This window comes from Bufo gargarizans, chromosome 1 (assembly GCF_014858855.1).
Source record: "Bufo gargarizans isolate SCDJY-AF-19 chromosome 1, ASM1485885v1, whole genome shotgun sequence".
In the NCBI taxonomy this organism is placed as follows: domain Eukaryota; kingdom Metazoa; phylum Chordata; class Amphibia; order Anura; family Bufonidae; genus Bufo; species Bufo gargarizans.
Genome location: NC_058080.1, coordinates 737,411,956 through 737,484,044, shown reverse-complemented (window position 1 = coordinate 737,484,044; position 72,089 = coordinate 737,411,956). Strand labels below are relative to the sequence as shown.

General features: G+C 45.6%; 1 protein-coding gene and 1 long non-coding RNA gene across 2 annotated transcripts; both read left to right on the top strand.

Moving 5' to 3' along the window:
- Positions 1–22,930: 22,930 nt before the first annotated feature.
- LOC122924921 lies at positions 22,931–23,824 on the top strand. Its single transcript, XR_006387449.1, has 3 exons — positions 22,931–22,991; positions 23,334–23,457; positions 23,773–23,824. It is a non-coding gene; the product is annotated as an uncharacterized LOC122924921 (long non-coding RNA).
- A 5,605-nt stretch (positions 23,825–29,429) lies between these two features.
- LOC122924901 (zinc finger protein 484-like) lies at positions 29,430–48,322 on the top strand. The gene is made up of 3 exons (XM_044276442.1): positions 29,430–29,490; positions 40,774–41,550; positions 47,069–48,322. Exons 1-3 carry the CDS (start codon positions 29,430–29,432, stop codon positions 47,851–47,853), a joined length of 1,623 nt encoding a protein of 540 aa, XP_044132377.1. The 3' UTR covers positions 47,854–48,322.
- Positions 48,323–72,089: the final 23,767 nt, after the last annotated feature.

Sequence of the window (72,089 nt, the reverse complement as noted above, 5' to 3'; positions counted from 1 at the left end):
ATCAAGTGAATTAGAAAGGTAGGGGGCACATCAAATAATACACAGAGTGCAAAGGGTGGTGAAAAGAGCATAAGACAACACCTGACCCAAGAGAGAGTCACAAGAACCACCCCATAAATGCACATCCGACAATAAATCAGTATCATAAATATATCTAAAGTTTATTGGACACACCAACAGACACACATTTTAAAAATTGTATACAATTAGAACAAAGTGCGGTATGCAATAAAATATAATATATGTAACCGACACACACAGGTCCACTGGGTTGCCACAAAATGGGCATATACACTATAAACCAGCATATAAAAATCCAATACAAAAAGCAAGTGTGAAGTAAGGTAAGACCACTAGAAATGCAAACAGACCATGATAAGGTCTAATTTAGAGAGCCAAAACCTACATGAGCCGCTGGTGCAGTGGACCTGGAAGAATGAGTAACGCCCAACGCGTATCGCCGGAAGGGTCCGGCTTCCTCAGGGGTAAAGAGCTGTATGTTAGGGTATCACATTATAAAGGGTGGTAAATAAAAGAAATGTAATTCACCTGTGCAGCAGGGTGATGTAACCAGTGTGGAGGCATATCAGGTAATCCATGTCCGAAAACCGGAAGTGTTGAAGTCACATGATCGGCAGGTGGAACGCATATGCGTCAAATCACAGCCACATATCATGACTGCAGGTGGGGGGGGGAACAGGCATCATAATCCAATGGGATATGTACTAAAAAGCTAATCTAAATCTGGAGCCCACACACAGGTTAACATATGTCTGATGAGATTGTGAAACCGGAAGTGTGTAACCACATGACCGGAAGTCGAGTGCCGCAGTGGAACGCATGGTGTAACGCATGGTGCGCTCCACAGGGAATAGTGGAGCTGCCAATGCGTTCCACACATGAGAGGGAGGGCCAGAAACAACCCAGTGTGCTGGAGGGGATAAGGGAGGTCGTGCTGCACAGTAGGACAGTATTGAAAACATGATACATAATCTAATATAATGTAGTAATATACTATACTAACCATGCCTGCAGGGAACAGTGTTTTATAAATGTTAAAAGGCACTATAATGATGCAACCATATACCTGCATGGTAATGATGCAGATATATGTGTGTGTGCATATGAGGGGTCAAGTATTGTACAGTAAATACATAATTGATTCACATCCTATATGCAATACATGGAAAATTAAATAAATATGTAGAATCGTATCCTTATCATAATAACAATGTATTTTCTTACAGGACAGGTTAGTAATCTATAATGATAAGCAATAAAATTACATTTAGATTTGAGCGCACGAGGACCATATTGTATGATACGAGGCATGTGACGAACCTAAAGAAAAAAATAAAGTGATAAATGGCCTATGACGTGGGAAAGACCACGTAAGTGAAAGTGAAAAGTGTGGTGAAAACCAAAAGTGCACAAAGGTGTGAAAAGAAATAAAAAATAATTTGAAATAGAAGTGAGTGAGAAGGACCTGTTAGGAATAAATTAATTAATTAATGAGTGAATACATAGAAAAAATATAATAATAAATTATTAGTAAGGATGTGATGGCCAAATGGCCATGCCTGATTTATTTTGTTGGATCTCCAATCCTTTGCTTGGACCCCTATATCGACATAAAGTCACCAGCACCTAAAGGGTGCTAAACGGAAATATATGCAGACAAGTGCACACATGAACATTGTTCCCCAACCCGCACAGCATGGTCATGTATATGCGGATTAGCTGCCTGTGCAGCTGCCCTAGCTCCACAGAGCATATTGCCCAATATGGTGCAAACCCCAACACTCCTGGGGTGGCGGCATGCCAAAAGACCCCAGAAGAAGGAGTTGCCCCCCCACATGCACAAGATTCAGATATACAACCCCAGGTTCAGGTATTATAGAAGCCAGTAAATGTAAGTTCTTCATTAAGTCCATGTGGGGCCACTGTATCAAGGTTGAAGATCCATTTGGACTCCAAACATAGCAACTGGGAAGTGGGTGGCCCTCCCCTCAGATTCATGCGCACCACATCAAGACTGGCGATCCTAAGTCCAGAGGTTATGCACTGGTGATAGTCCAGAAAATGCGCCGCGACTGAGGTCAGCGGTTTCTTCGCTTGAGTACGGTCACGCTGGGCCAAGGCAATATTGGATAGATGTTGTTGGATACGTTTCCAAACCTCCTGCCCGGTCTGACCTACATAGATTTTTCCACATTCGCAAATGAGTGCATAAATCACATTCCTAGTCCGGCAGTTGATGTAGTGACCCAAGGAAATCACGGCCGGATGCCTGCAGGTGGAGAAGGAATCGGTACAAATCATGTATTGACAAATATTGCAGTTACCGCACGGGTATGTTCCACGCATCCTGACACCCCTCCCCAAACCCTGTGTAGGCCTCTGGAAATGACTACATACCAGTTTGTCCCGTAAGTTTGGAGCTCTGCGTGCAATAATCTTCAGACTTGGGTTGACATATCCACTCAGCTTGGGATCCGCCAATAGTAGGTGCCAGTGTACATTTAGTATTGTATATAAATCACGCCATTGGTTGTTATATTTGGTGATAAGATGTACCTGGGTACTCCGAGGCTTAGGTTTTGGCTTCAACAATTCCAAGCGATCGGCCGCCTTGGATGTTTCAAATGCCCCTGAAATTACTTTCTTAGGGTAGCCCCGTGCTCGAAATCTGGTTGTGAAATCACAAGAGGCCTCACTGAAGTCAGGAGTGGTGGTGCAGTTGCGGCGTAATCTCAGGAATTGTCCCTTAGGGATCCCTTTTCGCAGGTGAACCGGATGAAAACTGTCAAAGTGTAACAGGCTGTTAGTTGCCGTTTCCTTGCGGAATAATGATGTATGGATACCCTGATCATGCAAATTTAGTTGTAGATCCAGAAAGTCAGCAGTGGTGTCCGAGAACCTATAAGTGAGGGAGATGTTGTACGGATTTGTATTCAACATACTGACAAACTCAATGCATTGTTCGACTGTGCCCTTCCAAAAAATCAAGAGGTCATCAATGTAACAAAACCATGCTATAACATGTTCGTTATACATAACAGTGGGGTACACCTGTGTCTCCTGCCACCAACCTAAAAATAGGTTGGCGTAGGAGGGCGCACAGCGTGCCCCCATCGCGGTCCCCGAAACCTGTCTGTAAAAGACACGATCAAACACGAAATAATTATGGTGGAGAACAAACTCCAAAAGGCTCACCAGAAATGTGTGATGTGCTGGATCTCCAGAAATGGATTTTTGAAAGAAGTATTGGGTGGCTTGTACACCATCACTATGCGAAATGTCCGAATAAAGGGACTCCAAGTCACATGTAAGTATCAATGTGCCCGAGGGAAGTTGGATCTCTTGTAGATGCTGTACCAATTGCATAGAGTCTCTGAGATATGACTGGAGACCTAAAACAAAGGGCTGTAGAAAAAAATCAAGGTAAATGCGCGCCTGTTCACATAACCCACCTATCCCCGCCACAATTGGGCATCCTGGGGGTACAGTCAGATCCTTATGCACCTTTGGAAGCATATAAAAGGTCGTGATTGTGGGATATTTGACTTCCATGAATTCCTTTTTGGTGATAATGTTGAATTGCCATGCAGAGGTCAGAAGTTTATCCAGTTTTTTTCTTAAAGGTAGTGGTGGGATCTGTAGGTAATGGGGTATAGTAGTGACAATTATTTAGTTGTCTTTTAGCCTCCGCTATATATAACCCAGTCTCCCACAAAACAACATTACCTCCTTTATCGGCCTCCTTGATGACGAAAGCCGCGTTATTCTGTAAATTCTGGATGGCCACTAGTTCTGCCTTGGTTAGGTTTTTATTGCGGATTTTATTCATTTGGAGTTTCCTAATCTCCGCCACCAAGACCTGAAAGAATAGTTGGATGTTAGGAAAGAGATTAAATGTTAGAGTGATGATGGACGGTTTACGTGGCGTAAATAGACGCCTACCTGTCTCACATTCACTCTCCTTCAATAGATCCATCAGATCCATAAAGACACCCCTTTCGTCCTCAGGTAACTGTTGTACCAAAGATGGTTGAGCATATAGTGCTCTGAAACAAAGTTGTCTGCAGAATAAATAAATTCCAATTTATTCAACATGTTCATGGGAGAGAAGGAAAGACCTCTTACCAACACCGATTTCTCCATTGGTGTAAGTGGATGTGTTGAAAGATTGATAATTCTTAGGGCATCCTCATCGGTTGGGGGGTTCTCAGTCGAGACACCCATTAGTGTTGGGGTCGTCGTTTGCGAGTGACAGGGTAATGATTGCTGCCTCTCTGCTGTACAAATGTTCTCGTTCTGGGATTTACGTAGTCCTCGCCTGGTACGCCTTCGTCGATTGTCTCGGATAAAAAAACATCACTGGTATTGCTGTTGAAGCCAATAGAACTGGATGCCACCTTGTCACTGTGTTTTTTGGGAGTGTTAGTATTCATTCGACCCCGACCCATATTCTGTGAGTTGCCAGCATGTTTCCATTTGAATGCTTGTTTGCATTCAAAGTCTGTTTATCTCTCTGAAATTTACTTTTCTTCCCAATCATGACTTCCTTCTCATAACTCTCTAAATTAGCCTGCAACTTGACCTTGTACGCTGTGACTTTGTCCTCGTCCATTTTGGACAGGCTCTCTTCTAAGTTCCTGATCTTATTTTTAACATCACTCGGTAAGGCCTTATCATGGTCTATGAGCATGCCCATCAAGATCTTTGAGCATTGCACTCCCAATTTGTCCTAAATTCTGGAGTGACCTCCCAAGCTGGACATTTCTGTACTCTAAGCCCCCTAGGAGCAATGGACACCTGCAGTCATGATATGTGGCTGTGATTTGACAGGTGGAACGCATATGCGTTCCACCTGCCGATCATGTGACTTCAACACTTCCGGTTTTCGGACATGGATTACCTGATATGCCTCCACACTGGTTACATCACCCTGCTGCACAGGTGAATAAAATTTCTTTTATTTACCACCCTTTATAATGTGATACCCTAACATACAGCTCTTTACCCCTAAGGAAGCCGGACCCTTCCGACGATACGCGTTGGGCGTTGCTCATTCTTCCAGGTCCACTGCACCAGCGGCTCATGTAGGTTTTGGGTCTCTAAATTAGACCTTATCATGGTCTGTTTGCATTTCTAGTGGTCTTACCTTACTTCACATTTGCTTCATGTTTTGTATTGGATTTTTATATGCTGGTTTATAGTGTATATGCCCATTTTGTGGCAATCCAGTGGACCTGTGTGTGTCGGTTACATTTATTTTATTGCATACCGCACTTTGTTCTAATTGTATACAATTTTTAAAATGTGTGTCTGTTGGTGTGTCCAATAAACTTTAGATATATTTTTGATACTGATTAATTTTCGGATGTGCATTTATGGGGTGGTTCTTGTGACTCTCTCTTGGGTCAGGACTAGATGGAAAGACCTTGGCATGGATGGTCTCATTTCTCCAAGACAGGGTACAATGAGTGAAGCTGGGGGTATTCCACTCAGCCGATCTCCCACTGTCCTGTGGAGTACCACAAGGCTCTGCATTATCTCCAGTCTTGTTCAACATCTATCTGAGACCATTGGCCGACATTATCAGGAGCCACAATCTTCAGTTTCATGTTTATGCGGATGATACACAACTGTACTTTAGGCCAAGGGTACAGTTGATCAAGTCGATCTGGCCGGATGTCTCTTGGAGATCGATCACTGGATGAGTGCCAATTATTTAAAGCTTAATGGCACCAAAACTGAATGTATTACATTCAGTGACCAGAACATTACACCCTCAGCACCCCAATGGCCATTGTCTTTTGGACCTGTCCCTGAGACAGCCATCCAGGTCAGGGACTTGGGAGTGGTCTTGGACTCCAGATTAATCCTGGCTCCTCAGATAAATCAGCTGGTTAGTACCTGCCACTACCAGCTGAAACTTCTGAGGAGGATCTTAAAATACATCAAATCCCCTCTCAGGAAAGCCTTGGTCGGAGCAGCGATCAGCAGTCGGTTTGTAATGCCTTGTACATGGGACTCCCTAAGAAGAACTTGCATAGACTTCATCTTGTGCAGAATGCCGCAGCAAGGCTACTAACGGGTGTTGCCCGTCGAGAGCATATCACTCCCTCTCTTAATGCCTTGCACTGGCTCCCCGTCCAACAACGGGTGATGTTCAAGATTGGATGCTTCATGCATAGGGTATTCCATGGTGTGGGGCCTTTGTACCTGCAACGTAAATTCACAAAGTACGCCCCGTTGAGGACATTGAGGTCTAGAGGAGGTAGATCCTTTTCGGCTCAAGGGGCAAGATTTTGGAACCACCTACCTCTGGCCCTGAAAATGATCCCCAATCTTCTCTCATTCAGACGTGCACTGAAAACCCTACTTTTCAAACAGGCGTTTGATATTCCTATGTAACACTTATTTTTGGTTCATATAATTTTGGGGGTCTTCCTAAATCTTAGTCTATAAATTCACGGTTGGTAATGTCCCTTCTATTTTAAAGATACCTTTTCCTCACGTTTATTAATTTTGTTCTCTTCACATTCTCTATATCTCGTCCGAACCTTTTGAACCTTTGAGATCTCCCTACCTTCCCTCTCTTTTTCTTGACTCTCCATTTGATAAGTGCTAGTAAATTGGTCTCTGGAATAGGTGCCATATCATCTAGGCCTTTTGCGGCCTATGTTAAAGTGTCATGTCGTCTTCTTTTTCCTCCAGCTGTGAACCCTGACAACCCTTTTAAGTGAATTTGTGTTAAAGTGATGTCCATTTGGTGTTCAAAGGCAAAATGTGTTGACAGAATGCAAGGCTGGTTGGCAGACATAGTCAGGATTTTCATTTTTTTTTGTGTTTTACTACTAACCCTATGTAATAAAAGTCATGAGTGGACGTAAATCAGAATTCTACTTTTTGTCAGGAAGTTATGAATAGGGATCGACCGATTATCGGTCTTACCGATATTATCGGCCGATATTCAGGATTTGGACCGTTATCGGTATCGGCATCTATTTTGCCGATATTTCGATAACGTATTGGGAACAAGGATCGCGCTGCTCTCAGTGCTCTCCGTGTTCCCTCAGCAGCACAGGGGAGAAGGAAGCAGTGTCTCCCTCCCCCTGTGATGTCGCTGCCGCCAATGATGAGACAGATGAGAAGGGGAGGGGAGGGGCTTTGGCCACTGCACCACCAATGATGTTAACTTACTCATTCATTCAAATTGAACAGGAGGCAGGAGCTGGCTGCAGAATCACATAGCCGGCTCCCAACCTCTATGAGCAATAGCTGCGATCTGCGGTAGTTAACCCCTCAGGTGCCGCGGATCGCAACTACCGCTCATAGAGGTCGGGAGCCGGCTATGTGAATCTGCAGCCAGCTCCCGCCTCCTGTATATGAATAAATGAGAGATTAATGTTCATTGGTGCCGCAGTGTGCCCCCCCAAGCCCCCCAGCATAATTCATTGGTGGCGCAGTGTGCCCCCCACCCCAGTATTAAAAACATTGGTGGCGCAGTGCGCCTCCCCACCCAAGCCCCCCCCCCCCCCAGTTTTAATCATTGGTGGCAGTGGCCACAGGATCCCCTCCTTCTCCGATCAGAGCCACAGCAGTGTAATCCTGGGTCTCCGATCGGTTACCATGGCAGCCAGAACGCTACTGAAGCCCTGGCTGCCATGGTAAGCTCCATGCTGCTGTGTGCACAAAGCACAGAGCAGCAGGGACAGTGTGACCTCCTATTCACCCTGATAGAGATCTATCAGGGTGAATAAGACAAGGGTTCTAGTCTTGTGCAGGGGCTCGTTTTTTGCAGAAAGAGTTGAGATTTTTATTGGTGCCATTTTTGGGTACATAGGATTTTTTGATCATTCATTATTACACTTTATGGGGCAAGGTGACCCAAAAATTGGCTGTTTTGGAACAGTTTTCATTTATTTATTTTTATAGCGTTCATCTGAGGAGTTAGGTCATGTAATAGTTTTATAGAGAAGATCGTTACGGACGTAGCAATACCTAATATGTATACTTTTTCTTATTTATTTAAGTTTTACACAATAATAGCATTTCTGAAACCAAAAAAATGATGTTTTAGAGTCTCTATAGTCTGAGAGCCATAGCTTTTTTTATTTTTTGGGCGATTGTCTTAAATAGGGTATAATTTTTTGCGGGACAAGGTGACGGTTTGATTGGTACTATTTTGGGGGTCATACGCCTTTTTGATCGCTTGCTGTTGCACTTTTTGAGATGTAAGGTGACAAAAATGGCATTTTTTTTACACAGTTTTATTTTTTTTATGGTGTTTATCGGACGGGGTCTATCATGTGATATCTTTATAGAGACGGTCATTACGGACGCGTGATGCCTAATATGTGTAGTTTTTTTAGTTTTCATTTTTTATAGGAAAAGGCAATTTATTTTTTAAATTTTACATTTTTATTTATTTATTTTTACTTTTATTTTTTTTTCACATTTTTTTTTTTTATTAAGTCCCTCTTGGATCTTGAAGATCCAGTGGGGCTGTACTATACTTTGCAATGCTCTTGCATTGCAAAGTGTAATACAATCAGATGCCCTGTAGGTGGCAACAGCGGACGCTTTTGAAAAGCGTCCGGTTGCCATGGCAACTATCGGGGCTGCCATCGCAGCGCAGCAGCCCCGATGGTGGAGAGAGGGAGCCCCCTCCCTCTATTAACCCCATGGATGCTGCTGCCGCGGCATCTATGGGGTTACAGTAGAGTGTCAGACACTCTGATGATGGCGGCGGCTCAGGAATGGAGCCGCCACCATCAAACACAGCAGGGGGACCGAGCGGGGGGCTGCGCTGGAAGGGGGGGGGGAGGGTGTCACGGCCAGCAGGAGGAATGTATGGGGCGGGGAGGGGGCGGACTCAAGGAGAGGCACTGTGGACACAAGATGGGGCACAGATGGGGGGGCTGCACAGATTGGGGGGCTGCACGGATCGGTAGGGCACGAGGACACTGTGATTTCAGGCTCTGAGCGCAGATCAGAGCCTGAAACCAGCATTTTTTCACTGCCGCGATCCGATTTGTTAGTCTGCACAGACTAACCAATCGGATCGATTGCCGGCAAGGGGCCACTCTGATTGGTCCCTTGCCGGCATTACTGCACTGTATGCTGTCCGTGACAGCATACAGGGCAGGGGCAGAAGCTTTAATCCAAGCGCTTTGCAGCGCTTGGATTAATGAGCTGCCAGAACGTTTATATACGTGGTAGCTGCACGGGGTATGTGCAGCTATCACGTATATATACGGATTGCGGTCGGGAAGGGGTTAAGTATAAATGAAAAAGAAAGATTTACAAAAAAAATAAAAAATACACATAACAATAAAAATATTCAGCAGATTATCGGTATCGGCCCTAAAAAAATCAATATCGGTCTATCCCTAGTTAAGAATGCGTTATAAGGCTGGAATCAAGTGTGCGGTTTGTTTAGTCTAAGCCAGGAGTGGATTCAGAGTGAAAGGCTTATAGTTCTCCTTCCTCCTGGATCCATGTTTAGCCTAATATAGGATTGTCTGCTCTGCAGTTTGGAAAAAAAAAATCACACATTTCATTTTTTTTATCCTAACAGAAAATCCCATTAAGAGCTCTGAGGAAAACATCATCTTATCACTGAATTATGATGGAGAAGAAGAAGATATCATGCAGCACTCTTCTGGAGAAAACCCCGTTACTCTTAATGTACATCCAGGACTACACAGTACAGATCTATCATATACTCCCCGTAATCATGACCAATTACAGAATACCACATGTACAGATGAGAAAAGGGGTGAAAGATTTCAGTGTGATAAACTTCCTACACAAAGAAGAATTTGCACAGAGGAGAAGCCACACTCTTGTCCAGAATGTGGGAAGTGCTTTAGAAATAAATCATGTCTTGTTAGACATGAGAGCATTCACACAGGAGAGAAGCCGTTTTCGTGTTCAGAATGTGGGAAATGTTTTACACGGAAATCATCTCTTGTTACACATCAGAGATTTCACACAGGAGAGAAGCCGTATTCATGTTCAGAATGTGGGAAATGTTTTAACCGGAAATCATATCTCGTTACACATCAGAGATGTCACACAGGAGAGAAACCATATTCATGTTCAGATTGTGGGAAATGTTTTGCAGATAAATCAAGTTATTTTCAACATGAGCGAAGTCACACAGGAGAGAAGCCGCATTCATGTTCAGAATGTGGGAAATGTTTTAGACGGAAATCATATCTTGTTACACATCAGGAAAGTCACACAGGAGAGAAACCATATATTTATGTTCAGACTGTGGGAAATGTTTTGCAGATAAATCAATTTATTTTAACCCCTTAAGGACTTGGGGCGTACCGGTACGCCCTGTTTCCCAAGTCCTTAAGGACCCAGGGCAGGATGGGGTGACAGAGGGAGGGAGCCCCCCTCCTTACCCTTCGACGTCTGCTCAGTTGTGGCAGACGGGGAAGGTTCCCATGGCAACAGGACGCCTTCTCAGGCATCCCGCTGTCCATGGTGCTGAACAGATCTGTGCTAAAGGCATAGATCTGTTCAGACAAAGTGTAAGTAAAATACAGTGCAGTACACTATATAGTGTACTGTATTATTCAGACATCAGACCCACTGGATCTTCAAGAACCAAGTGGGTCTGGGTCAAAAAAAATGTAAAAAAAAAACATTTTTCCCTGATTAAAAAAAATAAAACAAATTCCCTGCATATGTTATATATCACCGCGTCCGTAACGACCCGATCTATAAAACGGTCATGTTACATTTCCCGCACGGTGAACGCCATAAAAAATAAAAACTATGATGAAATTGAAATTTTGCTCACCTTACTTCCAAAAAATAATAAAAGTGATCAAAAAAGTTGCATGTACGCCAAAATAGTACCATTCAAACCGTCATCTCATCTTGCAAAAAATGAGACCCTACTTAAGATAATCGCCCAAAAACTGAAAAAACTATGGCTCTCAGAATATGGAGACACTAAAACATTTTTTATTTTTTTATTTTTTTTTCAAAAATGATATTATTGTGTAAAACTTACATAAATAAAAAGAAAATGTATACATATTAGGTATCGCCGTGTCCGTATCTACCGGCTCTATAAAAATATCACATGACCTAACTCCTCAGATGAACACCGTAAAAAATAAAAACTGTGCTAAATAAACAATTATTTGTTACCCTGCATCACAAAAAGTGTAATAGCAAGCGATCAAAAAGTCACACGCACCCCAAAATAGTGCCCATAAAACCGTCATCTCATCCCACAAAAATCATACCCTACCCAAGGTAATCGCCCCAAAACTGAAAAAATTATGGCTCTCAGACTATGGAAACACTAAAACATGATTTTCTTTTTGCTTCAAAAAAGAAATCATTGTGTAAAACTTACATAAATAAACAAAAAGGATACATATTAGGTATCGCCGCATCCGTGACAACCTGGTCTATAAAAATATCACATGATCTAACCTGTCAGATGAATGTTGTAAATAGCAAATAATAAAAACTGTGCCAAAACAGCTATTTCTTGTTATCTTGCCTCACAAAAAGTGTAATATAGAGCAACCAAAAATCATATGTACCCTAAACTAGTACCAACAATACTGCCACCCTATCCCGTAGTTTCTAAAATGGGGTCACTTTTTGGAGTTTCTACTCTAGGGGTGCATCAGAGGGGCTTCAAATAGGACATGGTGTCAAAAAAAACAGTCCAGCAAAATCTGCCTTCCAAAAACCGTATGGCATTCCTTTCCTTCTGCGCACTGCCATGTGCCCGTACAGTAGTTTATGACCACATATGGGGTATTTCTGTAAACTACAGAATCAGGGCTATAAATATTGAGTTTGGTTTGGCTGTTAACCCTTGATTTGTAACTGGAAAAAAAATATTAAAATGGAAAATCTGCCAAAAAAGTGAAATTTTGAAATTGTATCTCTATTTTCCATTAATTCTTGTGGAACACCGAAAGGGTTATCGACGTTTGTAAAATCAGTTTTGAATACCTTGAGGGGTGTAGTTTCTAGAATGGGTCATTTTTGGGTGGTTTCTATTATGTAAGCCTCGCAAAGTGACTTCAGACCTGAACTGGTCTCTAAAAATTGGGCTTTTGAACATTTCTGAAAAATTTCAAGATTTGCTTCTAGACTTCTAAGCCTTGTAACATCCCCCAAAAATAAAATATCATTCCCAAAATTATCCAAACATGAAGTAGACATATGGGGAATGTAAAGTAATAACTATTTTTGGAGGTATTACTATGTATTTTAGAAGTAGAGAAATTGAAACTTGGAAATTTTATAAATAAAAATGCTGTACAATATGTGACGAAAAAACAATCTCGGAACGGCCTGGGTAAGTCAAAGCGTTTTAAAGTTATCAGCACTTAAAGTGATACTGGTCAGATTTGCAAAAAATGGCCAAGTCCTTAAGGTGAAATAGGGCTGAGTCCTTAAGGGGTTGAACATGAGCAAAGTCACAGACGAGAGAAGCCATATTCATGTTCAGAATGTGGGAAATGTTTTAAACTGAAATCATATCTTGTTACACATCAGAGATGTCACACAGGAGAGAAGCCATATTCATGTTCAAAATGTGGGAAATTCTTTTCAAATAAAACAAGTCTTCTTTTACATAAGAGACGTCAGAGAGAAAATATTTGGATATCAATTTATTAATGGATCTTAAAGCTAATACGTTTTATTTTTTGGTTGAAATTGTCCTCGATCTCCGTAACATGGAAACTATATTTCTCTGAGGTCAACTGTGACCGAGACCCACAGAGAAAAAGTATTGTGGATATAAGGAGAGAAGAGTATTGTTTACTTCCAAAGCAGTGAAGATGTATTGTTCCCATGAACCTTGCTTCTTATCACTGTATTCACACCTCCCTCACACTACGAGTAAATCCAGAGGGACATGGGGAGACGTAACTACGCTCCATGTAATAGTTTTAGAATGTATGTGGACATTAGTTTTTCATTTTCATTGAAATAGTTTATATTTAATAGTATGGGCATTTTCTGTACAACAATGAAACAACTTTGTTTTTCATTGTTTTTAATATGGGGAATGGGGCTGATTTTTATACTTTTTTTTATAGTTTTAAAGCTTTTTTTACTTATTTTAACATAACATGTGATTGTCTGATTGCTTCTCCCTTAGACTTCAATGATTTATATGAGATTCACTGTGTTTCTGTAAAGCCCTGCCACAGGCAGGCTTCAAAGTCTTCCAAAGGCCATAGCATGTGAACGTTTCCCTCGATCTTGGCATGGGGGATCCATTTGGCTCATGGCTCCAGGAGAAAGATGCTTCAGATGCCGTGTTTTCAATTGACCACAGCATGTGAGGGGTTAAATGTCCGTGACAAATTCAATGGATCAAGTGCTTTAGAGTTTAGGATAAAACAACTTTTATTAACATGATGAAAAGAACTCCATGGTATCCTCGGGGGCACCATGGAGTTCTTTTAATCATGTAAATAAAAGTTATGTTTTATCCTAATTTCCAAGACACTGGATCCATTGAAAATCTGTCACTGAAGCCTCTCATGACTCCTGATGTGGGGGATTCATCCGTGCTGCCTTTTCCTTCAAATTACAGGAGTGTCTGGATTAAGCAAATTTAGGGAGAGCTGTGCAAACCTTTTTTCTTCTTTTTAAATGTCTGTGAGCTACGTAATTGCAGATGGCAAACAATGCCTCTAGGTGTCTGCTATGTAAAACAGCAGCCACCCAGCGGCTATGGTGCCCGGTCAGCTTCTGAGTGGCATGTTCATGTTTAAAGTCTGTACATGTTTTAAGACTGTACATATATGGCGAGGTCAGGAACGGGTTAATATAAAAGATTTCCCCACATCACTATGGCTTTTGCATTATAATAGTGCTTGAGAACACCCCTGTGTATCTAAAATATGTATTCCATTTTTATTCAAGTTGTCACTGCCAGGTCTTAAACTCAGGACCCTCTGTGTGGGAGGCAGAAACCTTACAAGCTGAGCCACAGGCTTCACTGTGATGAATGAGAGGAATTTCTCTAAGTCCTTTCCTATTTCTTTTGACTTTTGACAAAAAATCCCGCAGGCAGGTCTGCCTCAAAATGTTGTCCAAAAAACTGTGTGGCTGTACCCTAACAGTGTTTGAGGATACCCCCAGGGATAACTCTGTACAGTGGAACCTCAAGTAACAATATTAATTGGTTCTGGGACGACCATTGTATGTTGAAACCATTGTACCTTGAGTCCATAACGCTATGGAAAACCAGTGTTAGTATTGGGTCCGTGACCTCACCGCAGTGTGGCAGATCATTGTCTGCACACTGCAGCGTCATGGGGCCCAGCTCTGGCCTACCTCGCAGGAGCAGCAGGCACCCGCCAGCATACCGCCGCATCTGCCCTCACTGCCAGGTCTCGTCTTGTGCGCTATAACGCACGTGTGTGCACCTCCCCTTGTTATAGGAGTGGAGAGGATGCTTCCTGATTACTGTCCCCACCCAGAGGTGGGGTTATTGGTATTTAGGGCAGCTTCACTGACCATGACGTGCTTAAGCGTGGTTGTTATATCTGATAACTTCTGCCTGCCGTCTGCTACTTGGATTACCTAGAATAATGACCCCTGCATTGCCTGACTACAAATCTGCCTGCCGTCATCTGTAAGTTTGTCTGGACCTCTGACCTTGCACTGCCTGACCACGAGTCTGCCTGACCCAGTATACTGTATTACTCTGAACTTTGTTTTGCCTTTGTTTCAAGTGACTTTTGTCTACCTTCTACCAGTAAAGATCATCTGTTCCATTACTCTGCCTTTGTTGGACTCTGTACACACTGCTGCAGTTAGCTGCTTTCTGGGTGACTGGTATAAACACCAGTATCCTGACTTTGGGAGTCAGCAATATTGGGCTAATTCCTAGTCCACCATCAGCTGGCCCAGATCCACATCCTCTGGTTGTGACAGTACGCTTGGGCCATGGATACCGCTGACTCTAAACCAGGAATGTCTGAAGTACTGCAGGAACTTAAACAACAGCGTACCACCCAGAAACAAGTGGTGAATTACTTGCAGCATGTAGCTGCTCGCCTGGACTCTCTCTCTACAGCACAGTCTGCACAGGGTCCTACATCTCCAGCTGTTCCTGCTGCGGTTGCAGCGCAGTCAGTTTTTTTCTGGACCTCGTTTATCTGCTCCGTCCCGTTACAGCAGCAACCCGAAAATCTGTTGTGGGTTTATCAATCAGTGCACAATTCACTTTGAGCTGCTTCCTCATCACTTGCAATCTGATCGAGCTAAAGTGGCATCCATTATCTCGAGGGAGAGGCACTGACCTGGGCGGATCCAATATGGGAGAGATAGGGACTCCTCACCAGTAATGTGGCTCTATTTATGGACTCTTTCAAGAGGGTGTTTGAAGAGCCAGGTCAAGATTCTTCTGCAGCCTCCTCTCTGCTGCACGTCCGTCAGGGGAGCCGGTCTGTGGGTCATTATGCGATCCAGTTCTGTACCTTAGCATCTGAAGTGTCATGGAACGAGGAGGCCTTGGTAGCGGTCTTATGGGAGGGTCTGTCCGGACGTATTAAGGACGAACTTGCAGGACATGATGTGCCTACTTCCCTTTAGTCTCTGGTCTCTCTGGCTATAAAAATTGATATACAGTTTTCTGAGCGGGCTCGTGAGGTCAGTCGGGAGAAAAGACATTCACAACGAATGTCTAGGTCAAATACGTTTACACCCCTCCTTTCCGGATCCTGAACTTATGCAGATAAATTCCACTCTGCTTTCGGGTGAGGAACGTCGTCATCGTATGTCTTCTGGGCTCTGTCTCTACTGCGGTGGTCCGGGTTACCATGTCCGCAGCTGTCCCCAGAAGCCAGGAAACTCCAGCGCTTAGGGTCATTGGGGGAGGTGGCTCTAGGCGAAAACTGTTCCACTCTCCAAATACCTGTAATCCTATTTCTTGGAGATACCAAGGTGTCCATGTCTGCTACCTTGGATTCCAGATCTGCGGGGAAGTTCATGCACCAAGCTATGGTGAATCAATATCACATTCCTGTACGCCTGCTGAAGAATCCCCTGCTGGTGACAGCCGTCAGCGGACCAGTGTTGACAGAGCCAGTGCTTTTCGTCACTGAGCCGTTGGAACTGCAGGTAGGAGTGTTACATGTTGAGATGATTTCTCTATATATTCTAACAGAACTGTCTAATTCTCTCTTGCTGGGGTTGCATTGGCTTAGGATGCACAATCTGGTAATCGATTGGAGCTCAGGAAAAGTTCTTTGATGGGGACAGCTGTGCCAAGGCAAGTGTTTACGTTCTATTCAATCAAGGGTTTCTATATCGCTCCCTAAAAGTCTGGAGGCTTTGCCGGTGGCCCATCATTCTTTTGCAAATGTGTTTGATAAAAAGGGGGCTGAGACACTACCACCCCATCGCCCCTACGAAAATCTCCTCCTCGGGATCGTGTTTAACCTCTTTCTCCTGCTGAATCGCAGGCTACAGCAGATTATATCAAGGAGAATCTCAAGAAGGGTTTCATCAGGAAGTCTTCTTCACCACCAGGAGCAGGATTCTTTTTTGGGAATAAGAAAAATGGGTCTCTTCGTCCCTGTATAGACTACCGTGGTCTGAATAAGGTCATCATAAAGAATAAGTACCCTTTACTGTTAATTTCTGAGTTATTTGATAGACCTCGTGGGGCCAGGATCTTCTTTTAACTGGACTTACGAGGAGCATACAATTTAAGATGTATTAGAGAGGGTGACGAATGGAAGACAGCCTTTAATACCATGTATGGCCATTATGAATACCTTGTTATGCCCTTTGGCCTTATTAATGCCCTTGCTGTCTTCCAGGAAATTGTCAGATATTTTCCGAGATCTTCTCTATTCTTGTGTTGTCTATTTGGATGATATTCTTATTTTCTCCAGGGACATAACTCACTGCACACATGTGCAGATGGTCTTACAACGGTTACGAGAAAATCATCTATACGCTAAATTCGAGAAGTGTGTCTTTGAAAAGTCATCCCTGCCCTTCCTGGGATACATCATCTCGGATCAGGGTTTAAAAATGGATCCAGGAAAGGTGGCTGCAGTGCTCGACTGGCCCCGTACCTCTGGTCTGAAGGCAATCCAGAAGTTCTTGGGTTTTGCTAACTATTATCGACAGTTTATCTGTAATTTTTCTACTTTGATAGCTCCAATTTCTGTTCTGACCAGGAAGGGTGCCAATACCAAACAATGGTCCCCTGAAGCGGAGACAGCATTTTCTTTCCTCAAGAAAGCCTTCTCTTCAGCCCCAGTCCCAAGAAACAGTTCTTCTTGGAGGTGGATGCATCCTCCATGCCTCAGGTTGTATGTCTCCTTGTGTTTTTTTCTAAGTTATTTTCTGCTGCCAAGAGAAACTATTCTATTGGAGACAGAAAACTTTTAGCAATTAAGATGGCTTTAGAGGAGTGGAGGTATCTTCTGGAAAGTTCTATTCTGCCAGTCATAATTTACACCGATCACAAGACCCTGACCTACTTGTAGGTGGTTCAACGGCTCAATCCTCCTCAGGCTCGTTGGTCTCTCTTCTTTGATGATTTAATTTCCAGCTTCATTTCCGGTCTGCTGACAAAAATACCAAGGCCGATGCTCTCTGCAGATCCTTCGAGAACACAGATACAAAAGACGAGCCCCAGTTCATCATTGAACTAACTAAAGTAGTCCCAGTGGCTTCAGTTAACCTGTCCAAGGTTCTCCAAGGTAAGATCTTTGTTCCAGAGTCCAAACAAAGGAAAGTTTTGCTGGGGGGACATGCCTCTAAGATTGCTGGCCATCCAGGTCAACGTGAGACGTTGAATCTCATCTCCCAACATTACCTGTGGCCATCCATGTCAACGGATATTAGAGACTTTGTGGCTTCCTGTACCTTGTGTGCCCAGAACAAGTCTCCTAAGTTGAGACTTGCAGGTCTATTATTGCCACTGCCAGAGGTCCCCCTGGCAGCATATTGGTATTGACTTTTTGACCGATTTACCTGTCTCTAATGGTTGTACAGTCATCTGGGTTGTCATTGACGGTTTTTCCAAAATGCTACCTTGCGCAATCCCAACTTATTTAATGTTTCCTTACTTAAACCAGCTGTCTTTAACAGGTTTTGCAAAGGCACTTAACAGAACCCTCCTCATGTCACTATGGATGATGAATTTAAAGTCAAGGACATCCTGGACAGGAGGATCATCAGGGGTAAGACCTTCTATTTGGTGGAATGGAAGGGCTACGGGCCTGAAGTGAGGTCTTGTAAATCTGTGGAGAATATTCATGCCCCTCTATTACTGAAGAAATTTCTCTCCAAGTCGGCTGTGTGGAGGAGGAGGCGTAAGAGGGGGGGGGGGGGGTACTGTTACTGTTAGTATTGGGTCCGTGACCTCACCGCAGTGTGGCAGACCGTAGTCTGCACAATGCAGCGCCATGGGGCCCAGCACTGGCCTACCTCGCAGGAGGAGCAGGCACCCTACAGCATACTGCCGCATCTGCCTTCACTGCCAGGTCTCATCTTGTGCGCTATATTGTTCGTCTGGACCTCTGACCTTGCACTGCCTGACCACGAGTCTGCCTGACCCAGTATACTGTACTCTGAACTTTTGTTTTGCTTTTTTTTTTCAAGTGACTTTTGTCTACCTTCTGCCAGTAAAGATCATCTGTTCCATTACTCTGCCTTTGTTGTACTCTGTACACACTGCTGCAGTTAGCTGCTTTCTGGGTGACTGGTATAAACACCAGTATCCTGACTCTTAGCAATATTGGGCTAATTCTCAGTCCACTATTAGCTGACCCAGAGGATCCATATCCTCTGGTCGTGACAACCAGCAATTGGCACAGACAGGGGGCAGTACACAATATTTAATACCGGTACAGCATCTAATAGACAACCAGTAAAGTTGTTTTACCAATAAAATGGCCGTATTGACTGGCTGGATTTGAGCCTGAGGGATTGTATGTTAAGTCTAGTTTCAACTTACAATGGCCCAGAACTGACAATAGTATGTTGAAAATATTGTATCCTGAGGCCATTGTATCTTGTGGGATCCCTGTTTATGGAAATAACCATGGGACTCTCAGAGCAGTGACTCCATATGGAGTTGTCAATAAAACACAGGAAGGACTATAAAAGGAGACGACACATCAAGTTCATAAAAATGTATAAGAACCTTTATTAGACACCACACCCAAGTTATAATACTGTATACAATAATAATCCTATGAGGGATCCAAATCCATCCCTACATAGCAATGTGCGTCCTAATCCCAAATGGGGAAACTCATATGTGCCCAGACAGTGAAGTGACAACATAGCAGGGGCAATGGAAATCTATAAAGCATAAAATGTACAGCATATAAAGACAATACACATGGTTCCGGGGTTTAGGATGCACACAGGACCTGCCGCCAGCATGAAGTGCATTGTATTTATGTGCTGTATTGTATGCTTTATAGCAGGGGTGCACAACCTTTTTTAGTCTGAGGGCCGCAGTGTCTATTTCAAGGGGCCAGAAAAAAAAATTTGATTGGTGCTCTAGATGACCGGTATCCTTGCTGCCAACCAAGGCCCCCAGATCTTCTCAAACCTCTCCGGTTTCTCCCTAGCCAAAACGGTTAGCTTATACATTGGCAGAGCTGCATCTATAATTCCAGTTTTGGACAGAAGGGATTTTAGAGGCTTCCAGTTTAGTAAGATGGATTTCCTAGCATAGAACATTAGAAGCCAGTATAGAATCCTAGAATACTTGGTCTGAATCAAGTCATTGACCAATCCTAGTAGACTGTTCTCTGGGGAGCAAACCTCTGGTAGTCCCAGCCTCTGATTCAGAAACTCATTCACCTCCAACTAGTAGGCAGCAATAAGTGGGCAAGTCCAGATCATATGGATCAGAGTTCCCCGGTCTCCATAGCATCTAGTGCACTGAGAGCTATCCAGTTTACGCATGCGTTCCATAAATACAATATAACCATTTGATCTGGATCAACTGGTCTCTAGTACTAATACAGTTGTGTTCAAAATAATAGCAGTCAGACATCATTAACCTGATCAATCACTGTTTTTGGTAGAAATGATATTTCTACATGGCAAATAATTTACTAGCAGATGTAGTAGAGTAAAAGAAACCCAATAGTCATGACATGCACGCTGCTAATTCTCTGTAATTCAATCACCTCTAGGACAGGGGCAAGCCAGATTGTACTGTGTATATATATATATATATATATATATATATATATATATATATAGATAGTTGTAGTTTTCCAAAGAAGAGGCCGCACTCCAAGATAAAGGTGAAACGACCGCTTTATTCCCCTGTGCAACGTTGCTGCTCATTGCTCAGTCTGATGCTTGAGAAAGACTGCAATGAGCAGTTGAATCGTTGCCCAGGGGTCGTTTCACCTTTACCTTGGAGTGCAGCCTCTTCTTTGGAAAACTACAACCATTTTGATGACCGAGTTGCCTAAGGTCTGAGGATTTCTGCACCCGACTTCACTAACAAGTGCTGCTGTCCTTTCTTTGTGTTATATAGATAGATAAAACTAACTACATGAAAAAACATAAAAAACTGAGCAGACCGGTCAGAAAAATGAACGCACGCGGCACACAGATATTAACTAAAATCTAACACTAAAAGTACCTTTTACAGCAAAAAATAAAAAATAAACTGAGCACAAAAGCGACCAGTAAAAAAAAATTGTACTTATTGGTGCTCAGGCTGCAGAACGCACGCAAGCGGACATTTGGTGCGTTCGCGCAGACAATGCTGTATAAAAATTTACTGCAGATACAAAAAAAAGAACACGAGCTAAAAATTAACTTATATATATATGATTCTAACTAAATATCTGAAAAAAAGAGCCCCGGGGCTGAGCAGCGAAGTACGGACTGATCAGCACTTGGCGTTCACAGCTCGCACACAGGAAAAGTGGTGCAGAGCAGGAAAATTTCTTCGCCGCAGGCAAAATCGGACGGGAGTGAAGGGGGGAAGGCGGGGGAGGGAGAGGGGGGATAGGGACAGGGATTCGGGATCTGGAACTTATGCTGCAGAAAGAAAAAAAATCACTGCAGCAGATGTGCCAGATGTTGTTCTTCTACACAGGAGCCGTGGTAGAATCACAAATCCCAGCAGATCGAGCACAGAACCTCTCAGCGCGCAGTCACCGGCTAGAATGGCTGCATGCAGGGAGGTTCTGCCCTTTCCCGTGCGGCTATAGCGCTGCCATTGGCTGGAGCGTTGTTTGAGCCTATCGCGGCGCTGGCAGGAGACCCAAAACACTGGTGTCCCCCGCCTCCCCTCGGAGGTGACCGTTGCTGACTAGTTCAGCACCGGCCACCTCCCCCTGACCCCACCGCAGCTTACATGTGCTTCCGGCGCTGCGATGTGCCGTCATCACTGATCGGCCAATCGCAGCGCACACAGCTGCAGGGGAGGCGAAATAGCCGATGTCGGTAAGAGCACCCATCGCGCTCTGGTCCTCCCGCGATTTTCCCCCAGAGCCCGGCGGACCTCGCGCCGTACATGTACGGCGCTGGTCCTTAAGTCACGTCCGGTAGCGCCGTACATTTACGGCGCAGGTCCTCTACGGGTTAATCAAGCAAACAACCTTTTGGATATAACAGGACTTCATTATCCCTGGTAAAGACTGAAACTCATTGTTCGCCCTCAAACCAGACGAGTTTCTTAGAAAGTATTTGTCTTTAGGTCATATATTCTGTTTCCCTAAGGCCCCTTTCTCACTAGCGTTATTCGTTTCCGGCACTGAGTTCCGTCCTAGGGGTTCAATACTGGAAAAGAACGGATCAGTTTCATCCCCGTGCATTCTGAATGGAGAGAAATCCGTTCAGGATGCATCAGGACTAGAGATGAGCGAACCTCTGTTTTAAGTTCGGCGTCTAAAGTTCGGCTTCCGGTTAGCGGAGAATCCCGATCTGGATCCGGATATGGATTCCGACTTCCGTTGTGGTCCGTGGTAGCGGAATCAATAATGGCCGATTATTGATTCCGCTACCACGGACCACAACGGAAGTCGGAATCCATATCCGGATCCAGATCGGGATTCTCCGCTAACCGGAAGCCGAACTTTAGACGCCGAACTTAAAACAGAGGTTCGCTCATCACTAATCAGGACGTCTTCAGTTCAGTCGTTTTGACTGTTCAGGACGGAGGTAATACTGCAGCATGCTACGGTTTTATCTCCGGAACACTTGCCGGAATGCCGGATCCAGCATTTTTTTTTCATAGAATTGTATTATTGCCAGATCAGGCATTAAAAATACCGCAATGCCGGATCCATCCTTCCAGTCTGCGCATGCACAGTACAAAAAAAAAATGGAAAAAAATAAATACGTTTTCCGGATAACACCGCAAAGACGGATCCAGCATTTCAATGCATTTGTAAGACGGATCAGGATCCGTCTTACAAATGCCATCAGTTGGCGTACGTTTTGACGGATCCGGCAGGCAGTTTCGGCAACGGAAATCACTCGCTGGATCACTCTGCCGCAAATGTGAAAGTAACCTAACCTTGCAGTTATCAATGACCTGTTGGAGTGAACCTGGGATTTCCAACAAATCTCCGCACATTGTATGTGACGCTCTGTAGACGCCCTTTTGTTTGTATCCCTCTTAGTAGAGAGATGAGACCTTTTACAAACCAATGTCTTCTGAGACCAGACAATGTACCTTCAGTACGAGAGCTGAAGGACCTGGGGTGACGTCACCGTCATGTGATCAGTGCAGGGGCCGGACTCCTACCCTGCATTGGTCAAATGACAATGATGTCACTATAGGTCCTTTACTACCTTTTCTCACCACTGCTGAGCCCCGCCCCCTGCCCTGATCACATGACGGTGACGTCACCGCAGGTCCTTCAGCTCTGGCAGTGCAGCAGATACTGGGCAGGTCCTGGTCGGTAGTCAGGGCTCTTGTTCTCTCTGGTATCAGCCATTCCTCCAGCCTGCAGGTAAGATGAGCTGTGAGGAGACAGTGTGGTGGAGAGCTCAGACATGTCACCTCTGGAGATTCTCCTCCATTACACACAAGGAATCCTTCTCCGCTCCTCAGCTTAGTATTATAGGAGTAGTAGTGGGGATAGTGGGGGTTGTCATCATTCAGTGCTGGATGGATAAGAGAATCTGCTCCCTGTAACTTAGGTTTTCACTGCCAGGAGCTTAGATACACCCAGAGCTCAGGGTTTTTCCCATCAGTGCAGCTTTATGAGGGATGTTTTGCGGGATGAGTTGTACTTTTTCTCACTCTTATTACATGGGACTCACTGATTAACCTTTATTACTTTTTTTTGGAGGGGGATGAAGAAAACCAGCAATACGACCCTTCTCCTGAATGATCCACCAAGGATGGACAGGAAGGAGATCAGCAGAAGAATATTAGACCTCACCTTGGAGATCATCTCCCTGCTGAGCGGAGAGGTAAACTTTTCTAGATTTCTCTCCTCTTTATTGTATTCTGTAACAAGTCAGACATCGGGAAGGAGAATCCATCATAGGAAGTGATAGGAAGAGTCCAGGGTCCTGGAGAACTGCCTCCAGACCTTCCAAGTGATGGAGAACCTGAAGATCAGCCCCTAGTATGGTGAGTGATGTATCATGTGACCAGTGACCAATAGTCATGTTGTAGGAGCCATGAGAAGGTAAGTAGGCACGTTGTACCCAGGAGGAGAGGGCCGGAGGAGAGCACATGGCCTCTGAAGGGTTTATTCCCTAAGTGTCTCTCTCCATCCACAGGAGTACACAATAGTGAAGAAGACATCGGGGAACTGTGTGACTCCCATCATCCATCTCCAGGAGTCAGGAGGGCGGAGCAGGACCCCTCAACCCATCACAGAGCCTCCCCCTCACCCCCTGATACATGAGCAGAAGATCCTAGAACTCACCCACAAGATGATGGAGCTGCTGACTGGAGAGGTGACACTGCTGGGAATGCTGGGAAATTCTCCAGTAACAGCACTGGAGGGGTCTGGGTGATGACGGTGTCATTGTGTTGTCAGGTTCCTATAAGGTGTCAGGACGTCACTGTCTATTTCTCCATGGAGGAGTGGGAGTATATAGAAGGACACAAGGATCTGTACAAGGAGGCCATGATGGAGGAGCACCAGCCTCTTATATCACAAGGTTAGAGCCGTCATGTGCAGTGTATACACGTGTGTGCAGTGACATGTAATGGAGGAGCACCAGCCTCTTATATCACAAGGTAAGAGCCGTCATGTGCAGTGTATACACGTGTGTGCAGTGACATGTAATGGAGGAGCACCGCCCTCTTATATCACAAGGTAAGAGCCGTCATGTGCAGTGTGTACACGTGTGTGCAGTGACATGTAATGGAGGAGCACCAGCCTCTTATATCACAGGGTAAGAGCCGTCATGTGCAGTGTATACACGTGTGTGCAGTGACATGTAATGGAGGAGCACCAGCCTCTTATATCACAAGGTAAGACCCGTCATGTGCAGTGTATACATGTGTGTGCAGTGACATGTAATGGAGGAGCACCAGCCTCTTATAGCACAAGGTAAGAGCCGTCATGTGCAGTGTATACACGTGTGTGCAGTGATATGTAATGGAGGAGCACCAGCCTCTTATATCACAAGGTAAAACCCGTCATGTGCAGTGTATACATGTGTGTGCAGTGACATGTAATGGAGGAGCACCAGCCTCTTATATCACAGGGTAAGATCCGTCATGTGCAGTGTATACACGTGTGTGCAGTGACATGTAATGTCGGAGCTCCAGCCTCTTATATCACAAGGTAAGAGCCGTCATGTGCAGTGTATACACGTGTGTGCAGTGACATGTAATGGAGGAGCAGCAGCCTCTTATATCACAAGGTAAGAGCCGTCATGTGCAGTGTGTACACGTGTGTGCAGTGACATGTAATGGAGGAGCACCAGCCTCTTATATCACAGGGTAAGAGCCGTCATGTGCAGTGTATACACGTGTGTGCAGTGACATGTAATGGAGGAGCACCAGCCTCTTATATCACAAGGTAAGACCCGTCATGTGCAGTGTATACACGTGTGTGCAGTGACATGTAATGGAGGAGCACCAGCCTCTTATATCACAAGGTAAGAGTCGTCATGTGCAGTGTGTACACGTGTGTGCAGTGACATGTAATGGAGGAGCACCAGCCTCTTATATCACAAGGTAAGACCCGTCATGTGCAGTGTATACATGTGTGTGCAGTGACATGTAATGGAGGAGCACCAGCCTCTTATATCACAGGGTAAGATCCGTCATGTGCAGTGTATACACGTGTGTGCAGTGACATGTAATGGAGGAGCTCCACAGTTTCTTCTCACATTACATTAGAGGCTCCGTGTTCTTTATATGTCAGTCATATCCATAGAGCTCCAGTCACATGATGGGAGCGTGTCCTTCTGGCCTCCGTTGGGCCGGTATAGTAGACTACACTGCTCTATCAGAGGCGTCCTGTATAATCCGTGTTCCGCAGCGTATACAGTGTAGATCATACATGAAGCTGATGGGCAATGTCCGCCCCTGTGTGACTGTATAGAGCCTGACGTCAGAGCTTCTGTCTGAGGGAGATATCAGGAAACCCTCCGCACATATGTTCTGCTGGAGGCTCAGACGTGGTGTGAACAGGTCCTTACTTTTATAAGGAGAGTCCATCATAGTGACTTTCCAGTCGTTCTCCTGCCCTTCATGTCTGGGATCCTCTAGTCACTCCACAAGCAGAGAAGATACAGCCTGCTACATGTGACTGGAGGAGGAGGTCGGATCCCCCTTATTACAAGCGACATTCAGAGGAGCGGAACAGTCACAGAAATGTCTGCAGCAAAACGGCCCCAAACCATGAAGTCCCCTCCACCAGCCGAAACCAAGGGTTAGAATGTTACTGGGAACATAACCAGTCCTGGGGGGGCATTATAAGTGTATTGTCCACTAGTGGAGATATCTATTCTCCATAAACCAGGAGGAAGAAGGAGGAATAAATGGGGGAGAAGGTGACACTGGAGATCTGAGATCACAGGAGCAGTGGGGGCCGTCCGTCTGGCTGCAGTTTCAGAGAAAGGGAGATTAATATCACCTCCGATCAAGACGCCGAGTGTCCCCAGGAGTCCAGGTGTGACCAGTCAGCTCTCAGAAGGGGTGGCTTGTTCTCACTGGGGCATATATATTACATAGAGTAATGGGACGTCCTAAAAGAGCTCCCTGGAGGATTAGGTCTACCTGCCGGTCCTCAGCTACACCTGTTACTTGTAAGGGACAGGAATCTGGTAGGAAAACTGCACCACCAATGTGACGTCCCTGTCCTAGGAAGAGGCCTCAGCGCTCACCGGAGTGCCACAGTCTCTTCACACAGCTGATCAGTGGGGGTGCCGGGCTTTGGACTCTCACCCATCTAATATTGATGAGCTACCCTGAGGATAGGCTATCAGTGCCAAAATCTTGGACAACCCATTTAATGGAGACAAAAAGGAGAGAAAAGAAGAAAAGAGAATAAAACATGTAATCTAATTCCAGTAATGATTGCAGAAATCCCAAAATGGACAGTAAAGATCGTAACGTCGCCTCAAAAAGAGGGAAAGTATTCAACCCCCATGCTGAGGAGGAAAGCAGAGGAAGTGACAGATGAAATAACACCGCACCGAGGAGAGACACCGGGTCACCGGCCACATCCTGAGCTCCGGCAGGAGTAATGGGCTGCTTGGAAGGAGGAAGAAAGATAATAGAAAATGGGAGCAAAACAGCAACAAATCTTATACCCGCTATAGAGAGAAACAGCAGGGGGACCGCGGGGCCCGTCACCAACAGAGGAAATGAAGCAGAGCTGTGCCCGGCCCAGAGGACGTGTGACCACATATAATATAAACCAAACTGTTACATAACAGCAACAGAGAAATAGCAATGAAGTATTAATAATCCATAAAGATCCACAGTCACCGGCCAATCAGGGAAGAAGGATTCCAACAGCATCTGAATCCAGGATCCAGACTGGACCTCTCTAGAAGATCAAGTAGGAGAATGGCAGGAGATGGTCTTTTGCGTGGTCTGTTCTTGGAACCGATGGGTTGTCCATGCCAATACTGGTGCTGGAGGAGTAAGCTGATCCCACAACCGCTTGTATCAGCTTACTCCTTTGCGGCATGACCCTCTTTTTTACAGATTAGACTGAAGGGAAGTCCTTGTTAAGTGATGTTATTGTCCCACGAAATGTCCCTCGGGGGCGTAAGAATTTACTTTGTTGATGAGTAATGATAGAGATCCAGAATTAGTTGAACTTTAGTTCCCTGGAATTTAATCCTGCATAATGAAGGTGATTTGCTTCTGATACTTTCTTCTACAGTGAAGTCAGTTACATAAATATGTCATAGTGGGGAGTGGGGGAAACCCCCCACCGTACAATGTAAAAAGGATAAGGGTAGCAGCTAGATCAGGCTGCCAAGAAAAGGGAGCTGGTCACCTCCTATAGCATCCCTAAATCTGGCCCTGTTCTCCTAACTGTATGAGCCGACCCTTAAGGTAGGTGGGCCCATACCCTGGAAACCTCAGAACCCTGAATATCCCTGAGGTTAGGAGACAGGGACAAGAGACAACCAGGTTCATCCAAGACACGGATGAACCAGAGTGTCCACAGGCCTAGCTGCAGGGAAAAGTGGACGACTGAATACAGCTACAGATTCGGCAGGTAATAACACCAGAAACACACTTACCTGCTGCAGCCACCACGACTGGAACCCGTGCATAAGTACAGGAGCCCACACACTAAACAGGACTCTGTACCAACAACACCACACACAGGTATCCAGCACACCTGATACTGCCTGGGCCCCATGCCGCAAGGTACACGGCAGCCCCAGGCAGCGCTGCATCCAGACTTATGGTTCACCCCTCTGGGAAACCAGTCCCCTTCCGGAGGTATCAACATATCAGGTGACGAGTAGCATACATGCAGGGACCAACACCAACAACAGCCCAGACATGTAACAACCAACAAAACGCTTCACAAACCCAGAACATAAACCCACACATACAACAAGTGAGGGTAAAGGTACATGGAGGGTACATAAGGGAGGACAATATGTGTTCCATAAGGTGGCCCTCAAGGACTGGCCAGTAACACACAGGCAAGGAGCAAGGCTGTAGTAAAACTGCCCCCAGACAGCAAGACACAGGTATATATCAAGCCCGCGGCCACACCCAGGAAACACCTTAATCCCCACTAGCAAGAAGATTAACCCCTTGCTCACCAAACAGCAAATCTTAAAGGGGAAGTGCACATGCAAACTGCTGCAACCAGTCTGCATGGCAACAGCATCACGGTCAAACAACAATATGATTGTGATAAAATACCTGCAATACCTTCAGGTTGAGAGGTTCTTCTCTGATGTGCCACAGCCCTGGAGCTCGGACTATTCTGAGTGGTGGATCAGGTGGTAAATCAAGGATTTGATTGAAAAAGGCTTGAGGGCATCATGGACATTTTCAGAGTTAGTTGTTTCAGGGAAAACTCTAAAATGTTATAGCGATGGCCTCTGTTATCTGTGTCCTCTTGGTGTCCTCTCATTTCACACAAGGCCTGAGTTTGGGCGTCTGAATTATTGTGTATTTGGGCTAAAAAAGAATATGGTCGACCTTTAGTTATTCAGTACGGCCTGTGGTAGTTTACAGATCCACACATCGCTGACCTCTGAGATAAGGGATTGAAAAGAGAAGAGATTTCGATTGTTGTACCCAAGATGTATGATTCGGGACCCCAGGGATCTATTCACTAGAATTATGGGAGGATGGAGATGACCAAGAATTCTGCAGGCTATCAAAAAAAGTGGCGTAGGTTGGTAGGGTGCTTCAGGGCGCTGGCACTTATACCTGTATCCTCAGGATATAGGGCGCTGGTACTATTTTGGAGAAGGAGTTGTCTTCCACTGCCCACCATTTGCTCTCATAGACCAGAGGATATTTTGGGCCTTTGGTCTTCTAGGTGCTGGGACCTCAGCACAGGTGGTGAGGAGCAGAATATTGTTATTTCCCCCTGATAACTAAACCTAGAAGGGAAGGAGCTGAGAGAAGTGTCTGATCTATAGACAGATCTACAGGAGGCCATGTATTCAGTCACTGTGTGCTTGTGTCTCAACAGATGGATCCAGGAGGAGAAATCCACCAGAGAGATGTCCCCGTCCTCTGTATTCCCAGGACTGTCCAGAGGAGAAGGTCCCAGAGAATCCTCAGGTAGATGGAGCTGAGCCCTATACACATCTATATAGGGGGGTCCTGCAGTCATAGAGGGGTCATAGATTGTGGGGGTCCCTTATGTGGATCTGTTAGATTTCCCACCTGTCTGCTGTTATGTACTAAATTGTTACAGATGACAAATCAGGGGGAAGATCTGACTGATATTAAAGTGGAGGATGAAGAAGAGAGGATGATGGGCGATCCCCCGTGTAAGAGTGAGGTGGAGGAGGACATTCCAGGGAACGTCACCACAGGTATGGAATCATGAATGGAGAAGTGACTTCAGATTCTGTCCTTGGTGCCTTCAGGGCAGGAGGAGAATCTGATCACCGGCTGCTGCTCTTTGATTGGAGATGTCCTCGTCACATCATGAAGTGTTCCCCTTATCCAGCTGACGGCGATCTCTGATCAGATTCTTCTCTGATCCCGGCTGTTACTGCAGGACAGAAAAAAATGGTGAATTGACAGCTTCTATTTTTCTTTTTTTTTTTAAGGGATAAATATTTTTAGATTTTAATGCCTATGATTTTTATAATTTATTTTAATTTTGGCAAAAGGTGTGATTTTAATTTTTATATATTTATAAATAGTTTTGATACTTTTAAAAACTTTTTTTTTTTTGGCCTGCCAAGGGCCTAATAACATGCAATCATCAGATTGTCGTTTCTATTTAGCAATGGGATTTAATGCATTACTGAATAGAAAATTCTGTGTATTCCAATATAGTGCTGCCACCTTCAGGCCTACATTGGAGAATACCAGTGATAGGAAAGAGCCTGCTGCACTCTTCAATGCCTATCATTACCATGGAACAGGTTCCCCGATCTCAGTGAAGGGAAGCTGTTTTGAGCACAAGTGTGCAGTGCTCCCTGAAGTTCACCACTCAGCTGCTATGGTCACATTTGATGTGAGTGGTTAAAGTCTGCAATTGGCGTTATCGCAGGCACCCAGTGGTTCTGTTCAATAAACAAAAAACTAAAAAATTTCATTTTTTATTTGTTTTGTACAGACCCAAAAAATAAAGAAAAATAAAAAGATTCCAAAATTAGCCAATAAATGATATGTAACACAATGGTACCAATAAAAACAACAACTCATCCCTCAGAAAACAGCTCTGATATGCTTACGGCAATGGGAAAAGAAAATTACTTTTTTTGTGAAATGTTTTTATTGTACAAAAGCGTGATTAATATTCTAGATATCTGGTTTTACCGCAGTCCTACTGTCCCATAGAATAAAGGTTTCATGATGTTTTTACTGCACAGTAAACAGCAAGAAGACCGAGGTTTTTTGTGCCCCCCCCCCCCCCCCAAAAAAAAGCTAAGCCATAAATTGTAAATTCTTTTCCATAGATGGATTAGCTAAATCTTCCCGTTCTCCACGATCCCCCGTCTCGGGGCTCTCTACTCCAAAGCTGATCTTGTAAGCCTTTGGGACACGCTCCACTACTGGGGGTGAAGAAGTCCCCATACTATCTTCAAGATAATTTCCTATTTTATCCAGAATTTCCTCCTGGTTCCCGATCCTGTGGAGCCACATGATGCTTAATCTAAACCTGTCCCTACTAATGTCCGGTTCTTAGAGCGGAGAATGGTTGAAATCCCCCGTTTTCATACTTTACATCATCATTTCCTCTCCCATTACTCCTCCCATAACCCCTCCCAGTTCGTCCCAAAGCGCCACCCATCGACTACCCCAAACCATGCCTAAATGCCACCCATTCAACGCCCCTTATTATGTCAATTATTGTGAAGCCAAAACACGCCCTTATTTTTTTGCTCACAGCGTCCATTTTGTGGTTTAGCAAAGCGAGTCATGGAATGTCTGAACATGTTGCTGACCTGTCCGGACATAGCACATAAGGCCGAAAAAAGACATCTGTCCATCCAGTTCGGCCTGTCATCCTGCAAGTTGATCCAGAGGAAGGAAAAAATAAATGTGAGGTAAAAGACAATTTTCCCCATTTTAGGGGAATAAAAAATTCCTTCCCGACTCCAATCAGGCAATCGGAATAAATCCCTGGATCAACGACCCCTCTCTAGTAGCTATAGCCTGTAATATTATTACGCTCCAGAAATACATCCAGGCCCCTCCTGAATTCCTTTATTGTACTCGCCATCACCTCCTCCTCAGGCAGAGAGCTCCATAGTCTCACTGCTCTTACCGCAAAGAATCCTCTTCTATGTCTGTGTACTGTGGGGATTCGCTCTGGTAGGCAGGGTAAGCGGACGCAGTACAGAGGCAAGAACACGGTAGTAAAGCAAAAGTCAGTGTTTATTCACACAACAAGGGAAAAAAATAACACAAACACTTGGCAGAGTCCTGGTGTTAATTCACACCACAGAAATTCCCCATGTTATTTCACATGGCCAAAGTCCACAGAACTCCAAATGAACACGTCACCTGAATATCCACAGCAGGCTTTTAGGGTGCCTGGCTTCCAGCTGGTGGCTCTCATGCAGCTCCCCAAGACACAGAGCCTTCACAGCACCACTTTTACTTGGAGGAACATACCACACCCAGCTGAGCTTCTGGCTGGGCTTTTAAACCCCAGCCCAAAACCTGGCCTGGACGAGGGGAACAGCCACCCACCCTGCTCTTTGGCTGCTCCCAATAAGAACCGGCCCGGATCGGCTTTTCAGCCACACTAAGAATAAAACAGTGTCAGTGAGCACTAGCTGCGACTGACACATAAAATAACTGGTTCTTATCTCACCGAGGCCAGGAACCTCGGTGACACGTACCTTCCGTCAATGACGGACCCTTGCGCCTTCCTACATACCTCCCCCCTTTGTTCAACCCTGAGGGGGTGAACACACGCCAGACAGTGTACTCGGGACAGGGCATCCGCGTTTCCCTGTAACCGGCCTGCCCTGTGTTCTACTGTGAACTTGAAGTTTTGCAGCGACAAGAACCACCTGGTGACCCGAGCATTCCTCTCTTTGGCCTGGCTCATCCACTTGAGAGGGGAGTGATCGGTCACTAGACGGAATTTCCTCCCCAATAGATAATAGCGGAGAGACTCGAGTGCCCACTTGATGGCCAGGCACTCTCTCTCCACTATACTGTACCGGGTCTCCGCTGGAGTGAGCTTACGGCTGAGGAAGACAACGGGATGCTCCTCCCCGTTGACTTCCTGAGACAGTACCGCACCGAGGCCTACTTCGGAGGCATCAGTCTGGACCACAAATTCCCCCTTGAAGTCGGGCGTCACTAAAACCGGGGACCCACACAGGGCCGACTTCAAAGCGGAGAAAGCCTCTTCCGCCTGGTCATTCCAGCGGACTATCACGGACTTCCGTCCCTTTAAAAGCCCTGTCAACGGAGCCGCTAAAGTGGCAAAATGGGGAACGAACCTCATGTAATAGCCCACTATTCCCAGGAATGACCTTACTTGTCTAGAGGTGGCAGGTCGGGGCCAATTCCGTATCGCTTCTATTTTGCTCACTTGGGGTTTAATGACTCCACGTCCAATGACATACCCAAGGTATTTAGCCTCCTCTAACCCTATTGCACATTTTTTTGGGTTAGCTGTTAGTCCCGCTTTTCGAAGGGAGTCCACTACAGCCTGTACTTTAGGAAGGTGACTTTCCCAGTCGGTGCTATGGACAACGATATCGTCCAGGTACGCCGAAGCGTATCGACGATGTGGACGGAGTACAATATCCATTAGCCTTTGAAACGTGGCGGGAGCACCATGTAGACCAAAGGGTAATACCTTGTACTGATACAGCCCCTCTGGCGTGACAAAAGCCGTTTTTTCTTTGGCAGCCTCTGTCAAGGGTACCTGCCAGTAGCCTTTGGTGAGGTCCAACACAGAAAAATACCGGGATTGGCCTAACTTTTCAATAAGCTCATCCACTCGGGGCATGGGATATGCGTCAAATTTGGACACCTCATTAAGTTTGCGGAAGTCATTACAGAACCTCAATGTCCCGTCTGGCTTGGGTATTAATACTATCGGACTGGCCCACTCACTTTTAGACTCCTCGATAACATCCAACCGCAACATAAGTTGCACTTCCTCCGAGATGGCTTTTCGCCGAGCCTCGGGTACTCGGTATGCTTTTAACCGGATTTTTGCCTGAGGCTCGGTGACAATATCATGTTGGATTACGGAAGTGCGTCCAGGGAGGTCTGAGAACACATCCGTGTTCCGACTAACAAACTCCCTGGTTTCCTGAGCCTGTTTAGGGGAGAGGCTGTCAGCAATTTTTATTGTGGCAACCGCTTCCCTTGCATCAAACTTAGGAGCCGGAACCTCTTGTCCAAGAAAGCCCGGTCGCGGGCTGTCTTCCGTACAGGTTTCCCTATCCTTCCAAGGTTTTAGCAAATTAACATGGTAAACCTGCTCCGGCTTCCGCCTCCCCGGCTGGTGTACCTTGTAATTTACCTCTCCTATTTTTTCACGTACCTCGTAGGGCCCCTGCCACCTGGCTAGGAACTTACTGTCCACTGTCGGCACCAGAACCAAAACCCGATCACCCGGGTTAAAGTTCCGGACCCGAGCCTGACGATTATAGATCCGACTCTGGGCTCGCTGGGCGGCCTCCATATGTTCCCTGACAAGAGGCAAAACAGTCTCTATCCGCTGTTGCATCTTGGTAACATATTCCAGGACGCTTTTATGTGGAGTGGGTTGTTGTTCCCATGCCTCCTTGGCTACGTCCAACAAGCCACGAGGATGTCTGCCATATAGCAATTCGAAGGGCGAGAACCCAGTAGAGGCCTGGGGCACCTCTCGCACTGCGAACATGAGATAGGGCAGAAGAAGGTCCCAATCCTTTCCATCTTTGGTCACCACCCTTTTTAACATGGTTTTTAGAGTTTTATTAAACCTTTCCACCAGTCCATCCGTTTGTGGATGGTACACGGACGTCCGTAACTGTTTTATACGCAGCAACTTGCAGAGTTCCCTCATGACCTTGGACATAAAAGGGGTCCCCTGGTCAGTCAGGACCTCTTTAGGTAGCCCCACTCGGGAGAACATCTCCATTAGCTCTTTAGCTATAAGTTTCGCAGAAGTATGTCGCAGTGGCACTGCCTCCGGGTACCGAGTAGCGTAATCCAGGACAACCAAGATGTGCTGGTGTCCCCGGGCGGACTTTGGTACAGGACCTACCAGGTCCATAGCGATTCGCTCAAACGGTACCTCAATGATCGGGAGGGGTACCAAGGGACTGCGAAAAAGGTGCTGGGGGCTAGTTGCCTGGCAGGTCGGGCAAGACTTACAGAACTCATCCACCTCTTTAAACACACTGGGCCAGTAAAACCGTTGTAGTATCCGGTCCTGTGTTTTCTGCATTCCCAGATGACCCCCAAGAACATGCTGGTGTGCTAACTCTAACACGAGTTTGCGATAAGCCTGAGGCACCACCAACTGTTCAATGGACTCACCTCGCAGCTGATTTACCCGATACAACATATCCTGCTGGACCACAAAACGGGGGAACACCGACTCTGCCCCTGGTTGTTGTGGTTCACCATCTATTATTAGCACATTTTCCCAGGCCCGGGATAAGGTTGGATCCCGGTGTTGCGCGGTACCAAAATTATCCCCAGAGACATTGAGGTCTGCCAGCTCAGGCCCCGGCGGCAAGTCCTCCATGTCTCCCACCATTACACTCAGTGGGGTTGTCTCCTCCTCTTCCACCGAGGTGGCGGTCACCCCTACCGCGGGACCTTTAGACTCAGGTTCCCAGGGTTCTGGTCTCCCCCCTGAGCCGGGCCATTCTGCTAGGGTTACACCTGTATCATGCATATCAGTCACTCTCGGAACCGGCCACAGTGCCGTGAAGCCCGGGAAGTCTCTCCCTAGTATAAGTTCATAGTGGAGATGGGTTGCAACAGCCACCTCGTGGATCCATCTGCCGGAAACCGTAGACAGAGTCACTATAGCAGTAGGATAGTCTTTTAAGTCCCCATGGATACACATGACTCCAACTTTACGGCCGATGTACTCAGCGGAGCGTACCAGGGAAGCCCTTACCAGGGTCACCAGACTTCCTGAGTCCAACAGAGCCTCCGCTGGAGTGTCTCCCACCTCAACCTGGCACAGGTGGTTCAGAGACTCCGAAGCACCCACTGCACACAGTTTCCCGGCATATAATGAATGACGGAAGCCACAGTTCGTGTCCATGGGTTCCCCCTGACGAGGACAGTCAGCTCGAACATGACCTGGCTCCCGACACCGCCAGCAGATTATTGGAGCGGGGTCCACAGGGGTTATATCCCGGGTAGGTTTGATGGGCACCGGTTGTTGGGTCCGGGGTGGAGAGTTACGGGACCTGACTGCCCCCCTCCCAACAGAACCCCCCTGTAAGTTCCGGGTGGCCTCATAGCGTTCCACCAGGTCGACCATCTCCAGCGCATTCCCTGGGGAGACCTGGCCAATCCATTGCTGGAGAGGGGGTGGCAGAGCCCTCCAGAACCTGTCTGCTAATAACCGGTCCAACATGGCAGTGGGGCTCAACACGTCAGGTTGTAGCCACTTTTGTAACAGGTTAAGCAAGTCATAATACTGGGGTCTCACGGGCTCCGCCGGGTTGAACCCCCACTGATGCACCCGCTGGGCCCGGACCAGTACATTCACCCCCAGTCTTGCCAAGATCTCCCCCTTTACCTTTGGGTAGTCGGCTGCTTGATCGTCAGGCAAGTCAAAAAACACCCGCTGGGACTCTGACGTCAGAAACGGAGCGACGATCTCAGCCCACTGGTCCTGGGGCAGCTTTTCCCTGGTGGCCACTTTTTCATACATCGCCAGGTAGGTCTCGACGTCGTCTGCAGGGGTCATTTTAGGGATCGCTGCACGTACTGCTTTCCGGGCATCATGTAAGCTTGGGGTTGCTCCTGCTGACTGTAATGCCATTACATGTTGTAGTAGCAACTGGTTGGTCTCCTGCTGCTGCTTATTAGCCTCGCGTTGCTGCAGGTTAGCTTCCACGAGGGCCTTCATAACAGCCTCCATTTTGTCTCTTGACACCGGTTTAAATCTAGCCGGTTTGATAAATGACATACAACCGTGAGAGAAAAAAAAATTCGGCGTTCACGCCAGCCTCACTGCGCTTGCCCGCTCCAAGCCACCAATTGTGGGGATTCGCTCTGGTAGGCAGGGTAAGCGGACGCAGTACAGAGGCAAGAACACGGTAGTAAAGCAAAAGTCAGTGTTTATTCACACAACAAGGGAAAAAAATAACACAAACACTTGGCAGAGTCCTGGTGTTAATTCACACCACAGAAATTCCCCATGTTATTTCACATGGCCAAAGTCCACAGAACTCCAAATGAACACGTCACCTGAATATCCACAGCAGGCTTTTAGGGTGCCTGGCTTCCAGCTGGTGGCTCTCATGCAGCTCCCCAAGACACAGAGCCTTCACAGCACCACTTTTACTTGGAGGAACATACCACACCCAGCTGAGCTTCTGGCTGGGCTTTTAAACCCCAGCCCAAAACCTGGCCTGGACGAGGGGAACAGCCACCCACCCTGCTCTTTGGCTGCTCCCAATAAGAACCGGCCCGGATCGGCTTTTCAGCCACACTAAGAATAAAACAGTGTCAGTGAGCACTAGCTGCGACTGACACATAAAATAACTGGTTCTTATCTCACCGAGGCCAGGAACCTCGGTGACACGTACCTTCCGTCAATGACGGACCCTTGCGCCTTCCTACAGTACAAACCTTCTTTCCTCCAGACGCAGAGGATGTCCCCTCGTCACCGTCCTGGCGATAAATAGATGATGGGAGAGATCTCTGTACTGACCCCTGATATATTTATACATAGTATACACATGTCCTAAGACGTTATTTAAGAGCATCGAAATAATTTTGTTTCGTTAGGAAATTTGCTTTAATTATATACAATCGTGTTTAATAAAATAATGTTCGAGGTAGGTTCTCATTTTTTGCGGGGTATTCACCTGAGGGGTTAAGTCATGTGATTTTTATAGAGCTGGTTGATACCTAATATGCATACTTTTTTATTTTTTATTTCACTTTAACACAATACAGGGCGTGCAGAATTATTAGGCAAATGAGTATTTTGACCACATCAACCTCTTTATGCATGTTGTCTTACTCCAAGCTGTATAGGCTCGAAAGCCTACTACAAATTAAGCATATTAGGTGATGTGCATCTCTGTAATGAGAAGCGGTGTGGTCTAATGACATCAACACCCTATATCAGGTGTGCATAATTATTAGGCAACTTCCTTTCCTTTGGCAAAATGGGTCAAAAGAAGGACTTGACAGGCTCCGAAAAGTCAAAATAGTGAGATATCTTGCAGAGGGATGCAGCACTCTTAAAATTGCAAAGCTTCTGAAGCGTGATCATCGAACAATCAAGCGTTTCATTCAAAATAGTCAACAGGGTCGCAAGAAGCGTGTGGAAAAACCAAGGCTCAAATTAACTGCCCATGAACTGAGAAAAGTCAAGCGTGCAGCTGCCAAGATGCCACTTGCCACCAGTTTGGCCATATTTCAGAGCTGCAACATCACTGGAGTGCCCAAAAGCACAAGGTGTGCAATACTCAGAGACATGGCCAAGGTAAGAAAGGCTGAAAGACGACCACCACTGAACAAGACACACAAGCTGAAACGTCAAGACTGGGCCAAGAAATATCTCAAGACTGATTTTTCTAAGGTTTTATGGACTGATGAAATGAGAGTGAGTCTTGATGGGCCAGATGGATGGGCCCGTGGCTGGATTGGTAAAGGGCAGAGAGCTCCAGTCCGACTCAGACGCCAGCAAGGTGGAGGTGGAGTACTGGTTTGGGCTGGTATCATCAAAGATGAGCTTGTGGGGCCTTTTCGGGTTGAGGATGGAGTCAAGCTCAACTCCCAGTCCTACTGCCAGTTTCTGGAAGACACCTTCAAGCAGTGGTACAGGAAGAAGTCTGCATCCTTCAAGAAAAACATGATTTTCATGCAGGACAATGCTCCATCACACGCGTCCAAGTACTCCACAGCGTGGCTGGCAAGAAAGGGTATAAAAGAAGAAAATCTAATGACATGGCCTCCTTGTTCACCTGATCTGAACCCCATTGAGAACCTGTGGTCCATCATCAAATGTGAGATTTACAAGGAGGGAAAACAGTCCACCTCTCTGAACAGTGTCTGGGAGGCTGTGGTTGCTGCTGCACGCAATGTTGATGGTGAACAGATCAAAACACTGACAGAATCCATGGATGGCAGGCTTTTGAGTGTCCTTGCAAAGAAAGGTGGCTATATTGGTCACTGATTTGTTTTTGTTTTGTTTTTGAATGTCAGAAATGTATATTTGTGAATGTTGAGATGTTATATTGGTTTCACTGGTAAAAATAAATAATTGAAATGGGTATATATTTGTTTTTTGTTAAGTTGCCTAATAATTATGCACAGTAATAGTCACCTGCACACACAGATATCCCCCTAAAATAGCTAAAACTAAAAACAAACTAAAAACTACTTCCAAAAATATTCAGCTTTGATATTAATGAGTTTTTTGGGTTCATTGAGAACATGGTTGTTGTTCAATAATAAAATTAATCCTCAAAAATACAACTTGCCTAATAATTCTGCACTCCCTGTAATAAATGATGTTTTAGTGTCTCCATGTTCTGAGAGCTATAGTTTTTTTTATTGTTTGGGCGATTGTCTTATGTAGGGGATCTTTTTTTGCTGGATGAGGTGACGGTTTTATTGGTACCATTTTGGTGGGCATACGCCTTTTTGATCGCTTGGTGTTGCACTTTTTGTGATGTAAGGTGACAAAAATTGATTTTTTTAAAATAGTTTTTATTTAAAAAAATTACCGGATTATCGGACGGGGTGGATCATGTGATTGTATTTATAGAGTCGGTCGTTGCGGATGCAGCGATACCTAATATGTGTGTGTTTTCTTTTTCTATTTTTTTTTATATAAACTCAGGGGTGCCCGCCCGATCACCATGATGTAATAGTACATCAAAATGCGGGAACGCACCTGCCGCCATGACGTATTATTACGTCATATGTCGGGAAGGGGTTAAAGCAAATTTCCTAATGAAACAAAATGATTTCAGCGCTCTGATGACCGCCAGGATTCAGTCAGCGTTCCCTGGCCAGCGATGGCTGTGATAGGTCCAATACTGCAGACCGACCAATCACAGTTTAGGGCAGATGTAAACAATCAGAGACCAGCTACTATTGATGAAGAGACAACTTACGGAATTAACCCACTCACTGCCCACATCACAAATGTTTACTTCTGAACATTATTTAACCAATCCTAATAATCTATCATAGAACCAGTCCTGATAGCAGGTCAATACTGGGCCCTAGTAGTCACACTTAAAACCCTCTTATATAGCTACATAGAAGACCGGTCACTGATATATTGACCAATTGTAATAAGACAAAAAAATCAACAAATACTAAAAACAAAATGTCAAATTGGCGATCTAAATAAATTTATTGTATTTATATTAATAAAGTTTCACATCTATAATATCTGATCAGAGGGTCTCATTAGCTTTCGCAATACAAACTGCATGTAGTAAATGTATGGTGTAGACCTGATGAGGCCTTTGTACTTACTTTTAAATTCCATGTCTGAATGGAGCATTTTATGACTCCAGCTAGAGAGTGAGAGTGCTTATAAGTGTAGTATTCATGAACTACACTTCTTCTCGGCCCACCTGTAGCTCCGGTGACAAGCTCCTTTCAGTCACCGGAGCTACAGGTGGGCCGAGAAGAAGTGTAGTTCATGGATCCTTTTAAAGGGGTTGTCCGGGTTCAGAGCTGAACCTGGACATACCCATAATATCACCCAGGCAGCCCTTCCCCCGACATGAGCATCAGAGCAGTTCATGCTCTGATGCTCTGCCTTGCCCTGCGCAGGATCGCGCAGGGCAAGGGCTCTTTTATTTACTATAACACACTGCCAGGCAGAGGCTTCCACAGTGTGTTTAGTGATGTCACCAGCTCTGATGGACGGCCATCAGTGGCGGTGATTTCACCAGGCTCACTGCTGGGCAGAAGCCTTCATCTGGTAGCCCGAAGGAGAACTCGGTTCATCACCGAAACACCACAAAATGCAGTAAATTAAAGAGCAGGGCAAGGGAGAGCATCAGAGCATGAACTGCTCAAATGCTCTTGTCAGGGGGGCTGCCTGGGTGAAAATATGGGTATGTCCAGGTTCAGCTCTGAACCCGGACAACCCTTTTAAGTAAACTTGTGTTAAAGTGATGTCCATTTGGTGTTCAAAGGCAAAATGTGTTGACAGAATGCAAGGCTGGTTGGCAGACATAGTCAGGATTTTTTTGTGTGTTTTACTACTAACCCTATGTAATAAAAGTCATGAGTGGACGTGAATCAGAATTGTACTCTGTCAGGAAGTTATTGAATGCGTTATAAGGCTGGACTTAAGTTTGCAGTTTGTTTAGCCTAAGCCAGGAGTGGATTCAGAGTGAAAGGCTTATAGTTCTCCTTCCTCCTGGATCCACGTTTAGCCTAATATAGGATTGTCTGCTCTGCAGTTTGGAAACATAAATCACACATTTCATTTTTTATCCTAACAGAAAATCCCATTAAGAATTCTGAGGAAAACTTCATCTTATCACTGAATTATAAGGGAGGAGAAGAAGATATCATGCAGCACTCTTCTGGAGAAAACCCCATTACTCTTCATGTACATCCAAGACTACACAGTACAGATCTATCATATACTCCCCCTAGTCATGACCAAGCACAGATTACCACATGTACAGATGAGAAAAGGGGTGAAAGATTTCAGTATGGTAAACAGTTCAAAAAACGATCAAGACTTCCTACACAAAGAAGAATTTGCACAGAGGAGAAGCCACACTCCTGTCCAGAATGTGGGAAGTGCTTTGGAACTAAATCAAATCTTGTTAGGCATAAGAGCATTCACAAAGTAGAGAAGCCGTATTCATGTTCAGAATGTAAGAAGGGCTTTAAACTGAAATCATATCTTGCTATACATGAGAGCATTCACAGAGGGGAGAAGCCGTATTCATGTTCAGAATGTGGGAATTGTTTTACACGGAAATCATCTCTTGTTACACATCAGAGATTTCACACAGGAGAGAAGCCGTATTCATGTTCAGAATGTGGGAATTGTTTTACACGGAAATCATCTCTTGTTACACATCTGAGATGTCACACAGGAGAGAAACCATATTCATGTTCAGACTGTGGGAAATGTTTTGCAGATAAATCAACTTATTTTCAACATGAGCGACGTCACAGAGGTGAGAAGCCATATTCATGTTCAGAATGTGGGAAATGTTTTATACGGAAATCATATCTTGTTACACATCAGAGATGTCACACAGGTGAGAAGCCATATTCATGTTCAAAATGTGGGAAATGCTTTTCAAATAAAACAAATCTTCTTTTACATAATAGACGTCACTTGGAAGAGAAAACATTTGGATATCAATTTATTAATGGTTCTTAAAGCGAATACGTTTTATTTTTTGGTTGAAATTGTCCTCGATCTCCCTAACATGCAAACGATATTTCTCTGAGATCAACTGTGACCGAGATCCACAGAGGAAAAGTATTGTGGATATAAGGAAGAGAAGAAGAGCCTTGTCTACTTCCAGAGCAGTGAAGTTGTATTGTTCCCATGAACCTTGCTTCTTATCACTGTATTCACACCTCCCCCACACTGCAGGAGAGTCCAGAGTGACATGGGAGAGAACTAACGACGCTCCATGTAATAGTTTTAGAATGTATGTGGACATTAGTATTTCATTTTTATTTAAATAGTTTATATTTAATAGTATGGGCATATTTAAAAAATGGTGAATTGACAGCTTTGATTTTAATTTTTTTAAGGGATAAATATTTTTAGATTTTAATGCCTATGATTTTTATAATTTATTTTAATTTTGGCAAAAGGTGTGATTTGAATTTTTATATATTTATAAATAGTTTTGATACTTTTAAAACCTTTCTTTTTTTAGGCCTGCCAAGGGCCTAATAACATGCAATCATCAGATTGTCGTTTCTATTTAGCAATGGGATTTAATGCATTACTGAATAGAAAATTCTGTGTATTCCAATATAGTGCTGCCACCTTCAGGCCTACATTGGAGTATACCAGTGATAGGAAAGAGCCTGCTGCACTCTTCAATGCCTATCATTACCATGGAACAGGTTCCCCGGTCTCAGTGAAGGGAAGCTGTTTTGAGCACAAGTGTGCAGTGCTGCCTGAAGTTCACCACTCAGCTGCTATGGTCACATTTGATGTGAGTGGTTAAAGTCTGCAATTGGCGTTATCGCAGGCACCCAGTGGTTCTGTTCAATAAACAAAAAACAAAAAAATTACATTTTTTATTTGTTTTGTACAGACCCATAAAATGAAGAAAAATAAAAAGATTCCAAAATTAGCCAATAAATGATATGTAACACAATGGTACCAATAAAAACAACAACTCATCCCTCAGAAAACAGCTCTGATATGCTTACGGCAATGGGAAAAGAAAATTACTTTTTTTGTGAAATGTTTTTATTGTACAAAAGCGTGATTAATATTCTAGATATCTGGTATCACCGCAGTCCTACTGTCCCATAGAATAAAGGTAACATGATGTTTTTACTGCACAGTAAACAGCAAGAAGACCGAGGTTTTTTGTGCCCCCCCCCCCCCCAAAAAAAGCTAAGCCATAAATTGTAAATTATTTTCCATAGATGGATTAGCTAAATCTTCCCGTTCTCCACGATCCCCCCTCTCAGGACTCTCTACTCCAAAGCTGATCTTGTAAACCTTTGGGACACGCTCCACTACTGGGGGTGAAGAAGTCCCCATAATATCTTCAAGATAATTTCCTATATTATCCAGAATTTCCTTCTGGTTCCCGATTCTGTGGAGCCACATGATGCTTAATCTACACCTGTTCCTACTAATGTCTTAGAGCGGAGAATGGTTGAAATCCCCCGTTTTCATACTTTACATGATCATTTCCTCTCCCATTACTCCTCCCAAAACCCCTCCCAGTTCGTCCCAAAGCACCACCCATCGACTACCCCAAACCATGCCTAAATGCCACCCATTCAACGCCCCTTATTATGTCAATTATTGTGAAGCCAAAACACGCCCTTATTTTTTTGCTCACAGCGTCCATTTTGTGGTTTAGCAAAGCGAGTCATGGAATGTCTGAACATGTTGCTGACCTGTCCGGACATAGCACATAAGGCCGAAAAAAGAAATTTGTCCATCCAGTTCGGCCTGTCATCCTGCAAGTTGATCCAGAGGAAGGCAAAAAAAAAAACCTGTGAGGTAGAAGCCAATTTTCCCCAGTTTAGGGGAATAAAAAATTCCTTCCTGACTCCAATCAGGCAATCAGAATAAATCCCTGGATCAACGACCCCTCTCTAGTAGCTATAGCCTGTAATATTATTACGCTCCAGAAATACATCCAGGCCCCTCCTGAACTCCTTTATTGTACTCACCATCACCACCTCCTCAGGCAGAGAGCTCCATAGTCTCACTGCTCTTACCGTAAAGAATCCTCTGCTATGTTTGTGTACAAACCTTCTTTCCTCCAGACGCAGAGGATGTCCCCTCGTCACAGTCACCGTCCTGGGAATGAATAGATGATGGGAGTGATCTCTGTACTGACCCCTGATATTTATACATAGTATATACATGTCCTAAGGGCTCTTTCACACTTGCGTTGTCCGGATCCGGCATAGAGTTCCGTCGTCGGGGCTCTATGCCGGAAGAATCCTGATCAGGATTATCCCAATGCATTCTGAATGGAGAGAAATCCGTTCAGGATGCATCAGGATGTCTTCAGTTCAGGACCGGAAAGTTTTTTGGCCGGAGAAAATACCGCAGCATGCTGCGCTTTTTGCTCCGGCCAAAAATCCTGAACACTTGCCACAAGGCCGGATCCGGAATTAATGCCCATTGAAAGGCATTAATCCGGATCCGGCCTTAGGCTAAACGTCGTTTCGGCGCATTGCCGGATCCGACGTTTAGCTTTTTCTGAATGGTTACCATGGCTGCCGGGACGCTAAAGTCCTGTTTACCATGGTAAAGTGTAGCGGGGAGCGGGGGAGCAGTATACTTACCATCCGTGCGGCTCCCGGGGCGCTTCAGAGTGACGTCAGGGCGCCCCACGCGCATGGATGATGTGATCGCATGGCACGTCATCCATGCGCATGGGGCGCTCTGACGTCACTCTGGAGCGCCCCGGGAGCCGCACGGACTGTAAGTATACTGCTCCCCCGATCCCCACTACTACTATGGCAACCAGGACTTTAATAGCGTCCTGGCTGCCATAGTAACACTGAACGCATTTTGAAGACGGATCCGTCTTCAAATGCTTTCAGTTCACTTGCGTTTTTCCGGATCCGGCGTGTAATTCCGGCAAGTGGAGTACACGCCGGATCCGGACAACGCAAGTGTGAAAGAGGCCTTAGACGTTATTTAAGAGTATCGAAATCATTTTGTTTCGTTAGGAAATTTGCTTTAATTATATACAATCGTGTTTAATAAAATAATGTCCGAGGTAGGTTCTCATTTTTTGCGGGGTATTCACCTGAGGGGTTAAGTCATGTGATTTTTATAGCGCTGGTCGATACCTAATATACATACTTTTTTATTTTTTATTTCACTTTAACACAATAATAAATGATGTTTTAGTGTCTCCATGTTCTGAGAGCTATAGTTATTGTTTGGGCGATTGTCTTATGTAGGGGATCTTTTTTTGCGGGATGAGGTGACGGTTTTATTGGTACCATTTTGGTGGGCATACGCCTTTTTGATCGCTTGTTGTTGCACTTTTTGTGATGTAAGGTGACAAAAATTGCTTTTTTTAAATAGTTTTTATTAAAAAAAATTAACGGATTATCGGACGGGGTGGATCATGTGATTGTATTTATAGAGTCGGTCGTTGCGGATGCAGCGATACCTAATATGTGTGTGTTTTCTTTTTCTATTTTTTTTTATATAAACTCAGGGGTGCCCGCCCGATCACCATGATGTAATAGTACGTCAAAATGCAGGAACGCACCTGCCGCCATGACATATTATTACGTCATATGTCGGGAAGGGGTTAAAGCAAATTTCCTAATGAAACAAAATGATTTCAGCGCTCTGATGACCGCCAGGATTCAGTCAGCGTTCCCTGGCCAGCGATGGCTGTGATAGGTCCAATACTGCAGACCGACCAATCACAGTTTAGGGCAGATGTAAACAATCAGAGACCAGCTACTATTGATAAAGAGACAACTTACGGAATTAACCCACTCACTGCCCACATCACAAATGTTTATTTCTGAACATTATTTAACCAATCCTAATAATCTATCATAGAACCAGTCCTGATAGCAGGTCAATACTGGGCCCCAGTAGTCACACTTAAAACCCTCTTATATAGCTACATAGAAGACCAGTCACTGATATATTCACCAATTGTAATAAGACAAAAAAATCAACAAATACTCAAAACAAAATGTCAAATTGGCGATCTAAATAAATTTATTGTATTTATATTAATAAAGTTTCACATCTATAATATCTGATCAGAGGGTCTCATTAGCTTTCGCAATACAAACTGCATGTAGTAAATGTACGGTGTAGACCTGATGAGGCCTTTGTACTTACTTTTAAATTCTGTGTCTGAATGGAGCATTTTATGACTCCAGCTAGAGAGTGAGAGTGCTTATAAGTGTAGTATTCATGAACTATACTTCTTCTCGGCCCACCTGTAGCTCAGGTGACAAGCTCCTTTCAGTGCACCTCCTCCCCTGCTGCTGCTATCTCACACATGGTCAGGACAAGCTGTAGTAAAATAAAGCAGCAGATAGAATTAGAAGCTGTAATTCCACAGTGACCCTGCTGCTGGAAGAAGGAGGATCTCTCACTAAATAGTTGGGGCTTTTGGAAGTTAAAAAGGACAACATGGAAATGCAAAAACAAAGATATACCTAATACTCAAGGGGTTAATAAAAAATGCAGTTTGTGTTGAGGAATGTGGTGATGGATCCTTTTAAAGGGGTTGTCCGGGTTCAGAGCTGAACCTGGACATACCCATAATATCACCCAGGCAGCCCTTCCCCCGACATGAGCATCAGAGCAGTTCATGCTCTGATGCTCTGCCTTGCCCTGCGCAGGATCGCGTAGGGCAAGGGCTCTTTTATTTACTATAACACACTGCCAGGCAGAGGCTTCCACAGTGTGTTCAGTGATGTCACCAGCTCTGATGGGTGGGCTTCAGCTCTGCCCTAGCCGTTTTACAGGCGCTAAAGCCCGCCCATCAGTGCCAGTGATGTCACCAGGCTCACTGCTGGGCAGAAGCCTTCATCTGGTAGCCCGAAGGAGAACCCGGTTCATCACCGAAACACCACAAAATGCAGTGAATTAAAGAGCAGGGCAAGGGAGAGCATCGGAGCATGAACTGCTCAAATGCTCTTGTCAGGGGGGCTGCCTGGGTGAAAATATGGGTATGTCCAGGTTCAGCTCTGAACCCGGACAACCCTTTTAAGTAAACTTGTGTTAAAGTGATGTCCATTTGGTGTTCAAAGGCAAAATGTGTTGACGGAATGCAAGGCTGGTTGGCAGACATAGTCAGGATTTTTTTGTGTGTTTTACTACTAACCCTATGTAATAAAAGTCATGAGTGGACGTGAATCAGAATTGTACTCTGTCAGGAAGTTATTGAATGCGTTATAAGGCTGGACTTAAGTTTGCAGTTTGTTTAGCCTAAGCCAGGAGTGGATTCAGAGTGAAAGGCTTATACTTCTCCTTCCTCCTGGATCCACGTTTAGCCTAATATAGGATTGTCTGCTCTGCAGTTTGGAAAAATAAATCACACATTTCATTTTTTATCCTAACAGAAAATTCCATTAAGAATTCTGAGGAAAACTTCATCTTATCACTGAATTATAAAGGAGGAGAAGAAGATATCATGCAGCACTCTTCTGGAGAAAACCCCATTACTCTTAATGTACATCCAAGACTACACAGTACAGATCTATCATATACTCCCCCTAGTCATGACCAAGCACAGATTACCACATGTACAGATGAGAAAAGGGGTGAAAGATTTCAGTATGGTAAACAGTTCAAAAAACGATCAAGACTTCCTACACAAAGAAGAATTTGCACAGAGGAGAAGCCACACTCCTGTCCAGAATGTGGGAAGTGCTTTGGAACTAAATCACATCTTGTTAGGCATAAGAGCATTCACAAAGTAGAGAAGCCGTATTCATGTTCAGAATGTAAGAAGGGCTTTAAACTGAAATCATATCTAGCTATACATGAGAGCATTCACAAAGGAGAGAAGCCGTATTCATGTTCAGAATGTGGGAATTGTTTTACACGGAAATCATCTCTTGTTACACATCAGAGATTTCACACAGGAGAGAAGCCATATTCATGTTCAGAATGTGGGAAATGTTTTACACATAAATCATCTCTTGTTACACATCTGAGATGTCACACAGGAGAGAAACCATATTCATGTTCAGACTGTGGGAAATGTTTTGCAGATAAATCAACTTATTTTCAACATGAGCGAAGTCACAGAGGAGAGAAGCCGTATTCATGTTCAGAATGTGGGAAATGTTTTATACGGAAATCATATCTTGTTACACATCAGAGATGTCACACAGGAGAGTAGCCATATTCATGTTCAAAATGTGGGAAATGCTTTTCAAATAAAACAAGTCTTCTTTTACATAATAGACGTCACTTGGAAGAGAAAACATTTGGATATCAATTTATTAATGGTTCTTAAAGCGAATACGTTTTATTTTTTGGTTGAAATTGTCCTCGATCTCCCTAACATGCAAACGATATTTCTCTGAGGTCAACTGTGACCGAGATCCACAGAGGAAAAGTATTGTGGATATAAGGAGAGAAGAAGAGTATTGTTTACTTCCAAAGCAGTGAAGATGTATTGTTCCCATGAACCTTGCTTCTTATCACTGTATTCATACCTCCACCCACACTGCGGGTGAATCCAGAGTGACATGGGGAGAAGTAACAACGCTCCATGTAATAGTTTTAGAATGTATGTGGACATTAGTATTTTATTTTTATTTAAATAGTTTATATTTAATAGTATGGGCATTTTCTGTACAACAATAAAACAACTTTAAACAACTGTTTTTTATTGTTGTTTTTAATACGGGGAATGGGGCTGATTTTCATTTTTATAATTTTTTTATAGTTTTAAATCTTTTTTTACTTATTTTAACATAACATCTGATTGCTGCTGCTCCCTTAGACTGCAATGATTTATATGAGATTTACTGTGTTCCTGTAAAGCCCTGCCACAGGCAGGCTTCAAAGTCTTCCAAAGGCCATAGCATGTGAACGTCTCCCTCGAATCTCGGCATGGGGGATCCATTTGGGCCCTGGAAGCGCAAGGTTCCAGGAGAAAGATGCCTCAGATGCAGTGTTTGCAATTGACCACAGCATGTGAGGGGTTAAATGTCTGAGACATTCAATGGATTGAGCCCTTTGTAGTTTAAGGTAAAATGCAACTTTTATTTACATGATGAAAAGAACTCCATGGAGTCCTCGGGGGCACCATGGAGTTCTTAAGTTTTAGCCTAAATTCCAAGACGCTGGATCCATTGACAATTTGTCACTGAAGCCTCTCATGACCCCAGATGCGGGGGATTCATCCGTGCTGCCTTTTCCTTCAAATTACAGGAGTGTCTGGATTAAGCAAATTTAGGGAGAGCTGCGCAAACCTTTTTTTGGGGTTTTTTAAATGTCTGTGAGCTACGTAATTACAGAAGGCAAACAATGCCTCTGGGTGTCTGCTATGTAAAACAGAAGCCACCCAGCGGCTATGGTGCCCGGTCAGCTTCTGAGTGGTCGTAATTTTTAAAGTCTGTACATGTTTTAAGACTGTACATATATGGCGAGGTCGGGAAGGGGTTAATATAAAAGATTTCCCCATATAACTATGGCTTTTGCATTATTATAGTGCTTGTGTATCTAAAATATGTGTTCCATTTTTATTCAAATTGTCACTGCCGGGTCTTAAACTCAGGACCTTCTGTGTGGGATGCAGAAACCTTACAAGCTGAGCCACAGGCTTGACTGTTATGAATGAGAGGAATTTCTCTAAGTCCTTTGCTATTTCTTTTGAATCCATTTCTGACTTTCGACAAAAATCCTGCAGACAGGTCTACCTCAAAATGTTGTCCAGAAAACTGTGTAGTTGTACCTTAACAGTGTTTGAGGATACCCCCGGGGATAAGGCTACTTTCGCACTAGCGTTTTTGCTGGATCCGGCAGGGTTCAGCAAAAACGCTTCCGTTACTGATAATACAACCGTCTGCATCCGTTATGAACGGATCCGGTTGTATTATCTTTAATATACCGAAGACGGATCCGTCATGAACTCCATTAAAAGACAATAGAGGACGGATCCATTTTCTATTACGTCAGAGAAAACGGATCTGGTTGTATTATCTTTAACATTGCCAGGACGGATCCGTCATGAACTCCATTGAAAGTCAATGGGGGATGAATCAGTTTTCTATTGTGTTAGATTTTGTCAGAAAAAACTGATCTGTCCCCATCGACTTGCATTGTGAATCATGATCCGTTTTGCTCCGCATCCCAGAACGGAAAGCAAACCGCAGCATGCTGCTCTCCGGTATGAGAACGGAACGGAATGCCTTTTGGAGCACTCTGTTCTGTTCAGTTAAGTTTTGTCCCCATTGACGATGATTGGGGACAAAACTGAAGCGTTTTTTTCCGATATTGAGACCCTATGAAAGATCTCAATACCGGAAAATATTAACGCTAGTGTGAAAGTAGCCGAACTCTGTACAGTGGTCTCTCAAGTAACAATATTAATTGGTTCTGGGACGACCATTGTATGTTGAAACCATTGTACATTGAGTCCATAAGCTATGGAAAACCAGCAATTGGTTCCAATGTTTTTAAGCTGTCATCTTAAAATAAGAAAAGTGAGGTTTTTAAGAAGATTAGGCAGATAGCCATGATATACACTCACCTAAAGAATTATTAGGAACACCTGTTCTATTTCTCATTAATGCGATTATCTAGTCAACCAATCACATGGCAGTTGCTTCAATGCATGTAGGGTTGTGGTCCTGGTCAAGACAATCTCCTGAACTCCAAACTGAATGTCAGAATGGGAAAGAAAGGTGGGCTACAACAGCAGAAGACCCCACCGGGTACCACTCATCTCCACTACAAATAGGAAAAAGAGGCTACAATTTGCACGAGCTCACCAAAATTGGACTGTTGAAGACTGGAAAAATGTTGCCTGGTCTGATGAGTCTCGATTTCTGTTGAGACATTCAAATGGTAGAGTCCGAATTTGGCGTAAACAGAATGAGAACATGTTACCACTGTGCAGGCTGGTGGAGGTGGTGTAATGATGTGGGGGATGTTTTCTGGGCACACTTTAGGCCCCTTAGTGCCAATTGGCCATCGTTTAAATGCCACGGGCTACCTGAGCATTGTTTCTGACCATGTCCATCCCTTCATGACCACCATGTACCCATCCTCTGATGGCAAATTCCAGCAGGATAATGCACCATGTCACAAAGCTCCAATCATTTCAAATTGGTTTCTTGAACATGACAATGAGTTCCCTGTACTAAAATGGCCCCACAGTCACCCGATCTCAACCCAATAAAGCATCTTTGGGATGTGGTGGAACAGGAGCTTCGTGCCCTGGATGTGCATCCCTCAAATCTCCATCAACTGCAAGATGCTATCCTATCAATATGGGCCAACATTTCTAAAGAAAGCTATCAGCACCTTGTGGAATCAATGCCACGTAGAATTAAGGCAGTTCTGAAGGCAAAAGGGGGTCCAACACCGTATTAGTATGGTGTTCCTAATAATTCTTTAGGTGAGTGTATAAAGCAAGTCTCTATGTAAAACAGGCAAGAATAGATGTTTGAAGCTGTAAATCACTTTCTGTGGTGAAGGCAGGAGCTTCTTCAGGGTCTTGTATATATAGTACATACATGTACCAGAAAATAAAATGAAGCCGCTTCTCACCTGGTGTATAAAGGAGCAGTGCACCCTGGCAGACAGGGGGCAGTACAGAACACCTAATACCGCAGAGGAGAGACTAGACAACCAGTAAAGGTGTTTTACCAATAAAATGTCCATATTGACTGGTTGGATCTGAGCCTGAGGCATTGTTTGTTGAGTCTAGTCTCAATTGTGATGACCCAGAACAGACCATAGAAAATATTGTATCCTGAGACCATTGTATCTTGTGGGATCCCCGTTTATGGAAATAACCATGGGACTCTCAGAGCAGTGACTCCATATGGAGTTGTCAGAAAAATACAGGAAGGACTATAAAAGGAGACGACACATCAAGTATATAAAATGTATAAGAACCTTTATTAGACACCACAAAGTTAAAATACTGTATACAATAAAGATCCTATGAGGGATCCAAATCCATCCCTACATAGCAATGTGCGTCCTAATTCCAAATGGGGAAACTCGCATGTGCCCAGACAGTGAAGTGACAACATAGCAGGGGCAATGGAAATCTATAAAGCATAAAATGTACAGCATATAAAGACAATACACATGGTGTCGGGGTTTAGGATGCACACAGGACCTGCCGCCAGCACTACGTGCATTGTCTTTATGTGCTTTATAGCAGGGGTGCATTTCAAGGGGCCACAAAAAAAAATCGATCCTTTACATCGGCCTTCTACAAAAGACAATGCAAAGTGAGTGAGGAGCAATGATCGCTCCCACAGTCATTCCTCCCTCAGTTCTATTGATCATCGGCGGCACACCCCTGATTACAGAGATGAGCTGCCAATAATCGCATCATTCATCCTGATAAAATATGCAAATCGCCTTGTCTAATGGAGGAAGAGGCGTAGTGTCTTCTAGGGCTGAAACGATTCATCGATTTAATCGAGGCAAAAAAATCCTCGATGCCGTTTCCCTGCATCGAGGATTCGTTTAGATCACATGACCTCGGAGCAGGAGAGAAGAGAAGACTCTCACTCACCGCTCCGTGGCCTCCCGACTCGGCACCGCAATGCACTGAACAGCGGGTCCTATAACTACTTCAGAGGCCGCTGAGGTAAACCAAAATGGCCGCCGCTGTCCCGCCAAACCTGACTGAACCAAGTGGAGAGCCAGCACATCACCTGACCCTTACGAGTCGCCATGGAGCTTGGCTCATACACTTCCAGCAGTCCCTATAGCAACTAGTAATGCTTTTTCTGGTTTCCGTTCCAGTGTATTTTGTCCTGGAACCAGAGCCGGGTGGAGAGGTGAGTAACGGTTTAATCCTGCGGGACCGGCGTTCAGCATGGCCGCTGTGTGTTAGGCACCACATATACTACTGTCCCAGCGTCCTCTGCTGCCTCCCCGTCCTCTATCACTTACTGTATGGGCTCCATATGGTGGTCTGACCTAATACCCCACCCATGTCTCTGATATAGGTATCAGAGCTCTCCACTCTAATAGGGTTTCCCTCTCTGTGACATCCATATCTTCTTATGGACAGAGGCTGATCTAAGAGGAGGACCCCTTTAATAGGGTTTTCTGGTAAGAAGTTATTCCCTATCCACAGGACAGGGCATTACTATGAGATCAGAGTGGGTCTGACTGCTGGGGACCCCACTGATCAGAAGAATGTGGGCCCCCATACCCTGGAATGAATGGAGGGCTGGTCAAGCATGCACACAGTCACACCATTCATTTTCTATGGGACTGTCAGAGATTGCTGAGTACCGCGCCCCGGCTTTATCCTACAGTCCCATAAAGATGAATGGAGCTGCAGTGTGCATGCTTGACCAGCGCTATATTCATGTTGGGGGTATAGACCCCCCCATTCTTGTGATCAGAGGAGCTGAAGGGGCTGCAACACTGATTCATGCTGCACCCGTCACAGTGTTCCAGCCATCCACCATGCAGGGAACAAGGCAGGCTGCAATACGTGGCAGTGCTGCTGGGCAGGAGAACACTGTGAGGGTATGTCCACTCGGGATTCATACTTACCTGCAGTCTTATGCGCTGCCTCCATTTTCCGGTCCCTGCACTATCGGGCTGTGCATGGACATGGTCACGGTCACATGCAGTGACTGGCTTCAGCGGTGATGTGGTCACAAGCAGCACAGCAGCACTGAAGCTACTCATTGGCAGGAGCGGCGCATGTGACCAGGCCCACGCACAGCCGGCTTTAAGTAAGCAGTGGCGCAGCAGGGAGTCGCCGGCCCCCTGCCATTGGTAGTTGTGCACAGGTTGGCGAGATACAATGACGTAATCCCGCCTGCTTTGCTGAGCCCAGACTGGAGCAGACGCGCTCCGCTCTGTTCATTGGGTGGGTGAGTATTCAAATTGGAGACAGTAAGGGGCATCACCATTGCAGTCAATGGGCATCCAGCCAGGGGCGGATTAAGTGTATGATAGACCCGGGGCTGTCTACCTAACTTGGGCCCCCCCCCCCCCCCTCCATTTTAGTTTAGTTTTTTTTTTTTTGTATGAAGAGGCTGCGGTGCTTTATGAGCGCCACAGTCTCTTCTTAGGCCATATGACATCTTCAGACAAAAAAAAAAAAATACCCCAAATTGGGTCCTAAACTGAAAAATTTGGTCGTCAAATTTAAAATACATATAATTGTAATAAAAAAGACATGGAGGAGAATACAGCACCACATACCTGTTACATCCAGTGACATCTCCTGTCATGTAGACCTTCTATTTCCTCTTCTCCTCCGTTTGACCCAGACCACCATGACTAATTCTTTTAGCCGCATCTCGTCTCTACAGTTTGTAACACAGACACGTTAGATTTCTCAATTTTTCCATCAACCTCCTCATCCTGGTGTCCCCACAGTGTCATCCTGCTGCCACCCCCAATACTGTGCCCGTTGTGCTCCCCAATGCCCCAGGTACTATACTGCTGAAAAAATAGTGACCCTGAAAGATATAATTGGGGTAATTTATCAAACTGGTGTAAAGTAGAACTGGATTTCCAAAAGAGCTGTCAAATATGAAAGGTTGAATCTGATTGGCTGCTATGGGCAACTAAGCCAGTTCTACTTTACACCAGTTTGATAAATTACCCCAAATGTTTCTATAGTGTCCACAGCAGCTATAATGTCCCCTAGAGACCCCCAGTAATAATACCACCCTCTATTGTGCTCCAGGCAATAATCCCTGTATAGTGTCCCCAGAAATAATAGAATTGCCCCTATAGTGCCTCCCCAATAGCAACACCCCCACACAGTAATTTCCCCCAAACTGCCCCCATATAGTAGTTTGCCCCCACACAGTAATTTGCCCCACACTGCCCCCATATAGTAGTTTGCCCCCACACAGTAATTTGCCCCACACTGCCCCCACATAGTAATTTGGCCCACACTGCCCCACATAGTAATTTCCTCCACACTGCCCCATATAGTAATTTCCACCACACTGCCCCCACATAGTAATTTCCACCACACTGCCCCCACATAGTAATTTCCACCACACTGCCCCCACATAGTAATTTCCTCCACACTGCCCCCACATAGTAATTTCCACCACACTGCCCCCACATAGTAATTTCCACCACACTGCCCCCACATAGTAATTTCCACCACACTGCCCCCACATAGTAATTTCCACCACACTGCCCCCACATAGTAATTTCCTCCACACTGCCCCCACATAGTAATTTCCCCCACACCGCCCCCACATAGTAATTTCCACCACACTGCCCCCACATAGTAATTTCCTCCACACTGCCCCCACATAGTAATTTCCACCACACTGCCCCCACATAGTAATTTCCACCACACTGCCCCCACATAGTAATTTCCACCACACTGCCCCCACATAGTAATTTCCTCCACACTGCCCCCACATAGTAATTTCCACCACACCGCCCCCACATAGTAATTTCCTCCACACCGCCCCCACATAGTAATTTCCACCACACCGCCCCCACATAGTAATTTCCACCACACTGCCCCCACATAGTAATTTCCACCACACTGCCCCCACATAGTAATTTCCACCACACTGCCCCCACATAGTAATTTCCACCACACTGCCCCCACATAGTAATTTCCACCACACTGCCCCCACATTGTAATTTCCACCACACTGCCCCCACATTGTAATTTCCACCACACTGCCCCCACATAGCAATTTTCCCACATAGCAATTACCCCACACTGTCCCCACATAGAAATTACCCCACACAGAAATTACCCTACACTGTCCCCACATTGCAATTTCCCCCACACAATAGTTTCCCCCACATAGTAATTTGCCCCCACACTGCCCCATATAGTAATTTGTCCCCACATAGCAATTTCCCCACACTGCCCCCACATAGCAATTTGCCCCCACACTGCCCCATCTAGTAATTTGCCCCTACACTGCCCCATCTAGTAATTTGCCCCCACACTGCCCCATCTAGTAATTTGCCCCACATAGTAGTCCCTCTCATAATAATTTGCCCCCACATAGTAATTTGTCCCCACATAGTATTCCCTCTCATAATAATTTGCCCCCACATAGCAATTACCCCACACTGTCCCCACATAGAAATTACCCTACACTGTCCCCACATAGAAATTACCCCACACTGTCCCCACATGGCAATTTACCCCACATAGTAATTTGCCCCCACATAGCAATTACCCCCACACAATAGTTTCCTCCACACTGCCCCCAGATAGAAATTTGCCCCCACATAGTAGTCCCTCCCAAAATAATTTGCCCCCACACAGCAATTTGCCCCCACACAATAGTTTCCCCCACACTGCCCCATCTAGTAATTTGCCCCCACATAGTAGTCCCTCTCATAATAATTTGCCCCCACATAGTAATTTGCCCCCACATAGTATTCCCTCATAATAATTTGCCCCCACACTGCCCCATCTAGTAATTTGCCCCCACATAGTATTCCCTCCAATAATAATTTGGCCCCATACAGCCCCCACACTGCCCCATCTAGTAATTTGCCCCCACATAGTATTCCCTCCCATAATAATTTGGCCCCATACAGCCCCCACATTCCCCCCCATGTAATCGACTTCCCTAATAGGTCCTCCTGTGTCCCCCCCAAGTAGGCAAACGAAATAAAAAAATAAAAAAATGAACAAAAAATGAAAAAATAAATACTCACCTATGTCCAGGGCCAGGCGCTTGCTCGCAGAGGAAGGCGGGCGGGATGAGTCAGGCGCGTCACAGTGCTGCGTCCCGGCACAGGCGCGCGATGACGTCATCACGCACGCCTGCGCCGGGATTTCACTACCGCATAGGCCTCAGGCCTACAAGGCCTGAGGCCTATGCGCTGACTGCCGGTGATCGGCGACGGGACAGGGAGCTATGCGCTCCCGTGCCCCGCCGCCGTATGTGGGCGTTCGGGTCAGCGTTGGGTCCCCCAGCGGTGCTGGGCCCGGGGCTGCCGACCCGAACGTCCCTATTGTAATCCGCCACTGCATCCAGCTATGACAGATGCAGCCAGTGAACTCCGGCAGTCTGATCCTCCACCGGAACAGACTGCCGGAGTTCACAACATAGCCTTAGATACACATTCTGGCAGATAACAGCCAGCTGGAGTATACAGTATTGGGTATAGCCGGATACAACCAGCTATATGCTCTCATTGACTATAATGTGGTCCAAGGCCATCTATTCCCTGCATAGCACTGACTGAGCGCTATGCACCTATCGGAGGAGGAGGCAGAGTCGGTAATAAACCACCTTGGTCTTCTCCTCCGGGACCCGATCTGCTCCTGCTAGCAGCTGTAATCCAGCCCCGTGCGGTGTGTTTCTGCCCGGCAGGAGGGGGGCCACAAATAGTGGCTCTGCAGGCCGCTGGTTGTGCACCCCTGATTTATAGTGATCATGTTGTCACTTCACTGTCTGGGCACATGTGAGTTTCCTCATTTGGAATTAGGACGGACATTGCTATGCTGGGACGGATCTGGATCTCTAATAGGATCTTTATTGTATACTGTATTTTAGCTTTGTGGTGCCTTGAAAATGTATTCCTACCCTTTGAGCATTTCCACGTTTTTTCACGTTACACCCACAAACCTAAATGTATTTTATTGGGATTTTATAAGATAGACCAACACAAAGTAGCAAGTATGTGTGAAGCGAAAAGAAAATTATGGTTTTCAAGATTTAGTAAAAATAAAAATCTGGAACGTGTGGTGTGCATTAGTATTCAGCCCTCCCCTGAGTCGATATCTGTAGGACCACCTTTTGCTGAAATCACATCTGCAGGTCTTTTGGGATATGTCTCTACCAGCTTTGCACATCTAGAGGCTGAAATTGTTGCCCATTCTTTGCAAAAGAGCTCGCACTCAGTCAGATCGGGTGGAGAGCGTCTGGGAACAGCAATTGTCAAGTCTTGTCACAGATTCTCAATGGGATTTAGGTCTGGACTGTGACTGGGCGATTCGAACATATGAAGATGCTTTGATCTAAACCCTTCCATTGTAGATCTGGCTGGATGTTGAGGGTTGTTGTCCTGGTGGAAGGTGAACCTCCGCCCCAGTCTTAAGTCTTTGCAGCCTCTACCAGGTTTTCCTCCAGGATTGCCATGTATTTAGCTCCATCCATCTTCCCATCAATTCTGACCAGCTTCCCTGTCCCTCCCCAGAAAAGCCACCCCACAGCATGATGCTGCCACCACCATGTTTAACGGTGGGGTTGGCATGTTAAGGGTGACGTGCAGTGTTAGTTTTCTGCCACACATTGCATTTTGTATTTGGGCTAAAAAGTTTACCTTTGGTCTCATTTGACCAGAGCCTCTTGTTCCACATGTTTGTTGTGTCCCCCTACCTGGCTTGCGGCAAACTGCAAACAGGACTTCTTATGGCTTGCTTTCAAAAATTATTTCTTGCCACTCTTCCATAAAGATCGATATGTGGAAGATATGACTAATATTTGTCCTGTGGACAGGTTCTCCCACCTGAGCTGTGGATCTCTGCAGCTCCTCCACAGTGACCATGGGCCCATTTGCTGCCTTTCTAATTAGTGTTCTCCTTACCTGGGCTGTCGATTTAGATGGATGGCCATGTCTTGATAGGTTTGCAGTTGTGCCATACTCCTTCCATTTTCAGACGATGGATTGAGCAGTGCTCCCTGAGATGTTCACAGCTTGGGATAATTTTTTATAACCTAACCCTGCTTAACTCTTCTCCATAACTTTGTCCCTGATCTGTCTGGTGTGTTCCTTAGTTTTCGTAAAGCTGTTTGATCACTAATGTTTGTTAACAAACCTCTGAGGCTTCAAAGAACAGCTGGAGTTATTGTCACGGATGTAGTAGGGGAGAACAACAAGACAAAACAAGACAACAAGAAGGAAGAGAAAGGACACTAGGCCTCACCGCTAGGGAAGGAAAAGGGTCACTACCTATAAAACCCTGCTCCTGGCCCTAACTCCTATCCCTATGGGCACCTCTCGATGGTAGAGATACCCATACACAGGGACCTAGAAAACCCTGGTGACCCTCAGATGCCTTAAAGATAATGACAGGGCACAGACCACCCGTTCCTTCCCTGGTGAAGGAACTAGCATCTCACTGAGGCCTAGTAAACAACCAGGGGGGGATAGAAAACATAACAAACGGAACACTTAACTTCAGAGGATGATGGATGAACAGGACTCCTACAAGAACCACACTCCAGCTCTTCCAAGACCAAATGAAGCTATCCCAAGCAAGGAGTGATGGGTAAAGTCAGACTAAATATGGCGAGGTAAAGGTCACATGATCCACACCTGAACAGGAGGTGTGGACATACCAGCAACACATAGACAAAGTGAAACCAAAAGAGGCTGTCAGATCACTAATGCGTAGATAATCTTTCAGACCTTCTCAGACCTGTCACAGATGTGACAGTTATACTGAGAATACATTATACACAGGTGGACTTCTGAAGGCAATTGGTCACACTTGATGTTATTACGTATCATTGTCTTTTCACTTCAAATATACTTGCTACTTTTTGTTAGTCTCGCCCAATAAAATAAATTTCATTTTGTGGATGTAGTGTGAAAAAGTGTGGAAACGTTCACTGTAATAGGGTTGTTATATATTTTTACATACTTGATGTGCAGTTTGCCTTTATTGTCTGACTATCAGGCTGACTCCAGGAAGTCTAATAAAAACAGACACTGCAGGGAATGCCACCAGTCTTGACCAGAGAACGTTGCTACTGGTGCTTACACTTCCTGTTGATCAGATAGACTTTATTCTCTTAGTGTTAACTTTATATCTTTATCTCTCTCTCGAACGGAGACCTATCTATGCTTCCACTCAGCAGGTGCTGTTCCTAATGAAGGAAAACTGTCTCGCAGTTCTAATGACATGTGAAGGATTTGTTAAAAATATCATAGAAAGGGACAAAATGTGCGGAATAAGCTTAAATGTGAAAGACTTCTACCTTCGACAATCCAAGGGCAGAGATTACCTGGTCACCCAGTCCTGGATGACTGATTGAAACAAGAGATTAGATTGGGCATTATAGGGGGTTGGATAACGCCTTTAAAGGGATTCTGTCATGACATTTAAGGCTTTTAACCTAAACATATGCCCAAACATATGAAATCGTCCGCTCCCTCAGCCAGATCCCGCACGTGCGCACTAGGTATAACCTGATGCGCCCGTGCGGACTCCTGGCAGCGGCCTCGTTGAGCGAGATGCGCATGCGCCGGCCGGCGCACTTCGCTTAAACCTGCCTTGACAGCCCTATTGCAGCCATCCTCTCACAGCCGCACGGGATCTGGCTGAGGGAGCGGACGATGCTGAGGTGAGGGAGGCGGCGCTGAAGTGAGGAAGGTGGCTCTATAGAAAGGGAGGGTGACGATTTCTAGTGGGAAGGCGGCGCTGGGCACCAGACGTAGATGGCTGCAGCCGGGCACCCTGTATGAAGCGACGTCCCCTTGGGGCACCTTAGGTAGGTGAATGACAGGTTATAAAAACCAGTTTTATGTGCTAATAGAGCCACAGGCACATTTAATAAGGACAGTTTCGGATTCAGGTTATTAGTAGGGACCTGGCCATATGTTTAGGTTATAGGCCTTAAATGTCATGACAGAATCACTTTAAAAAAAAAAGCCTTATACCTCACCTTCTGCGGCCTGTAAAAGAGCCCTGACCTCTATTTCTAGGACAAGGGTACTGCAAATCTGGCTGACTCATTTGTGTTAAGATGTGTAAAAGAAGTGGATTTCTAATGCTAATCTTGTTTCCCTTAGTCCTGTGCTGTAAGGTTATTTTTCATACATAATGAAGTACTGATTGCTTCTTCCCCCTTCTATATTCTTTGTAAAGTAGTGAGTTTGGGATATATTTTTTTTTTTTTAAAGGAATTTTTATTCAAAGAAATTTAGTATGAAATACATACTGTTGTACATAAGATGAGCACAAATTACAGACATGTCAAATATACAGTCACAGGCAGTATATTCACTGATTCTTCAACTTTTTTCCCCCCTCAGCCCAAACATAGAAAGAATAACCAAATACTGCGTATCCGGACCCGAAGCAATGTCAGGTAGAGAAGGTTGCTTCCATAGGATCAGTATCAACAGACCGATCGCTACCAACAGTCATATAGAAAGGCTGAGCAACAACTAATCCAGGGTTTCTCAACTCTGGTCCTCGTGACCCACCTACCGGACAGGATTTAAGAATATCCCACAGAATGAGTACCTGTGGCAAGTCCTGATGCATGGACACTAGTTTTTTTGATTGAAACACCTTTATTACAATCAGTCGTCATACATACATACGTTAGTACTGTGTCGCAGCACAGGCCACGAGTCAGTACATAATAAATTACACGTATTCGTCTTTGCGAGCATGGCATTGTTATGTAAAGCACAGGCTACCCTACACTATACATCGCAATGAATGCTACACTAGCATACCTATTCAATCACAAAACCTCCCAACAAAAGCATTTAGACAGTGATGAGGGAAGAGGAAGTGGGAAGGAGGGGTTAGGGAGGGGGAATCACATGCCCAAAGCTTTATTGAGAGGACAAATACAAACGGGGGGAGAGGGGTTTAGTCCTCTTCTTCTTCGTCAACGTCCGAGATGTTGTAGTCCCGCAACAGACTATGGATAAGTCTGCGGCAGTCCAGGACGGACTTGTTCTCCCTCCTGAGGATGAGCCGGCTCCTAGCAAACCAAATAGCGTCCTTAAAACAGTTCATAAGGCGCCAGGCCTCCTGGATGGCTCCAACAGTATGAATCCCAGGAAATAGTCCATACCGCACCGAAGTGCATTGCAGGCTGTTTCTGGGCACAGAGTCTTTGAGTTCATGTTCCAGGGCATCCAACAGGCGCTGTGCAAAGAGGCACTCCCAAAACAGGTGGTAAGATGTTTCCTCCACGAAAGGGCACCTGGGGCAGTACCTGGTTTTGCACAGATTTCGGGCATGCATGAATGACCGGATGGGCAGTCCGCCCTGAATGGCCATCCATGACAAGTCCTTATGCCCATTGGTCAACCTGTTTGACGACACATTAGTCCAAACTGTCTCTACGGTGTCGTTCTGGATTTCTGGAATTGACTCCACCACGTCCTTTGCTCTGATGAGCTTGTGGATAGTTTTTGGCTTCCACAAGTCGGGTTTGAGGCCCTCCAGTTGGTGTTCCCTCACAAACCTGACGACGTCCCCGTAGAACCAGGGAGCGTGCCAGTTGTAAGGGATGGAGCTGTCCCACTTGTCCCAGCCCATGCCCCTCCAGAGAGGCAGGAGGAAAAAGCGGGACATAGCCTTGCCCGCAGAGCCATTAGCAGTTCTCTGAGTCCGACGAACGCTGTCACAAAGGCGATCCGCAGTAAAGTGGGCAGGTCCGGAATGCCCTTTCCGCCCTTGCGGGGCTCTTTGTACATGATGGCTCGTTTCATTCTGTCCATCTTAGATCCCCAGATGAAGCGAAACACTGTCCTGGTGATGGCCCTGGAAACGGTGGCAAGAGGGGGCCATGCCTGTGCGGTGAATTGGAGCACAGGCAAAACTTCGTTACGCAGGACGAGTGCTTTCCCTTCAATCGTGAGGTGTCTAAGGCTCCACAATCCGATTCTTTGATTGACTTTGGCCAAGCGTTCTTCCCAAGACTTGAGGGCTGTGCCTTCCTTCCCAAACCAGATTCCCAGAATTTTGATGAAGCCCGGTTTGATGGTAAATGGGAAGGGGGCAGAAGAGGCCAGTTGCCAGTCCCCGAAGAGCATGGCTTCTGACTTGCCGCAGTTGACTTTGGCCCCTGAAGCTTGTCCGAACTCCTCGCAGGTCTGGACGAGTGCAGTCACCGAACGCCGGTCAGCGCAGAAGACGGTCACATCATCCATGTACAGCGAGCACTTGACCTCGTAGTGTCCAGGTCCTGGTGCGGTGATCCCTCTGATCTCTCTATTCTGCCGGACAGACTCCGCGAAGGATTCTATAACACAAACAAAAAGGAGAGGTGAAAGAGGGCAGCCTTGTCTGACCCCGGAGCGAATCGAGAAGGGGTCAGTCTTCCAGCCGTTCACCAACACCGTGCTGCAAATGTCAAAATACATCAGGTCAACAAAAGAACAGAACTTCCTGCCTAGACCTAGCCTGCGCAGCGCCTTGCCCATAAACTCATGAGAGACCCGGTCGAATGCCTTCTCCTGGTCCAGGCTGACCAGGGCGGCATGAACACGGCGGTCCTGGATGTAGTGCACCGTGTCTCTCACAAGAGTGAGGCTGTCTGCGATCCTGCGGCCGGGAATGCCGCAGGTCTGGTCCGGGTGGATGATTCCGCCGATGACGACCTTCAGCCGGTTGGCCAGTACCTTGGCGAGGATCTTGTAGTCCACGTTCAGGAGAGAGATGGGACGCCAGTTTTTCAGGTCACATCTCTCCCCCTTCCGCTTATACAGGATCGTGATCATTCCTTCCCTCAAGGATGGGGGCATTGTACCCTCCACCACCATCTCCTCATAGAGTTCCAACAGGTCCAGACAGATCAGGTCCCCCAGCGCTACATAGAGCTCCGCTGGGAGGCCGTCACTGCCCGGGGTCCTGCCGGACCTAAAGGATCTAGCGGCAGAGAGCACCTCCCCCACCGTCAGAGGGTCATCCATGGCCTCCGCACCTGCCGGATCAAGATGGTTAGTGATACCTGACAGGAATTTATCGGCGGCCTTCTGGTCGGTGTTCCTCAGGGAGTAGAGGTCGCTGTAGTAGTCTGTGACGACTCTCATTACTTCCTCCTTCCCCGAACGCATGTTGCCGTCTGTCTCGAAGTTCATGGACACTGATGCATGGACACTAGTTATATCACCTGCTCAATACTAAGGAAATCCTGAAAACATGACTGGCAGGTGGGTCCCGAGGACCGAAGTTGAGAAACCCTGGACTAATGTAAGGCAAATTTTTTTTTTAAAAATAACGGAAAAGAAAGAGAAGAGGGAGGGAGCGAGACCCTCTATGAGAAAAGAAATCAGGGAGCCACAGGTCCCAGGCCGGTGGGAGAGACCCTCAACCAAGGTCCCCAAACCTTCTCAAATTTACCCAGACAACCTCTGGACAAATAAGTAAGAATCTCCAGAGGTGACATGTCTGAGCTCTCTAGTATCTGCTGCATTGCCAGAGCTGAAGGACCTGCGGTGATGTCACCATCATGTGATCAGTGCAGGGGGCGGAGCTGGGTAGTGAGTCATATAATCATATGACAGTGACATCATCACAGGTCCTTCACCAACTCTTTATTGCTGAGCTCCAGCTCCTCCAGTTCTCTCTTCTTCTCCTGAATGAGCCACCAAGGATGGACAGAAAGGAGATCAGCAGAAGAATATTAGACCTCACCTTGGAGATCATCTCCCTGCTGAGCGGAGAGGTAAACTTTTCTAGATTTCTCTCCTCTTTATTGTATTCTGTAACAAGTCAGACATCGGGAAGGAGAATCCATCATAGGAAGTGATAGGAAGAGTCCAGGGTCCTGGAGAACGGTCCAGTGAACCTGAAGATCAGCCCCAAGTATGGTGAGTGATGTATCATGTGACCAGTGACCAATAGTCATGTTGTAGGAGCCATGAGAAGGTAAGTAGGCACGTTGTACCCAGGAGGAGAGGGCCGGAGGAGAGCACATGGCCCCTGAAGGGTTTATTCCCTAAGTGTCTCTCTCCATCCACAGGAGTACACAATAGTGAAGAAGACATCGGGGCACTGTGTGACTCCCATCATCCATCTCCAGGAGTCAGGAGGGCGGAGCAGGACCCCTCCCCCCATCACAGAGCCTCCCCCTCACCCCCTGATACATGAGCAGAAGATCCTAGAACTCACCCACAAGATGATGGAGCTGCTGACTGGAGAGGTGACACTGCTGGGAATGCTGGGAAATTCTCCAGTAACAGCACTGGAGGGGTCTGGGTGATGACGGTGTCATTGTGTTGTCAGGTTCCTCTAAGGTGTCAGGATGTCGCTGTCTATTTCTCCATGGAGGAGTGGGAGTATATAGAAGGACACAAGGACCTGTACAAGGAGGCCATGATGGAGGAGCACCAGCCTCTTATATCACAGGGTAAGAGCCGTCATGTGGAGTGTATACACGTGTGTGCAGTGACGTGTAATGGAGGAGCACCAGCCTCTTATATCACAAGGTAAGAGCCGTCATGTGCAGTGTATACACGTGTGTGCAGTGACATGTAATGGAGGAGCACCAGCCTCTTATATCACAAGGTAAGACCCGTCATGTGCAGTGTATACACGTGAGTGCAGTGACATGTAATAGAGGACCACCAGCCTCTTATATCGCAAGGTAAGAGCCGTCATGTGCAGTGTATACACGTGTGTGCAGTGACATGTAATGGAGGAGCACCAGCCTCTTATATCACAGGGTAAGAGCCGTCATGTGCAGTGTATACACGTGTGTGCAGTGACATGTAATGGAGGAGCACCAGCCTCTTATATCACAAGGTAAGAGCCGTCATGTGCAGTGTATACACGTGTGTGCAGTGACATGTAATGGAGGAGAACCAGTCTCTTATATCACAAGGTAAGAGCCGTCATGTGCAGTGTATACACGTGTGTGCAGTGACATGTAATGGAGGAGCACCAGCCTCTTATATCACAAGGTAAGAACCGTCATGTGCAGTGTATACACGTGTGTGCAGTGACATGTAATGGAGGAGCACCGGCATCTTATATCACAAGGTAAGAGCCGTCATGTGCAGTGTATACACGTGTGTGCAGTGACATGTAATGGAGGAGCACCAGCCTCTTATATTACAAGGTAAGAGCCGCCATGTGCAGTGTATACACGTGTGTGCAGTGACATGTAATGGAGGAGCACCAGCCTCTTATATCACAGGGTAAGACCCGTCATGTGCACTGTATACACGTGTGTGCAGTGACATGTAATGGAGGAGCACCAGCCTCTTATATCACAAGGTAAGACCCGTCATGTGCAGTGTATACACGTGTGTGCAGTGACATGTAATGGAGGAGCACCAGCCTCTTATATCACAAGGTAAGAGATGTCATGTGCAGTGTATACACGTGTGTGCAGAGAAGATACAGCCTGCTGCATGTGACTGGAGGAGGAGGTTGGATCCCCCCCTTATTACAGCCACATTCAGAGGAGCGGGACAGTCATAGAAATGTCTGCAGCAAAACGGCCCCAAACCATGAAGTCCCCTGCACCAGCTGAAACCAAGGGTTAGAATGTTACTGGGAACATAACCAGTCCTGGGGGGGGGGCATTATAAGTGTATTGTCCACTAGTGGAGATATCTATTCTCCATAAACCAGGAGGAAGAAGGAGGAATAAATGGGGGGAGAAGGTGACACTGGAGATCTGAGATCACAGAAGCAGTGGGGGCCGTCAGTCTGTCTGCAGTTTCAAAGAAAGGGAGATTAATATCACCTTAAAGGGGTTTTCATGTTTAATATTGATGACCTCTGTTCAAGATAGGTCATCATTATCTGATGTGTGGGGGCCCGACACCTCCGCTGATCAGCTGTTTGGTATTACACTTCATCCACAGGACATTGAGCTCTGCCTAGGCCATGTCACCAATAAATTTGACGTCCCTGTTCTAGGAAGAGGCCTCAGCGCTCACCGGAGTGCCACCGTCTCTTCACACAGCTGATCGGTGGGCTGCTTGTAAGAAGGAGGAAGAAAGATAATAGAAAATGGGAGCAAAACAGCAGCAAATCTTATACCCGCTATAGAGAGAAACAACAGGGGGACCGCGGGGCCCGTCACCAACAGAGGAAATGAAGCAGAGCTGTGCCCGGCACAGAGGACATGTGACCCCAAATAATATAAACCAAACTGTGACATAACAGCAACAGAGAAATAGCAATGAAGTATTAATAATCCATAAAGATCCACAGTCACCGGCCAATCAGGGGAGAAGGATTCCAACAGCATCTGAATCCAGGATCCAGACTGGACCTCTCTAGAAGATCAAGTAGGAGAATGGCAGTAGCAGGGGCGTCGCTAGGTTAAAACATTCGGGGCCTGGGCCCCGGATGTTTTGTCCCAGGCCCCGAATGTCCTGCCTGCTAGATGCAACTGTATTGCCGTACACAGAACGGCAATACAATTGAATCTTACACTGGGAAGAGGTGAAGGACCTTTGGTGACATCACAGGTCATGTGATCAGCAAAACAGGCTGTGATAGGATGACCTGGATGATGTCACCATCATGTAACCAGTGCAGGATTGGACCGGAGTGAAGAGGAGGAGCCTAATGCTGATGTCTGTACAGGAGAGGTAAGTGAAGGGAGAGGCAGATGCTGGGAGTTGTAGTTATTTAACTGGGATGTATGTTAGGGCTGAAGGGAGGGATGTTATTGACATGGAACTGTGTGCTTGAGGTGGCTGGGGGAGGGAGTGATGTTATTTACATGGGACTGTATGTGGAAAGTGGATGGTGGGGGGGAATGATGTTTATGTACATGGGACTTAATGTTTAGGCTACGTTCACACTTGCGTTTGGGGATCCGCTTGTGAGATCCGTTTCAGGTCTCTCACAAACAGCCCCAAATGCATCAGTTTAACCCCAATGCATTCTGAATGGATGCGGATCCATTCAGAATGCATTCGTTTGGCTCCGTGCGGTCCCCCGTTCGATTTTGGAGGCGGATCCCAAAATGCTGCAAGCAGCGTTTTTGTGTCCGCATGGCCTTGCGGAGCCAAACGCATCCGTCCTGACTTACAATGTAAGTCAATAGGGACGGATCCCTTTGCATTGACACAAAATGGTGCAATTGTAAACGGATCCGTCCCCCATTGACTTTTAATGTGAGTCAGGACGGATCCGTATTGGGACTTAGAAATTCAAATCTAATACAAACGGATCGGTCCTGAACGGATGCATTTGTTTGTATTATATCGGTGCGGATCCGTCCTGTACAAGTACGAACGCAAGTGTGAAAGTGGCCTTAGGGGGGGATGTTTACATGGGATTGTGCGTTGGAGGCGGCTGGGGAGGAGGTGATGTTATTTACATGGTACTGTATGGTGGAGGGAGGATTATAACTGCAGGGGGCACTGCAGATCCAGGGGACATTATAGGGGGTCTTATTACTACTGGGGGCTCTATAGGAGGGTTTTATAGATCCGCCTTATTTCTACTAAGCGCACTATGGGGGTCTTATTACTACTGAGGGGTCTGTTGGGAGCTTTATCACCACTGGGGGAACAATAGGGGCCTTATTTCTACTAGGGACTCTGTGAGGGTATTATTAATATGGGAGGGCTCTTCTAATAATGGGGGCATTGTTGAGGAGCATTATCACGGTTGGGGCAGTGTTACTAACGAGGGCATTCTAGAAGGGAATTACTATTAGTGGGACTATGAGGAGCACTATTACTATGGGGGGGGGGGGGGTTGAGGGGTTTCTTTAGGATAGTATTTGGGGGTATTGGGGGGGGGGTTGAGGTTTTGGCACAGCAAGCAGCAGGATAACACTGTGGGGACTCCAGTTGGGGGATAATGATAGAATGTGAGGAAGCTAAGATGTCTGTGTGTCACACTCTGCAGAGACGAGGCGGCTGAGAGAAGTTGTCCAGACCAAGTGGAGAAGATGATGACAGAGAGGAGACGTCACCTGGAGGCCCTGGATGTGACAGGTAAGTGCCGCTGTATAGCAAGTACAGCATAGTGCGGGGGGGGGGGGGGGGACACACACACACACACACATATCTATTGGGGCTTGTGCCCCGGATCTTTTGAGACCCTAGCAACGCCCCTGCAGTAGATAGTCTGCTCCTGCAGGGATGATGGGTTGTCCATGCAGATGGTGGTGGTGGAGGAGTAAATTGATCCCACAAGAGAGGGAACAGTAATTTGAAATATAGCTGAAAATTTTGGGAGATCATCAGATGTTTGGAAAATTGCGGCATGATTCTCCTTATTACACTTAGACTGAAGGTAAATCCTTGTTGATAAGTGATGTTATTGTCTAACGAAATGTCCCTTGGGGGCGTAAGAACTTACTTTGTTGACGAGTAATGATAGAGATCCAGAAATAATTGAGCTTTAGTTCCCCGGAATTTAATCCTGCATAAGGAAGGTGATTTGCTTCTTATACTTTCTTCTACAGTGAAGTCAGTTCCAGAATTACCTGCGATATCTTCAGGTTGAGAGGTTCTTCCCTGAGGTGCCACAGCCCCGGAGCTCGGACTATTCTGACTGGTGGATCAGGTGGTAAATCATGGATTTGATTGAAAAAGCCTGAAGGGCATCGTGGACATTTTCAGATTCAGTTGGTTCAGGGAGATGGCCTTGTTATCTGTGTCCTCTGGGGGTCTTCTAATTTCAAACAAGGCCTGAGTTTGGGCATCTGAGTTATTGTGGATTTGGACTGATAAAAAAATAATATGGTCATCGTCTAGTTGTTCAGTACGGCCTGTGATAGCTTTCAGATTTTCCCTGACCTCAGTGATTTCAGATCGGCAGATATCTCTGACCTCTCAGATAAGGGACTGAAAATCCCATTGGAAGAGATTTCGATTGTTGTACCCAAGATGTATGATCCGGGTCTTCAGGGATCCCTTTACTAGAGGTATGGGAGGATGGAGATGACCAAGATTTCTGCAGGCTATGAAATAAAGTGACATAGGGAAGTCTCTTGATCGAGTAGGCAGAGCTTGAGGACCATCAGGAGTGATGTGGTGATCATACACCTTGTCCTGGGCTGCAGCGACCAGTCTGTCTCTGGTGCCTGTTGGCAGCATTAGGGCTGCTGAAGGAGGGACGATCTGGCTGGAAGCTCAAGACAGCAGCGGTAAGGAACATCCATGGGGTCTCTTGGAGGGGAAATGTCAGTGGGAAGAGATGAGGGGGATAATGGTTCCTCATTCTGTCTCTCTAAGGAACCTGTGGGAGTCGCAGCACCAGGAGGGAGATCTGAATCAGGTGCCATCTTGCCAACATTGAGCTCTGAAGTAAAGAGAGCAGGAGACGAGTACTGCTTCAGAGCATTCAGTGAAGTTGGGGTTTGGCAGGCAGTAATGGCTTTAGGAGGCTTCTGATGCTTCTTGTTGTCCATCACAGTTGGGTTTAAGGATGATGATGGGTCTTTTCAGTGCTGGAGCCTGGGGGCAGAAGGGAGACATGAGTGGCAAAACCATGAACCCCTCCTCCTTCTAATTAATCTTCCTACAGAGGAGGATGAGAGTTTCAGAGACTGTTCCTGTCCAGCAGGGCGGCAGTCTCTCTGATGGAGCTGCCATGGGCGCACAGAAAATATCCAGTAAATGTCATCAGATATTTTCCCTTTTCCTCCATTTACCATAATAGCTCCTTAGGCGAAAGGAATTGTCTTCCCAGGGAAAGGAGGCTTGGAGGGGGATATAGATGTAGAGCTTTAGCTAAGACCTTTGAGCCTGGTGGAGAGGAGACTGGGAGTAGTTGTTTCTTCCTTCAAGTACGTTGACTGATGAAAGTCTTCAATGTGGGTTCTCACTAGACAATTACCTCATAACCAGGGTGTCATTGTGTCAGGACAATGCTTTGACACCTTCCTGTTTGGTAGGGTGCTGCAGGGCCCTGACACTTATAACTGTATCCTCATCCACAGTATGTACTGTTGTGGAGAAGGAGCTTTCGTCCACTACCCGCTATTCACTCTCCTAGACCAGAGGTAACATCGGGCCTGTGGTCTGCTAGGTGCTGGGACCTCGGCACAGGTGGTGAGGAGCAGAATATTGTTATCTACCCCTGATAACTAAACCTAGAAGTGAAGGAGCTGAGAGAAGTGTCTGATCTATAGACAGATCTACAGGAGGCCATGTATTCAGTCACTGTGTCCTTGTGTCTCCACAGATGGATCCAGGAGGAGAAATCCACCAGAGAGATGTCCCCGTCCTCTGTATTCCCAGGACTGTCCAGAGAAGGTCCCAGAGAATCCTCAGGTAGATGGAGCTGAGCCCTATACACATCTATATAGGGGGGTCCTGCAGTCATAGAGGGGTCATAGATTGTGGGGGTCTCTTATGTGGATCTGTTACATTTCCCACCTGTCTGCTGTATTGTACTGAATTGTTACAGATGACAAATCAGTGGGAAGATCTGATTGGTATTAAAGTGGAGGATAAAGAAGAGAGGATGATGGGCGAACCCCTATGTAAGAGTGAGGAGGAGGAGGACATACCAGGAGATGTCACCACAGGTATGGAATCATGAATGGAGAAAGTGACTTTAGATTCTGTCCTTGGTGCCTTCAGGGCAGGAGGAGAATCTGATCATCAGCTGGAGATGTCCCCATCACATAATGTAGTGTTCTCTTTATCCAGCTGACGGTGATCTCTGATCAGATTCTTCTCTGATCCCGGCTGTTCCTGCAGAACATAAAAATAAGTGCATTGGGTGCTTTGATTTTTTTGTTATTTTTTAGTTCACCATATGGTTTAAATATTTTTAGATTTTAATGCCTATGAATTTTTATATATTTCTAAAGTTTTTATAATGGGATTTAATGTATCACTGAATAGAAAATTCAGAGTATTCCAATATAGTGCTGCCACCTTCTGGCTTACATACCAGTGATAGGCATTGGAGAGTGCAGCAGACTCTGGCCTATCATTACCATGGAACAGGTTCCCCGATCTCAGTGAGGGGAAGCTGTTCTGAGCGCAAGAGTGCAGTGCTCCCTGAAGTTCACCACTCAGCTGCTATGGTCACAATTGACCACAGTATGTGAGTGGTTAAAGTCTGCAATTGGCGTTATCGCAGACAGCAGGCACCCTGTGGTTATGGCGCTCACTCTGCTTCGGAGCAGGCACCATCTGTAAAGATCCTACATTGGTCTTACATGTATGCTGGATGTCGCAAAAGGGTTAGTATTAAATATATAGAAAAATATATTAAAAAAACTTCATAATGCATACATCCTGTATCATTAAAACATTACACAAGGGGACAGATCTTTTGTGGTTTCTTGGGGCCTCTTCTCTACTTTAGACTCTTCCAAATAGAATGATAGTTTACTGATTCCCCCAATATGGAGGGTTCATCTCTCAGTCATCTCCCATTTTTGCTTTCTATAAATTAAATGTTTTCCTTCTTTGGTTCGGAATAATGGACGTCATCAGGTTATCCGGCACATTTCTTCTGTTAGATATTTCTGCTGTGACGAGGCCATGCTTCTGTTTGCTCATTAAAGCACTATGTTACTATAGGACCCTTGCTCCTCCGCCTACTTATCTTTCTTTTCCATAGATGGATTAGCTAAATCTTACCATTCTCCATGATCCACCCTCTCGGGGCTCTTTACTCCAAAGCTGATGTTTTCTTTTTCTCTAGTGTAAGCCTTAGGGACACGCTCCACTACTGGGGGTGAAGAAGTCCCCATACTATCTTCAAGATAACTTCCTATTTTATCCAGAATTTTCTCCTGGTCCCTGATCAAGTTGAGCCAA

Bases quoted from the DNA above. Each gene is read 5' to 3' on its own strand.
- LOC122924901 (XM_044276442.1), top strand. From the start codon at position 29,430: ATGGGCGATCCCCCGTGTAAGAGTGAGGTGGAGGAGGACATTCCAGGG. The intron at 29,491-40,773 runs GTATGGAATCAT...TTATCCTAACAG, and splicing joins TCCAGGGAACGTCACCACAG to AAAATCCCATTAAGAATTCT. The intron at 41,551-47,068 runs GTGAGAAGCCAT...TTATCCTAACAG, and splicing joins ACATCAGAGATGTCACACAG to AAAATTCCATTAAGAATTCT.